The sequence below is a fragment of the Camelus dromedarius genome, chromosome 19 (genome assembly GCF_036321535.1).
Source record: "Camelus dromedarius isolate mCamDro1 chromosome 19, mCamDro1.pat, whole genome shotgun sequence".
Lineage (NCBI taxonomy): Eukaryota > Metazoa > Chordata > Mammalia > Artiodactyla > Camelidae > Camelus > Camelus dromedarius.
The window spans coordinates 2,331,452-2,401,688 of NC_087454.1; the positions used below are offsets into that span (position 1 = coordinate 2,331,452).

Here is a 70,237-nt window from a genome sequence, read left to right on the forward strand (position 1 = left end):
TTCCGTCCTGAGGGAGGGAGGCGGGAATGAGTCCAATTCCCTCTAACCATGCAGGGGTGAGTGGGGCAAAAGTAAGTAAAAACGCCACAAAATTCCCTATCATTTTTAGTGTGATGTTTTTCTTGACTGGACATTTACTTGTTCGCTGTACGTGTCTGGTCTCCTTAGCTGATCTGATGTTTCTGGGGGGAGGGGGTGGGGTGCCTGGAACGTCCTAGTCAGCATCTTGCGGACGTCACTCTGCTTCTTCATCTTTCCCCAGGGTTTTCTTCTCTCTGTACGTCACACAGTTTAATTCCTACTGATTTACCTTCCAGGGTCGTTGGCTCCTCCCCTTAACCATCTAAAGACTGCCAGCGAGTCCCTCCAGAGAATTGTCTTTTGATTTCAGTTCTAATTTTTTTTTGGTAGTTTCTTTCTCTGCTGAGAATTCATATAGTTTTGATTGTTACAAGTGTGCTTTTCTTTACCTCCGTGGAGGACAGTTCTAAGGATGACTTTAAAGTCTCTGTGTGACAATTCCAACATCTCAGTCACCTCAGGCTTGACAAGGGTGGTCTGTTCTCGCCTGAGTGTGTGTCCACAGTCTCCTGATCTCTTGTACATCAGATCACTTTGGACTGTTCCATGGATGCCATGTATGTTAGGTTGCAGGGCCCCTGGGTTCTGCTGAAATTATCTGGAGAATGCTGCTTTCTTAGGTTCACACAAGGTCTGTCTTGATCTCCTGTGGGTCCGGTTAAGTCTGTTACTTCTCAAAGCCTTTAGCATGTTGCCTTGAGCCTGTCCCACTCGTGACCCTGAGACCATGTGGGGTTGTACACAGAACTAGGGGGATGCCTCATTCTTTCTCAGCTCTGGGGTATCCCTCTTCCTGGGAAGATGTTTTTCTTTGCCTCAAATTCTGTTTTGCCAGTGAGACCACGGCCACCACTGCACTGCTCCCCATGGGGGTCACCTCTGAGGTGTCACATGGTCGTGAGAGGCCCCAGCGACTCCTTCCTAAATGCCCACGGCCTGAGAAGCTCCTGTGCAGGTGCCTCTCCACATTCTGACTCCCTACCGCAATCTGCCTGGCCTGTTTACTTTCAGCATCTTCCAACAGGCACTTTTCCTTTTGTCCAGAGCCATTAGCTGAAGGCAGTAGGAGGGACGGGCGGCCGCTGGCTCCCAGGGCCTCAGCGGGGCTGGGACTCTTGACGTGGGCAAAGCTACTTACACCTCCGTACTTCGGGGTCCCTGCTCGTAGAATGGGAGCAGCAACAGTACCTACTCTATTTTTAATTTCTGGCTTCTTTTTTTTTTAAAGGATCACTTAAAAAATTTTTCTTCTCGGGGGAGGTAGTTAGGTCTATTTATTATTATTTTTAATGGGGTTACTGGGGATGGAACCCAGGACCTCGTGCATGCTAGACACGTGCTCTACCACTGAGCTACACCCTCCCCCTGGCACTGTTTTTTGAGAATAAAATGTGATGAGGGACACTGAGCACTAGAAAGGAACAGGAAGTGCTCAATGAACATTAATGGATGTCACTATGAACATACTTTCTATAAGACTGAACACTGTGAACTAGGATTACTGGAATTGAAAAAAATAAGAACTAAGAAGTTACAGGTTCGATGGGTTGGCTACCTGGATGCTGGTGCTTGAAGGGGTTTATACAGAAGGGCAAAATATCCCGGGCCAGTCCTGCAGCCACTGGAAGGGCCCTCGTCCCTGTCAAGCGATGCATACAGCAGCCATCAAAACAGAAAGTTGCGAGGACAGATGGGGCAGCTTTCAGGTCTGCCTTTTATCAAATACCACCACGTTCAGTGAGAATGAAGACTACACGGTAAGTGAGGAAGTGATCGCAGACACATCACTTCCCATCGGAAAGAGCCAGTTCTCCTTCGTGCCTTTTTATTAGATTATGGTTTGGGGTGGGGGAGAGAGATGAAACTAAGATGATTTATTCTGTAGGAACACTACCCCTTTGGTTTGCTGCCCTGCAGATGGCTGAAAAAGAACATGGGGCCCACCGAAGACCTGGACTCGGTCACCCGGAGGCTGGTGGTGTTTGGGCCCATCAAGTCGGTGACCCTGTGTGGACGGCAGAGCGCGGTCGTGGTGTTTGAGGACACGGTCTCGGCCTGTCAGGCCATGAACGCTTTCCAGAACAGGGCCCCGGGCACGATGCTTCAGTGCTCCTGGCAACAGCGGTTCATGCGGAGAGACGTAAGGCTCCCTGCGACCCAAAATGCCTACGAAAATCCTTAAAGTTCATCTTCACATGGTTCTTTATTCAGCAGGGCCCTAGGCGGGTACACTCATCACAAGTTACATCCTAGCACCTCCAAAAGGCACAGGGGGGCTCACTTAGTTCAGAACTGGAAATCGGAGACAGGAGCCCCTCCGGCCACTCAGAGCTTCCCCCTCCTGGACAAGAAGCGCACGACAGCGCTGGTGCACTCCTCGGACAGCCAGCGCTGCTGCAGGGCCCCGCATTCCTCGGCGTTGACGGCGTGCAGCCGCTCCCTCCCCTTGCTTCTCATCACCTCCCTGGAAGTTCTCACGGCCTGAAAAACCAAAAGCAGCCAGAAGGTTAAGAGGAACTCTCATAGGAGTGGGGTTATCCTGCCATCCTGATTCCTGTCTCCCTTGTTCATTTAATCCTGTTACCTGAAGAACGTGTGCCCACAAGACGGGGCTTCTCAGCTCTCAATGCACGCACCATGGTGGGGGGCGGGGGGACACACGGCTCGTGAGCACACATCTCTAAGAAGCTGCGCGTAGAAATTGAAGTTTCTGGGGGAGGGGACAGCTCCGTGGTGGCCTGAGTGCTGAGAATGCACGAGGTCCTGGGTTCAGTCCTCAGTACCCCCATTAAATAAATAAATAAACCTAACCACCACCCCCCCGAAAAAAAAAAAAGAAATTAAAGCTTCTGGTTCTAGGACCACTCCAAGCAGTAGGAATATGAGGGACTCAGCAGCTCTCACATACAAAACCAGAAGTGCTGCCTGGTAAGAGCGTCAGCCAGCCTGTCTGGCATGCCGGCAAGTGCCGCCCATCCCCCTCCGCAGAGGCAAGCCCAGGAAGGGCTGCCCCTCTGTTTTCACAGCACAGAAACGGAAGGCCTCTCCGCTAAGTTTTATAAAGATCAGTATTTCTAGCAACTGTTACGGCCACATTTAATCAGAAATGTAGACGTGCTTAAAGCCACCAAGATATATTTTGGTTTCATTTATTTTTTAAAAGGAATTTCTGAAACATTTGTTCGATGTCCCTATATTTTATTTTTAAATTTTTGGTTTGTTTGTTAATGGAGGGACTGGGGATTGAACCAGGGACCTTGTGCATGCTGAGCACGCGCTCTGCCCCTGAGCTATACCCACCCCCCACCCCGTCCCTGTCTTGATTTTAAATTGCTTGCTATCCTAAGGCAGGTAAATTATTTCCATGCCTCTTATGAGTTAAAAAACAACAACAACCAAATACTAACGTTTGGAGGGAGCTTAGTGTAGGCCCTCAGCCTGGTCCAAACTTCCTTCTGAAAAGTGCTGTCAGGAAAGACTTCGGTCACAAGTCCTTGAGCACAGGCTTCCTGAGCTGTCAGCTTCCGCCCAAAAATGAGCATCTCTGCTGCCTGAGGGGAAAAGCAAGATTGAGACGTTAACGCAAGGAAACGAGGCCTCCAGGTCCGCGGGGAAATTCACTCCTGGTCTTTGAGGTTGCCAGTACTTCTCCGTAAGGGAGAAGCCAGGTCCCACAGGCAGTGATCTGCAGACTGTCTTCGAGGCTTTCTAAGTTTGCAGAGGTTGCTGCTTCTGTGTTTGTCAGTGTCGGGGGGGGGGGGGGGGGGGGAAGGAGCCTCGCCGAATCAGATGCTGATTCTACAGCACAGGGCAGCTGTGAGCTTCTGTTTTATACACTATAAACAATTGTCTTAAAAAGGGAAAAAAACAGAGAAAAATCACGGTCACAGGCAATGCTAACTAACCTTCAGAAACACCAGCTGTCCAAGTCCCCTCCCCTGGAGACTCACGGTGGCCTGGCTCTGACAGCCGCCTTCCCCTGCACGGCTGCCCACTTTGGTCCTACTCAACTGAAGGAAAGCGAGGAAGAGCAAGGCTCAGTGCCTGACAGGACGGGGCCCCAAGCGGCGATGCTTCCCCACGTCTGCCACGTCTCTTCCGCGGAAGCAAAGACTGTCTCACAGCCAAATGCTCTAAGCCTTAGACTTGGTTCTGCCCAACTTTTCAAAGTTAAAATCACTGTCACAGTTCAGGGTATGTGGCAGAATAAACAGATTTCATATATATATATATATATATATATATATTCACATATACATTATATTTACATATATATTTGAATACATATATATATTTACTATGAAAACCTAATAGCAGAGAACAGAGGCGCACCTCCCGCTCCCCTCTTTTGGGTCTCGGAGAATGTTTGCTAAACCTTTCCCTGGGCCCTGGCTCTCGGTCTTGCCATGGTCCCCTGGGGTCACACACACGGGGGGGGGCAGTAGGTCCCGGTAACAACAGGGATGGGGTAGGGAGGGTATAGCTCAGTGCTAGAGCGCATGCTAAGACAGCACGAGGCCCTGGGTTCTACCCCCAGCACCTCCATTAAAAAAAAAAAAACTAGAAGAAACAGCAGGGTCAGACCTGAGTGGCCACAGCACCACTCGGGAGGACTTCCCGCCCCGTTTGACAGGCTGGTGACAGGCTGGACGCGCTGTGAGCACCAGGCAAACCAGCCCTGAGAGCAAACCCCAGTCTGAGGGCTGCAGAGTTCCTAATTCCCTCCTGCCTCATTTCCCAAGCCTGGGTCCCCGACGTTTAGAACACTCAGACTCGGTGAGTAAGTAATTCCGTCTCTTCTGTCTGCGTGACAGGGGAAGAACAGAGTGTGGGGGTTGCTTTTGGAACAGAGGTGACTTATTAACATTCATTTGTAAGGCTTCCAAAAGATTACCTTGCTGGGGCCCATCATCTTCGGAAAGGTGTAGGAGGAGCAGCCTTCCGGACTCAGGCCCAGGGGGCCGAACGGAGTGTGAAACGTTGCCTTTCAGGAGGAAAACACGAGAAGAGAGAATCACTTCATACATCAGTTCAAAAAAATCACTACTTGTCTATATCCTTGTTAACACTTAATTGAAGAACAGGAAAAACAATTATTGCTGTGGCTTGACTACACAGGCAGACCTGGGTTTACCGTGCTGCGCAGATGGCACGCTTTTCACAAACTGAAGCCTTGCGGCGACCCTGTGTCAAGCAAGCCTATCAGTGCCGTTTTCCCAACAGCATTATTTTTAAATTAAAGCTGTTTTTTAATGTCTAGTGGTTTTCTTAGACATGACGCGATCGCACACTTAACAGACTGCAGCATAACGCAAACATCACGCCGTATGTACCAGGAAACCACAAAACTCCCACGACGCACTTCACTGCGACAACGCGCTTTGCCCGCGACGCGACACCCCGAGGCCTGCCCGTGTGCGCACAAGATCCGCCCTCTCACAGCACGAGGTGTGTGGAGTTTTAACAGGTGCATTGGGTTGCGTGCGCACCGCCATCGCCAAGATACAGGCTAGTTCCGTCCCCCCGAAGTTCCCTTGCGCTGCGTTCAGTCAATCTGCTCCTTTTAACCCCTAAACAGCCACTCAACTGTTTTCTGTTCCTGGTTTTGCCTCTTCCAGAATGTTCCATACATGGAATCATACATTCTGTTGCCCTTTGTCCTTCTGTGGGCTTCTGTCCCTGAGTCACCAAGTTGTTGCATTAGGGTTTGTTCCACGTTCTTTCTGAGCAGTAGTCCACTGCACGAATGTGTCACAACTTATCCATTCACCACTGTGGTATTTCTAGTATTTTGTATGTTAAGAATAAGGTTATTATGAATATATGTTTTCAACTCTTTTGGGTAAATACCTAGGGGTGGAATTGTTGGGCTGTGCAGGAAACGTGTGGATTAACTGTTTAAGTGGTTGCCAAACTACCATCCAAGGAGGCGCACCATTTAACAGTCCTGCCGGCAGTGCCTTACTTCCAACTGCTCCACATCCTCCCCAAACCTTTTTATTACGTCTTTTACATTTTTTTGCGGGGGTGGTGGTGGTGGTGATGTTTACTTACTTATCTATTTTTAGAGGAGGGACTGGGGATGGAGCCCAGGACCTTGTGTATGCTAAGCATGTGCTCTACCACTGAGCTATACCCTCCCCGCCAGTCTTTTAAATTGTAACCACCAGTTGGTGTGCAGTTGTGTCTCGCTGTGGTTTTAAACTGCACTTCCCTCACACTAAGGATGGGAGCATCTTTTCATGTGCTTACCAGCCATTTGCACGTCTTCTTTGGTGAAGAAGCTTACAATACTTCGCCCACTTTTAAAAAATTGGATTAGCTGTCTTTATGATTGAGTTGTAAGAGTTCTTTGTATACCCCGTTTGCAAGTCCTTTCCTTAAGGGTGTCTCTCTCACGTGCATTTAAGAGTCATTTACGCTTTATTTTCTGTGGGCTACTCATTCCTCTGAACTGCTCAACTTTGTATCAAGTTGTTGATCCATCACGTCACAGACATATTTAAATCTCAGATTAGCCTCTATTATGTGAGCTGAAAACTACTTCCCCAATCTGTCATTTGTCTTAATTTTGCCCCAGTTTTTTGATCAGCTTTAAATGTCAGAAACTACTTTAATATTGTTACTTAGAATAGAGTCATTTTCAGCTTTCTTCTAGATCTCAGAAATATTTTGTTTCTTGATGAATGAAAAATTCTTACAAAAGGAAGTTAACTTATAACTGACGGTTCCGTAAACAGAATATCGAGACTTCATTTCCCATCACCACACCTGGTGTTACTTTTCATGAATGTTGTTAGAAGACGTACATACATAATGTATGAAGCATATACAGTAAAATAATAAAAATGTAAATAGTCATTAATGTCACCTATTGTCTCTTTTCCCCCTAAAAGAAAACTTTGAGGAAATGTACTGTGAAGTCTTAGCCTAAGGAACAGAAACAGAAAACTGAAAAAAAAAAAAAAAAAAAAAAAAAGCCAACCCTGGTAAGGAGCCACAAGCAGGTGTGTACCAAGCTGCTAACGAGCAGCATTTAACTTGTGTATAGACATTATTATAAACAGTTAGCTTATTTTAAGAAACAGAGCAGTAGGTGTAATTAAGGGTCAGACTGGCGTCAGGCTCCCTGGTGGCCCTGGCGTTCCTTGACCTCCCTGGACCACAGGCCCCCTGTGCAGAACAGGGACGGGAGCGCCTGTCTCACGGGGCAGTGACGCGGGCACGCCCTGAACACGTTCAGTGCACATCACCTCAGTGCCTGCCACGCAGCGAGCACCCAAATATTTATCGTTTTTATGATTTCCGCCTTTCTACTGACCCAAAGAGGACATGTGCCAATTAGTGACAGAAGCTAATAAGGATTCATTATTGCCCACAGTGAAGAAGAATTTCGTCACATGGGTTAAATGTTAACCCTCATTTACTACAGTATTTATTCATGAAGCCGGGAATGATAAGTCCTATAAAAGCAATTCCTCTCCACAGCTTCTTTCTTCTGTGTCTTTCCCTGATTTTAAATTGACCTTTGGTTTAATTCAGTTGTGTGAACTCTTAGCAGTGGTCACTAATTGTCAGATATTTTCCTTTGGGCCAAATCTTTTGAGCATTTAAAAAAATATATTTTAAGTACATACATATCTTCCTCGTCTCAATTTTAATTCAAATTCTATCATAAGATGGAAGTCCTAGAAGTCTTTAAAAAGACAATGTATACGACTCCCTTTTTGAATTCAGTGGGAGAGTCAGGATAAGAGTCCAGTGTGATGGCATCTGGCCTCCAAGCACTAAGACTGAGGCCTCCCAGCCCAGCTCAGGACCTCCCGACCCCACCCCGGTTCAAAGCAGCTCACTTCACTGGTCATTTAACATACAGAATGTGACCAAAGACTACTAATTTCTGCTTTTGAGAGGAAACTTCCACCTATAAAGGTTAGGTAGCCCCACATCGAGAATCCCATTTGCTACTTTTGTGGAAAAGTTATTTAGTAACAAGAGTTAGATCTGACAACACGGCCGATCTGACTGAATGGGACCCAGTGAAAGACGAACCAAAAAAGTTAAGGACCCTAATATAGGGTCCCACTAGTGGAGGGAATGCCTCCGAACAAAAGCAGGGACCTCTTCAGCGGGGAAAACCACACGCTCCCTGCCCGGCTCACGTGAGCCGGTTCCACGAGGCAAAAGTGAGAGTCACTCTAGGCGCCATTAGCCCTGAGAGGTGGTTCTTGGTCCTGCAGCAAAGGTTCGAGGGCAAGAGCCCCAAGACAAATGTTCGTCACGTCTTTGTTTACGGTGACAAAAGCTGGAAATACCCTAGTGTGCCAGCGTCAGGGACTGGTGAAATTAGATAAATTGCCCAAATGGTAGCACTGCTTGTCTCTGAATGGTGAGGTGCGAGTGACGCTCCAATTGACCCACTTTTCTTTGTACTTTTCCATATTTTTCAAAATTTTATTTTCTACGACATGTATTTGCTATGACATGTATTCGTGCATGGAGGATGAATAGAAATTAAAATCTAGTTAATTCGATGGTGAACAGGAGGCAAGGAACTTCTCCGAGCTTTGGTTTGCTTACCTGCAAAGGAGGGAGTGAGAATACATAATGCCTGGAAGTCCTTTTTTATTCTAGAATTAAATTCCAGAACTCATCTAGTTGGAAAAAATGATCAAATAACTCATCTGCAGAACCTCCAAAGCTGCTGTCCACACCCCCACGCCAGTAACGAGCTTTCGAGGACTCCTGACTATTTGGGAATAAAATGGAGTAACTGCTGTGTAACAGGAATAGAATACAGAATGAAGGCGCTGGGGTGATGCTCACAATGCTGGTGTTTAGGAAAACTCAGGTTAATAGTGAAAGGAAAATAAAACGAATTGAATTAGACTCATTCTCTGGGAAATACGTAACTGCAGTCCACTCTACCGCGCACCGCCCGTCATCAGCCTGCTGCTCGCAGCAGCAAAGGAGAATTCAGAGGATCTCATTCTTACTCATATGACGTCTGAACTTCTGGGAGCGGACTCACCCTGTCTGACGCGTACACGAGGTCAAACAGGCCGAGAAGGGTGACGGAGATGCCCACGGCTGGGCCGTTGACCACTGCGACCAGAGGCTTAGGAAAATCTATGAAACAGTCTACAAATTCCCTACAGACATGGAAAGATAAAAGTATGGGTAAACGTTTCTAAGGATCATTCCTCAAGTGCAGGCGACATGGGGCGAGTCTGAGATCACACCCTTTTCTGGCCAGGCCAGGCCTCCACATCGCCCAGCAGGGCCTCCCTGTCTCGCCACCTCCCTGGCCTCCCACACCAGACCCCTCCAGGACCCCATCTAGTGGCACTGAAGGGACACTCACAGAGTCCCCCAGGTGCACCCTGGTTCAGGCCGTGTGTGGCAGGCAGCGCGGTCTGCGCCGTGAGTCCCATCTACTACAGACTCAGAAGTGAGGCCGGCTGCCTGAGCACGTGCCGTGTCGCAGCTCGGCGGGGACAGATCAGAGCGTCAGAGAGAAGCCTTCGTGTCCTCTGTGTTTGCTGAGAGGACTTCAAGTCTCCTCTTCCCCCAGCCATGGGAGTTATGCCCTCCTCTGGCTGGGAGAAAACTGGCTGAATTTCTGTGCCTCAATAGCAAAGAACCATGTTTACTTTGATGCTTTCCCACCAAGTCTCGTGCGGAGCAGCAGGGAGAAGGGGTGACAGGAGTTACAGGGACGAGGCGGACGCCCACCCATCGACAGGAGCAGCCTGGACAAACAGGCTCATCCAAAGTCACGGCTGACGGTGCTGACGCGCGAGGGGCTGTTTGTTTCCCTTCTGCTCGGCTGCCTCCCACGCTGATGAACAAGGATAAGCCCCTGGGACAAGCGGACGCCCCTCCTACCTCAGCAGAATGGCGTTAGTCCTGGCTTTCTCCTCCGGCCCTCCGGGGGGGATGTCAGTGAAGTTGGTCAGGTCATTCCCACTGCAGTAATACTCACCGTTTCCTGCAAACAGAGCCCACGAGTCACCACTCATCCGTCCTGCTGCTCCTGCCACACGCCAAGCCCGGTGCTGCGCTCAGCAAACACCCTGGTGAACCAGCTACGGCCCCTGCCCTGACGCCCACACTAGGGCATCAGCTGGACCTGGACTGAAACACACGTAACTAAGTGTGCGCAATGCAGCCGATACCCAAGGGGGTACCCGAGGACAGGAGAGCGTGCAGCAGGGTTGGCTCGCATCGGGGAGTTCGGGGAGGAGCTTGGCTAGAGGAGGGACAGCTGAACTCAGATGTGAAGGATGGGCAGGTGAGACAGAAAAAAGGAGTGAAGTAAAAAACAAGGACCTGCTTGTCCAGCACAGGGAACTCTATTCAATACCTGGTAATAACCTGTAATGGAAAAGAATCTAAAAAGGAGCAGATACACATAAAACTGCATCCCTGTGCTGCACACCAGAACTCACACAACCCTGTACATCAACCAGACTTCAAAAAAAAGGAAAAGAAAAAGGAAGTGGGGACAATATTCATGCAGAGGCGACAGCATGTGCCAAGGTCCTGGGGAAGGGGGACCCCAGTGTATGAGGGGCTGAAAGCACCACGGAGCTGGAGCAGAAGGGACCACGTGGGGCTTCATGGTCCAAGCTCTGTCTTTTTAAATTGAAGTACAGTCAATCACAGTGTGTCAGTTCCTGGTGTGCAGCACAATGTCCCAGTCATGCATGTACATACATGTATTTGTTTTCATGTTCTTTTCCATTTAAGGTTATTACAAGACATTGAACACAGTTCCCTGTAGAAGCTCTGTCTTGATTCTAAGAGCCATGGAAGGCGTTTTGCTTTGTGTTAAAGCATGCTTTACATACACTAAAATGACCAGTTTTAAACACTCGGCTCAGTGAGTTCTGATTATAAAGACCCTGCACGTGCTCACCACCCAGAACCAGCCCCAGCCCCTCCATCCCCCTGGCTCTCGCGCCCCTCACCAGCCAGGCCTCCCCACCTTACCGCCAGGCGATTGCTTTCTGCCCTCAATCACCACGCGTTAGTCTTGCCTATTTCAGAATGTGACCAAGGTGGAACCACACGCTATGTGCCCCTATGGGTCTGTAAGCTTTTGCTAAATCAAGTTCTAAAGATTCACCCGTGTTCCTGTCTCATTTTTTTCACTCCTGTTTATCACTAGTAGCATTCCACTGTATGAACAGTCAGCAATTTGTTTATTTGCCCATCTGTTAACACACACGCTGAGTTGTTACCAGCTTTTGGCTACTGTAAATCAGGCTGCCACGAGTTCCCGAAGAGCGGCTCTGTGGACATAACGCTTAACTTCTCCCGAGGGCCTGCCTGGAGTGGCCAGGCACGCCACCAAGCGCATGTGCATTTAACTCCACAAGCTACTGAGCAACTCTCCGAAGTGCTCTCACGTGGGAGATGTGCAAGGGGTCCAGTTACTTCACGTCGCCACCAGTGTTGGCATCTTCTGAATGGATTTTAGCCGTTCTGGTGGGTGGAACACCTCACTGTAGTTTGGGTTGGCATTTCTTTGCTGACTGGTGGCACTGAGCCCCTTTCCATGTGTTTACTGGCAGTTCACATACCTTCTCTTCTGAAGTGTCCGAGTCTTTTCTCCAGCTTTGAAATCTGGTTGCTCATCTTACTAATTTTCAGGGGCTCCTCATGCATTCTGGATTTCAGTCCTTAATCAGATTTACATACGGCAGCTTCTTTTTTCCTAGCTGGGGTTTGTATATTTATTTTCTCACTCTTGCCTTTTGATAAGCAAACATTTTACATTTTGATGAAGTCTAATTTGTCAATCATTTCTTTTACGGTTAATGCATCTGTCTTGCCCAAGAAGCCTCTGCTTCCCCCAAGGCCACAGAGCAGTCTATGTTTTCTCCCAGAAGCTTTCTGTTTCTGGATTTTATGCTTAAATAACTTTTAAAGCCCATGCAGGGTGTGCGATGTGACTGAAGACCACCTTCCCTCACATGGATATTTAGTGGCTCTGGCATCATTTATGAAAAGAGCTTTCTCTCCCCACTCAATTGTCCTGCTGTCACTGAAGAGTTTTAAATGGGCGAGGAATGAGATTTTTATTTGGAGAAAGATAACACTGGATGTAGAGAGGAGACTGGACTGGGCACGGGGGGGTGTCAGCAGCCAAAGGGACCAGACAGACCAAGGAGCCCACGGAAGCCAGCAACAGAGGCAGAGACAGAGGGCCGAGTCCAGAGACGTGAGGTGAATGGGATTGGAGGGGACATGGGAGGTGAGGGAAGGACAGGCGTCAATACTGAATGTTAGGATTCTGGTCTCCACAGCAGGGTAGATACGGAGCAACCACCGTGACATGGAAACTGAAGAGGGTCGAGAGACAGAGATGGAGGAGGAGACACCAGGAGGGAGTGCCAGGTGGGGGACTAGCCAGGAGCCCCGTGGAGGGTCCCGCATTGGAGATGCAGACGAGGGAATCACTGGCCTGAGGGCTTTTGGGGGAGGGTGGGCGTGGATGACAGGGGGCCAGGGAGAGCACTGAGTGAGGACAGAAGACTGCCCAGGGCTGAGCCTTCAGGAACTCACCTACTGGTTGGCCACACGGAGGAAGAGTCTGCAGAGGAGGTCAGAGAGGGCGGCCAGAGACAGGAGAACAAGGGCGGAGGAGGGGGACCGTGGGGGAGACACGCTGGTGCCCTGGGAGAGCAAGGTTCACCAAGGAGGGAGAGGCAGACGAGGCCTGGCACGTGTCCCTGGTCTGATGATACAAAGCTCAGTGGGAACCCACGCAAAGGGCAGAGGAACACACCGGAATGGGCTCAAGGGCAAGTTTCAAAGGAAAAACCCTGAGCACGTGTTTGTGGTCTGGCTCGAGATAGCTGTATCTGGGGCGCTGAGGAACAACGAGCTACGTACGACTGAGCTAGGATTTGTACATGATAAGTCTCTTCCTTAAGTTTTTCCCTGTGCTTCTGCCAGATGAGAGCAGTGTCATAAACAGTACTTTCAGGAATTTCATGAACAATGAGACTTCTTCTCCAAACTAAGAGCTGAGCTGTCCTGTGGAAATGGCTCAAAACAGAAGCGATGGGCGACAGAGAGTGACCGGGCAGGGTTCAGGAAACAATGCAAGCGGAAACTGCAACCACTAAAGAAACGGCGCTACCAGGAGCGGTGGAAGGGGGAAGGGGCAGTGCTGAGAAGGCGACCAGGGACTCGAGAGAACTGAGCAGAACACATGAAAAACAGAAGAGTTAAGAAGTCAGAGAAAATAACAGATAATGGTCCTAGCAGACCAGACGTTTCTTTTTCAAAATCAGAATTTTTCAAAGAGATCAACTGAAACAAAAATATTCAGAGATATTATCAAAGAAAACTTCCAACAATGTCTTCATAATCTGTTTAAAAAGGATATGTTATTTCCTAGGAAAAAGTGATAAAGAATGGAAAAGTACCCCATGGTCTTCTGGGGGGAAAAATGACCGTATGAGGGTGCTAAAAACAAAATTAACGGTAGCCTCGAACTTCTCGCCAGCAACATCTGATGCTAGAAGACAACGGAGCTCTATTTAATAGACTCTAAACTAGGAAGAGAGGTTTGAGGTGGAATTCACACTAACTTCCTTGCCTTTCACAGGGGCAACTACAGTGCAAAGGGAGTAACGTACGACAAATGCTGATGGGTACCACATAGGCCTATAAAAGTAATTACTAAAAGCAGTTAAAAAAAAAAACACTTCCAAACCATGAGAAATAAAACACACAAAGCGAAACAAGAAAAACACAGACCAGGAAGTGAAAAATAACAATCAAAGGAAGCACTACAAACAGAAAGCACGTAAGACGCTCAAACTACGATGTGCCGCAGCTGTCACGTACGTGAGTCCAGGCAGGTAAGCGCTCCTTTACAAGAAAACTCAGACTGGACCGCAGGGGCGAGACCCAACCATGTGCTGTACGAGACACAGCCGGTAAGACGTGATTCAGAGGCATAATGTTAGTAGTGAGGTATTAAGAGGCATCAATTCTACCATCATTTTGTCAAAGGTGGCTATAATTTGAAATTTTGCTAACTTAGAAAAGCATCAAATGGTATCTCATCATTTTGATTTATGTTTGTGGTTATTAATCTGGTTGCGTTTTCCTGGACTTTCTCATATAAACTGCCTATTCATTTCACCAATTCATCTAGTAGGTCTCAGTACTTTCCTTAGCAATTTGTACCTGCTTTTTACATGATAAAGATATCAATCCTCTACCATACTTTTTACATACTTCAGAATTAGAGTGCCTCAGTACTGGAAAAGATCTTAGAACTTATTTACTCGTGGGAAAAGCCCCCAAACAGAGATTTAATTAAGAAACCCAAGAACATATCTTACCTGTTAGAACAGTCAGGACTGAGTCGTCCTTGCTGGCAGCCTGAAGTGCAAGCATGATATCTTGATACATCTAAGTGACAGGGGGAGGAGGAGGGAAAAGAAAAAAACTCTGAAAACAATGACCATCACCCGGTGGATCCCAGATGAAGCCCACTTTCTGTAAGGTGCTAAACACACTGGCTGTATTTACAGAACCCAAAGGGCAGCCCAAGACACCACAAAGACTTCCAGTGCTCCCCCAATCACCTGATGTGTGTGATGCACCAAGTGCGGAATACCAGACGCTGGGGAACACGTCCACTTTTCCCCAAACGTGAACAAGTAAGACACAGTCCCTGAGCTTCTGGAATGAACAAAGGTGGGTAGCTCTAAAACGGGTATAAAGCATAAAGCAGCAGAAAGCTCAGAGGAGGCATTGGTCCTTTCCTGGGAGGGTAGGATGCGGGGTGCCCAGAGAAAGATTTCCCCAGAGCAGTCTTCCACCTGGGACGTCAAGAGACAGCAGGCGTGTGGCAGGCAGTCCGGGAATGTTAATGAGAGTCAGAGGCCGGATTCTGTCAAGAACAGCGGACCCAGTATTTTAAATCAGCAATGTCTCTGAAAATCCTGGATGTGCAGCTGGTATAGCTTTTAATGCATTTAAAATCGAGGCAGCTTCTACCTTAGGTGAGACTTCAGTGCGGGAGAGGGTGATGGAGGGCTGGCATTTACAGATACACGTTCTTGATTGAAAAAATAATGTATGAGCAAAGGGGAAGTCGTTTCCACTGAGAGAGGGAGCAAGGAGCTAATCCCACTATTAACTACAGTTACAACGACACCGCAGGACGGGGTGACAGTTTAAGAGCCTGGATGCGGAGACGGGAGAGATCAGGGCTCCGACTCGGGTCTTCCTGTGTACTGGTTACGTGAACTGCAGCGAGCCAGTGCTCAACCTAGTCATTCTCTTGTTAAGTAGTAGTAACAGTGGCTCCTTGTGGGGATTAAAGAGACCCCCGTCTAGAAAGTACTGACACGCCCGAGGCACTCGGCGAAGCGAACTTGTTACTGTTACCATCACCATCACATAGAAGTGAGTCAGGAGGAAAGGAAACAAACGCTTTGTTAACTGAACAGCACACAGCCAACTTCATGGAATTCTTATTTAAGACAAAAGTTAGCATACTTTTCCTACCACAATAGAGATGATAAACCCAGAGAAAGGAGGTTCAGCACTCTTGACTCTGACCCCCCAATTCAGCACCAAGCACCCAATTAATTCCCTATTATTTTTCTTTCAAGGGGAAAGAGTTGAAGTGGCTATTTTTTTTTTTAAACTGTGAGTCATTAAAAAAATATGAGGTATAGACATTTAACATTTGTTTCAGGTGGACAGCATGATTTGGTAATTGTATGCACTGCGAAATGATGACAGTAAGTCAAATTAACACCCGTCACCACACAGCTACAATTTTTTTCTTGTGGTAAGAAGTTATAAGATTGATTCTCTTAGCACTTTTCAAGCAGGCAACACGGTATTACTAACTCTAGTTGCCGTGCTGTCTAGGACTGATTTATTTTATAATTGGAAGTTTGTACATTTTGCCCCCGCCCCACCTCTGCCAACCACCCATCTGTTGTTCTCCATATTTTTAAGTGAGATCATATGGTGTTTGTCTTTTCTGAGTTCACTAAAAGGCAGCAATGCCCTCAAGGTTCATCCATGTTGTCACCAATGGCAAGATTTCATTCTTTTTTATGGCTGAATAGTATTCCACTTTGTGTGCATGAATACGTGTGTAAACCTGTGTGCGTATCACATGTCCTTTGTCCAGTCATCCACCGATGGACACTTAGGTTGCTGGAGTGGCTGTTTTTATTGTTGTTCGTTCTAGTTCAAGGACAGATTCGCAGACTCCTGCTGCCTGTGGGAAGCGGCCCCCTCAAGCAGAGCTGGATTATGATCCATTTAAGTCCTTCTCTGCTTCTTCCTTCCACATGCACAAGATACGGCTCCATGTGAGTAGACTAGTGCTCACTCTCAAGCCCAAATGACACGAAGATACTCCCGGGGTGTCAATGCCAACCTTAGAGACCCTCTGTGTATATTCTGTAACAGCAACGTGGGTCTCATTTACATTTAAGCCCTTTATCTGTGCTTCCATCATTAGGAAAGTTGCAGTGCCTTCCGGACACATCAAACCTACTTGAAACTCATAAGTTTAAATAACGAATGCCCAACCCGGCTGTACGAAGCAGCCACAATTACTGATCTTCCTGAATGAACCAAACAAGAGGTGTCACAAAAACAGGAATGTAGCAGCACAGGCTTTGAGTGACCTGGAGAGAGGAGGGAAGGAGCAGCGGGATGAAACCCCGGGCAGGTGATGCTACCTGAGTGGTGATTGCATTTTTTTTGGCAGGCCGGTTGAACGTGATCGTTGTGATGTGGTTCTCAGAGGTCACCACCAGGTCACCTCCCGCTTGTTCCCCGTCCGCTGCAGGCTTCGCCGGGCTGGGGGGCTTGGATGCAGCGCTCAGGCTGGACACCAAATCCACGTAGTTCTCCCTGGCAGTTTCCTGGGGAGACACAACAACTTGTTTCAGTCCCTGGTCAACGAAGCAGCAGGCTGAGAAACTCCGTGTGCTAACAAGGAGCCAGCTGCAATGAAGAGAGGAGAGAGGTTCTGGTGCAGCAGAGGGACCTCCAGATCTAGAAGGTGTGCGTGTGACAGCTTAGTCATCAGACGTACCCGACCTCCCCCAGGAGCACAGCAAGTAAAATAAAAGCAGAGTCACCCGTGAACACACCTTGGGCAGACTGCCAAGAGCACTCCACGCGTCCCATTTGGCCTTATTGACCAAGTCCATCATACCTGGTTTGGGCAAATTACACGGTCCCTCGGTGGCCTGAGAAAAGGAGAGGGGCAATTATTGGTCAAACCCCCACGCAAGCTGGAGCCTTGGATATTTACAACCCAGGAAGCGCACATGAGTGTGAGTCCACCATCCCCTCCTGAGCAGTCTCACAAGGCACATAAGCCGACCTGGGTTCCCCCCCTCCTTTGGCCTCTCTTTGATGCTCTTGCTAAAAATGTACAAACAACAGGAAAAAAAGACTAGAGAGACAAAACATGCAACAGGCTATCAGTCCCTAAAGTAAGTTATAACTGCCTGCATGTGAAAGCAATGCAGGATAAGGGTTCAGGGAAAGTATTTAAAAAAGAATCCCAATAGTTCATTAGTCCTACACTGACGACCACAGTCTTCATGCACAATTGAAATATTCAAGCAAACGATCTTCAAAGGTAACTGGCCGACAAACGTGTAGAAAACACAGTATATTCTTAAAGCCTGTTCAAAGGTACTACAAATCACCCACTAATTTCGTGCTGGATCTCTGGTAACTGAGCAACAGAGCTGTAGCTGGGGGAGCACGAGGGGGGCCCTCAGAGCCACTGGCCCTTAGGAAACCTAACTGAAGGCCACGTGCGCAGAAAACAAAAAGCAACTAAATTTTACACGTTTGAGGGTAGGGGAGTGAGTGTTTTGAGATGAATAAAACAGGTACTCAGTTACTCTTCAGAAAGGGCAACTTACCACTCAGTTTAATAATCACATTTTAAACATTTAAATTTCATGACATAATTAGCTAAGAGGAAAGAGGCTTCGAAAGCCAAAGGCAGCACAGGAGTCTAAGACTTTCCAATGAAAAAGAGGTTAAGAGTCACCCTGCAAGAGTTAACCATCTGAAAATTAGAGGCAACACTGGCCGTCAAACTGCCCCCCACTTCTGATACCAAGTGCAGGATTGAGGGGGCTCCTGAGCTGGGGGTCAAAGAAGGTCTAGATACGTGGTTGTTACACTTTCCAGTCTCTTTTACTCTAAAGTGATCCCGAGGGGCTGCTTTTCGCCTCAACAGTATTTTGAGGTCTATTGTGAGAAACTCTCTAGAGGAAAGGCAGCAACACAAACCCTAGAAACATTCAGGCTGCATTCTAGGAAAACATACAGCACATCGATCTGAGGAACCACCTGCTCAGAACCTCTCTCACCTGCTTATACAGCGCGTAGAGTTTCAGCTTCACTTCGTTTCCCGGGTCCTTCTTCCAGAGTTTCACCTGACGCACTGCGTTCTCAAAGTCCTTCTGGCTGGCCCTCATTGCTGTCCTGCCCAAGTGCAGGGGCAGTGCCTGGAGGCAGAGGACCTGCAGGGGACTGTAAAGGGGAGCTGGTTTCCCACCCTCCCACCTTCCACACCAACACACTACATCTCTCCAGAAACATCCTCCCTCTGCTCGCCCAGCGACCTGGTGAGTGCTTTCCAAAACAGTCCCTATATAAGTAATCAATACAGAAGCCAAATGCGGTCATTTTTAAATTAAAACAGCAGCAGCAGCTACAATCTGGCACGGCATTTGTAGCAATTACAATGAAACAGGTAAAAGCACTCAGAAGCTGGAGAGCCCTGTGACTCTGCCCCCGGCACGGAAGAACTGTGAGAGGGGGAGGGGGTGGCCGTGCATTTCTCCTAGAAAAGGCACATCTCAACTGGCTTTGAGACAGGATGGAAGGGGGCATGGCACAGCCACTCAAAGAACGCCACAGCAATTAGCATCAAAATTGTTAAGGATTCAACCCCAATAGGCCTTGAGGCTCAAGATAACGAGAGATTTAACTTACAGTAGACCTTGAGCTTCATGATTCGCCCGCTGTAATATATTAACATGGTGAATAACACACCCAAAGGCGCCATGACAGTGCCAAGGGTAGCCACGAAAGGTCAAAGGGTGGGAAATGGCCAACTTCCTGGGAATCCCAGCTCCTTCCTGAGGCTACTTAGACTGGTCCTTCCACTTATTAGCATATGAAGCCACCAAGCCCATAAAAACTCGCCTGGCAGCTGACCCCCTCTCTCCTGTCTATGGAGTGTGTACCTACTTTTAATCTCAGCACCCAACCCCCACACCTCATGGCTGTCCTCTTGCCTTTCAATGTATCTCTCTGAATAAATCTACCTTTACTCAACTGTGGCTCGCACCTGAATTCTTTCCTGCGCGAAGCCAAGGATCCACACTTGGCGGGGCACGTCCCAGGGACATGGCCCTTCTCATGCCCCACGTCTGTTCTCCTGCATCAGCTTTGGACTTTATGTTTGTCATCACCCCTTGCCTGGAACAGTAGTATCTATCATCTGTTTGGGGGATATGATTTCTTCACTGGCTTATTAAGAGACATTCTCCTGTGTGCTACTAGCTTCTGAAATTATGATAATTCCCATGGTGAATTAGTGTTAAACGAAATATTGGCAAAGACAATCTTGGTCTCTGAGCACAATGTGCCTGCCTCACCCCCCAAACAAAACCTGGATACTGAGACCAGGGGGTAAAGTGCACAGAAAGGATTCAGGCATTTGTGTCCCAAAGTCCAGAAACAGTCTCTGCGGTTGAAAACTGAGTCTCCCCACAACCAAGTCCTGAGAGCTCGAGCAGGAGACTAACAAAATAGCTTCTCTGATGCTAAAGCTGTTTGCCGATTCATTCGGATGTAAAATGCTTGCAACCGGTTTTTCTCTCTTATCTGACAAACCCCCATCTCTGCTTCACTTGCTGAAGAGCTTTTTACACTCTCCACTCCCTATGCATTCTTTATCGGGAAGAGCTGTCATTTAACCCAGGAGCTGTATTCCAGAAAGGTGATCACGGGCTGATAGCCTCAAAGAATGAACAGACCCTCCAGGGTTTCTCCGTGATGCCAAGTGGATTCATCCAGAAGCAAGCAGCAGCCCAGAAAACACCGATTGCTGCTGCCTTTCTGTGCCATCCAGTTTTCTATAAAACCTCAGGACACCAACCCCAAGAGGGATTCACGGTCTTTAGCCTGTGACTCTCCTTTGCCTGGCAAAGCAATAAAGCTGCTCTTTTCTCATTTTCCCAAAACTCTGCCTCCAAGTCTCAATTTGGCCATTGGGGTACAGAGGCCAGTTTTTTGGCAACAGTTCCCTTACTGAGTTTAAGATTCATCTCTGTCCAAAACTTTATGCCCTTTCTGGTCCCTTCGGACTTCAATCCTGTGCTAAGCGAACACTAACCAGAGTCAGACAACTAAAATTGCTGTTGTTGATTACATCATTTTTGCACGAAAATTGCTATTACAGACATCATTGTTAACGTGCATCCTCGCTGACGAGCTGATGAACCCTAGAGCCATGGATCACCTGGCCTGAGAGGTGTAAACTAGAGCCAATTAAGATGTGTCACAAGAGGATGAGTAACCCCAACTTCTTTGCTGTTCTCCATAAACAAACGAACAAACAAATCCCTAATGAGACACCAAGCTGGAGTGGATCTGAGGCTTCTCTCCCACTGGCTTGCTTGGCACCCTGTAACAAATCCTTCCTTTGCTGCAAACACCTGCTGTCAGAGTTTGGCTTTCTGCCCCGTGGGTACACAAGTCCTTTGCTCAGTCACACAGTCACTGATTAACAAAGTATAAACTATTATCAGGTCAATTTCTTTCTCTTTGCTCAGCAAAAATGTGTCTCCTAACACACACACAGATGAAAAGAGGGTGGGATGAAGACACAATCAGTTTTTCAGAACAGATGAGTGGTAGCTGGCATTCCAAACCCAGAGCGCTGCTTTCTTATGGAGAGGTACTGACCTGGGGGAAATCTACCTGCCCTGGATGCTTGTCTGTGAAGCCGGCTGAGCAGACCCACTCAATCCTCACCCTGTGACATTTAACCAGCCAGGTAAAAGCAGAGCAGTAACAGCAAGCACTGCCGAATAAGAAAGTTTTTAAGCGCACACAGGAAGCAGAGGGGAGGGTAACCTCCACGCACAATAGCGAGGTCACAAGCAAACAACGTACAAAGTCATGACTGTAACAAAGTTAATGGCATCAAAGATGATTAAAATGATACAGCTGCAAATAAGTCACAAATACAGTTACAAGCCTGACAGATGTGTCACCTCCGCTACAATAATGTGACTTTCAAAAAGTATAATGAACTCCAGGTTCAAACCTTGAATTAGTGTGTCATTCGATAAAATTAGTCTATAAGTTTAGTATTAAATAGTTGAGTTAGTTTTTTCGCCCTAAAAGGGAAAAACTCTGCACCCTACACGAATTTGGCACCTGGCAAGTTCCAAGTGGACAACGAAAGGAAAATGCAAAATGTCCATAAAGGCCTAAAAGTGCAAGTTCTCACAAAATATGGTGCAAACTTATTTTAAAATAAATTGATTTTAAAAAATTACAGAACACGACCATTTAATGCATAAAATCGGGAAAATCACTCACAACCAGCACGTGGCGGGGTTTTCTCGTCCCCTGTGCACAGCTCGATTCTGGTGTCAGGGAGCCCGACTGCGCAGCCCACCACCAGCCCTAGAGCAGGACGGTCTCCAGGAAGCTGACGGGTGCACCCGGCCCGGCCACAGGGCGCGCGTTCCCGCGGCGGGCACGAGCCCGCAGGGCGGCTCACTCGCCCCTGCGCTGAGCAAAGCGCTTCCGCGCCCGGCGGCGGGGACCGCGCGCGGGAAGGCCGGACCCCGCCGTCCCGACCCTCCCGGCCCGCGGGAGCGCGAGCGGGAGAAGGACACCTGACGTCGCTCTCTCCTGGAGACCCGAAGACAGACAGGGCCGCGCCCCGCAAGGACGGCAGCGTCCCCCGGCGACCTTGGGCCCGCTGGGAACTCACCTTCCCAGAGCGCCGAAGCACCAGCGCCGCGCCAGCCCGCAGACCACTTGGGCCATTGTGGTCATGGGACGTGGGCAGGGCTTGGGAGCCGGGCCCCAAGTGAAGGCCCGACAACAGGTCCGGGCCGGAAAGTGAGAGGTCGGAAAGGGAATGGGCGGGGCCATTGTGGGGCGGGGCCAGCATGCAGGGTGCGATGCCGGGGGGGGGGGGCAGGACGTGATAGGTTGGAGAGGGGCGGGGCGGGGCCAGCGCGCCGGGGGTGACGCAGGGGGGGTGGGCAGGACGTGGTAGGTTGAAGAGGGGCGCGGGGGCGGGGCGGGGCGGGGCGGGGCCGGCGCCCAGGCTCTGGAAGCCGTTGGAAGCTACGGGAACCCGCAGGGCGCGGAGGGGATCGGATGGGGCGGGAGATGCTCGCGCGTCCCTCGGGTATCCCAGCGCCTTGAGGCGCCCTGGGAGGAGCGACTTTGTGAGGGAGACACGAGCTCTGCGAAGGCCGGGCTGCCGGAGACGCGCGGCTCTCCCCAGGGCCGGCGGGCTGGCGGGGAGCCCGAGTGGACGGCCCGCATTGGAGGCAGGAGGCCGGGAGACAGCTGAGGGCGAGTGAAAAGCACGTGTCCACCCCGCAAGATGAGCGGGTCTCAGACCTGGTACAGCGCCGGGCATCGGAAGTGCTTTGTCGAACAGTGTAAACCCGTCTTTTCGGGTAGATAATCGGAAAAGGCTGAGTTCTGCCAAAGCATTCAACAAACTGTTTTGCGGAGGAAGACACCCTGAGGGTTGGAGGGGCCTTTGGCCGTCACCTCGCCCAGGTCCAGGAGGGAAAACCTTAACTGCTTCGAACCGGGTGCCCGGGGCCACTCTGATTTTTTAAGTCAAGGAAGCTGACGCCTGTTCTCCACCTGTAGGGAGCCAGCCTAACTGTAATTCTCTCAGCAACCCTGCAGGGAAAATGGTGTTGCCCTGTTTTGCTGATGTGTAATGTGAGGTCCAAAACTTACCCAAAGACTTGGTAAGTCCTCAGAGTCCCAAGTAGTTTCATGATTCTGTGCTGATGTTCTTTGCGCTCCTCAGGCAGGTCTGAGTAATAGTGTTGGTAGGGGCAAGATCGAAGTCCTGGTAGAACAATTTGGACTCATTCTGTGAACCTTTCTTCAGCTATTACAAGCTGATGGTTGGTAGGCTGAGTTGAGACTCAAAATACGGGGACCCACTCTCAGACTGACCTAAGTAACCCTGGGAGGTAATGGAAATGCTTAGCAAAACTTGCAGCTACTGGAAGATTCACTAGGTTCCAGATGATGAAACACTTCTCATAGGAATATTAATTTAAAAAAACGTCTGACTGGTAAGGATATTTGGATTGTGAAACTTCATAAGTGAACTCTTTCTTCTCGGGCTTATACCTACTGTATTTCACACAGAAAAACGCGATATGGGAAATTTGCTATTTTGGTGAAAGTATCCATTAAAAAATGTAGAAGGAGCATGTGTCAAGATTTATTTAACTCATTAATTAGGGAAACAGCATGATGGCAGAAAAAAAGAATTTGACAGACTGATTTATACAGTGAGTGTAAAAAAGAATGCAGGACTAGATTGCAGGGTTAGGTATAAAACTAGCTGCTGTCCTTCAGTAAGACAGCCTCTGGGGAATTTTTTTTCCTATTGGACAAATCAATTGAATTTCTACTAGCTGTCATGTACTGCAGACCCATTCTCTGCCAGTGTTTGAGTGAGGGAGATGGTTGAGAAGACAGACATTCCTGGCAGAGTTCATCTTGGATCCACCTTTGGTCTATTGTTATCAGGATCCAGGTCATGCCAGTGGAACGTGGTTACTGTGGCCTTGGGTTTGGAGACCAGAGTTGTGTAATGCACCACATGATCGTGAGGATCGTTGTATGGATGCTGAGGAGGTTGGACTCTGTGTAGAGGGCAGTGGAGGTGTACCGAAGATAAAACCCATCTGTCTGGTTCTTTGGTTTTTAGCGCGGTCATATGTGCCCCGGAGTATAACGCTTCTAGGTAGGATTAAGGAATGCAGAAGCCCAGCCAAGACCTCATCTGAAGCTCTAACTGCCACCCTCTTATATGATCAGGTTCTCCCTGTGTTTCTGAAGGCTTTGGCGGGGGGGATGCCCTGGCGGGTTAGATCCTAAGTTAGAGTATTGATTGTAGGAGAAGGGTCTGCCTCAGAGGGGAGTTGATCCTGTTGTGCGTGCAGAGAATCCCACGCACCCCCTTGTGGTCACAGGTGCCCAGGGGTAGCTGTCCCGTGCTGAGATGAATCTTAAGGGCCAGTTATGTCCACTTCACAGTTGTTTTCAGTGTTGGGGCTAAATGTTTATTTGTTAAGATCGCAGAGTAGAATCTCACTGATGACTCTCCGTCAGTCACAGTGATGATTTTAATTTCCAACATGGAAACCATCAGATGCTATTGTTAGGACATGTGAAAAGTCTGCCGCGTTCACACGAGGAACCACTCTGACGCCATCGTTCAGTTAAGAGTGGAAGCTCGAAGCTGGGAAGTGCCCGAAACCCCTCAGTCTCACTGATGTGTCACTTCCGCTGGTTGCCAAGTCACGGTGGTCCTGTCTCCTAAATATTTTTGTCATCTTTCTCCCCCTTTTCCCTCTACCACTGTCTTCCACACGTGCACATCATGTTTGGTTTGCTGTGCTTGGGCTGCCGTCGCTCGGGGTACTGGAACAGCCACTTTCCAGTTTTGCTGACCTCGGCCCCCATCTGCAGTCCATTCTGGTCCTGCCTCCTGACTGCTTGCCCCACACTGTAAACCTGACACGGTTCTCAGAATTCTCCCCTCGTTTTCCTCTAGGGTTAAAAATCTTATAGGGGGACCTCTGTCTTTTGAACAAATCCAGACTTCTTAGCCTGACCTGTAAGGTCCCCACGACTTGGCCCTGACTGCCAGTGTATGCTTCGCTTGCCCCGCGCGTGAGCCCTCTGTGCCCGGTGAGCTTGGGACGCCCAGTCTCTCTGAAGCTCTGTGTTCTCACGCTCTCTTGGTCCAGGCCCCGTGTCACCTGGGAAGTCCCCTCTGACCCTTGGCTGGGTCTGTCCTCTACTGAGCTCCTGTGATTTCCCCAGGCTTCTCTTTGTCTCAGAGTACCTGTCACTAGGTTATGTGTCTGGTTAGTAATTTGCCGCTTTACTACCCAGGGCACGCCTGGGGGGACGTCTCCCCTTCCAGGAAGCCCCGTGTGCCTTCTCCTGACACACAGCTTGACACAGAATGCTCTGTGCGTGTGTGCTGACAGTTTCTATCTAGGCTGTATTTTTCCACATTTGACAATATGTTGTGAGCGCATTGCTACCTGTTTATTAAGTTGTCAGAGGAATCAGCATCAGTGTTTCTGCGCTTTGAAATACTTCGTTTGCCGTGAGTGGTACTCAGGGAGAAAGGATTTCTCTGCTGCTAGGTTCCTGCAGTAAAGCAAACTGGAAAAAGTGGTACCAAGGAGACCGTGCTTTTATTTAACTCTGTAAACTTCCATGGGGAGAATACACTGTCTTTTTTTATTGATCATTGAAGATTATTTGTCCATGTTCCGTGTACTGGATCATAACTGTTCCCTGCGACGTTTCTTGAGATCAGTTAAACCTCTGCTTCTGCTGTGCTTTCTTTCCCAAATTCATCCTTTTTTTTTTTCCTAGTTAGGCTTTGTGTTATTCCCCTACACAGTCTTATATATTCATGTCAGAGGTATTAGTAATAATGCTCTGGAATCATATGCCTTTGAGTGTTTTTCCTTATTCCCAATTGTAATTTAGAGAAGAAAGACATTTCAGAAGTGAACATTGGCTTCACCGTGTCACCTCTGCCTCAGTTCCCTGTGCCCATGTGACATCTTCACTCGCCCAAGACTGTTGTAACCATGTTTTGAGTGTTGCACAAACATTAGGGCAACCACGTGCTCGCGGATTACTGTTGCTGAAAGATCAGCTCCCGTCCCTGACAGCCAAATAACTCAGAGACCGCGTCTCGGAGCTTAAGAGGCAGCTTTGTTACTTTCCTGGGCAAAGGGGACTCACAGCTAGTGCCTGCCAAACTGGGAACCCGTCTTGGCTGGGGCTTAGTGATTATATAGTGAACAAATTGGGGCATAAAAGGGGATGTTAATTAACCAAAGTCTCTGGTAAATCTTCCTCTGAAATCTTGGCATGTCTGTCCTGTGCCATGAGGCTGATCTCTATTGATCTCTATTGGATCAGACTCCTCAGGTGCCAGGAGGAACTTCAGAGCGTTCTGGCCATTCTCCTGAGATTATCATCCTGTGACTCCCTTCCTGGGGGAGTGACTCAAAATCCAGACATGACTGTAGATTTCAGTTACCAGAGTAAGGTAAACAGGGGCCTCGGTGGGCCTGGGGCTGGGAGCAGTGTCCCGGCAGTCAGACTTGCTGACCATCTGAAAGCAGATAGTAAGTGCAAGGCCAAGAATGAGTTAGCCTAAGCCTGGCCACTTTATTACTTCTCCTTCACTGCTTCTCAGCTGGCAAAGGAATCTCCCCTAGGCACCGCCTCTGAGAATGATCGGAACTGATAGATACTATTGTGCGTGAAATGACTGTTTTTCCAGTCATCCCAGTTTCTCTTCTTTATACCAGTGCTTTGCTCACAACCTGTCCACATGCATAGAAAAGAACAAGGGCAGTGGCTACTATAAAAAGTCAGGCCAAGTAGGGAGGGTGTAGCTCAGTGGTAGAGCACGTGCCTACCATGCACAGGATCCTGGGTTCAGTCCCCTGTACCTCTGTTATAAATAAATATCTAAATAGATAAATACCTAATTACCTCCCCTGCAAAAAAAAAAAAAAAGAAAAAAAGGCAGCTGAGAAGAGCCACAAAAAATCATAAGCTGTGTATTCAGCACAATGTTATATAATTTACATTGATTTCAAGGCTTTGGAGGAGGTCAGAGAATGGCACCCATGGCTGAGAGAGCAGAGGGCATCCTTGTCCACTGGCAAAGGTGACCCAGACTGTCCTCTGTGTACAAGAAAGAAGTTAAAAGTTCTATCTTGGGGGAGGGTATAGCTCAGGGGTAGAGCGTGTGCTTCGCACATGCGAGTTCCTGGGTAAGTTCTGTCACTTAACCAGACGTCGATCATTTCTACCTTTTTTTCTTTATTCCTGAAGTTCCGTGTTCCCCTCTGAGAACATTCTCCTCCAGCCTTGACTTCCTTCAGTAATGTCTCTTAGAGCAAACGTGCTGGCAGTGAATTCTTTTATTTTCCTTCTGTGAATACCCACGCTTTACCTTAACCACTGAAGGATGTTTTCCCTGGATGTAGAATTCCGAGTTGGGGCTTCTTTCGGCACTTGGAAGGTTTTGCTCCAGCGCTGTCATGGTTTCTGAGGAGGAACCCTTTGTTTCCCCTAGCGTCTGTGATGTGTGGATTACTGGTCCCCTACGCGGGTGGAGCGCATCATTTTGCTATGGTTGCTTTCAAGATTCTTTCTTAGTTTTTGGTTTTCATTGTCTTTTGTGTAACATGGGTTTGTTCTAGTTTTTTTTTTTTTTTTTTTTTTTTTGAGCTTATCTTGTTTGGGGCTCACTGAACTTCTTGAATCTATAAATTTTTGTCTTTGACCAAATTTGAGGGGTTTTTAGTCATTATTTCTTCAAATGTTTTGACAGTCACAGTATCTTTGTCTTCTTCAGGGATCCAGTGATGGGGGTTTTGCCCCACAGGTCCTCGTGACTGTGTGTGCTTCAGTCCTTTTTCCGTCTGTTCTTCAGGCTGAATAATCCCTGCCGATCCGTCTTCGAGTTCACGAGCACTTTTCTCTGTCATCTCTGCTCCGCTGCTGAGCCTCCCCGATACTCCCCCCACCCCAGACATTCTGTTTTTCAGTTCTGAAATGTCCGTTTGGCTCTTCCTTATGGTTTCTCCTCCTCTGCTGACAATTTATTTTCATTTCAGAAGCACTCACATTTACTTCATAGAGGAAGGTTACAACGGTTGCTTCAAATCATCGATTTCTGTTGGTTTTATTTGACACTGCCTCATGTATTTGGTCTGCATTGGACCTCTTGGATTTTCTCTGGTCCTGATGCACTCTGCTGGACTCCCCCACCCTCACTGCCCAGTCCTGCGTCGGGCAGTCCTGTACTTGACAATGCCATATCTGAGGTATGTCTTGGCTTCTCAGCTAGGCTATTAGATCTTTGTTGATTAGTTAGGACTAATGATTCATTTTAGACCGCCTCCTTCAACAGTGTCTTTGATCTTGCTGGACAATTTGAATTAAAGTGAAGGGAGTGGGCTCATTGACAGAAAAGTCACACGTCCAGCCCAGCCAGTGTGCTACTTTATTATTCTGTGATTATTATCTTGAATAACTCTCTTCATTGTAAGCACCTGTGGAATTTCAGGGAAGAGATGTGGTACACGTTCCATGTCGCCCTATATCTTCAGCCCAATTATAGTTGCAGGCAGCTCTCATAAGTATAATTCTGTACTTTGCAGAGACTCCATGGATACCCAGGCCAGTTGGAATTAACACATTAGAGTGTTGTCAATCACAGGAAGCTGAGACAAAGCATTTACTAACATGACTGATGTGCAAGGAATGGCCTGCCATTCATCTACCACGGTCACCTGCTTCATTAAGATACTGACAGCATTTAGCAAGGCCAGAAAATTGACTGATTGGTTGGTTGGTCAAGTGAGTCATTCCTTCCTTCGGCAGACATTTTTTGATCATTTATTATGTGTCTGGCATAGCAGAGGATGCTGTTGTAGTGTGGTTGAAGCTTCTGGGCAGAGCCGTGGGCGCCCACCAAGTGACCACCTTGTTGGGGAGAAGCTGTGGAAAGGCAGGTGTCCACTCTTTGTGCTGAGGCAGAGAAGAGAGGATGAGACTCCAGCAGAACCGGTCCAGGAAGCCACCAGGGAGGGAGGGTCTCAGGACCCATGTTTGCTAAAACAGCATCAATAGGAGTTCAGTAACTCTTAAGTTCAGTTACTTTAGTTCAGCAGTGTCAGTAAGCCACAATGTGCCACATATTTTATCCAAAATTGCCACAGAGGTAGGTACAACTATTTTTGTTATTTCACAGATCAAGAAATTGAAGCACAGAGAGCCTGAAAGCTTGCCCAAGTCCCCCGGCTAGTAAGTGGCTGATCGAGCTGGAAGCTCCAACTCTCAACCACGGCGTTCTCTCACTGATTCCTCTGCTGGTGGTCAGAGAGCCAGGGACATGGATAATGGTGAACACATACCCACAGAGTTTCAGGTAAGCCATACTTTTTTCTAAAGTCAGAAAATACAAATATTGTGTCCAAAGTCAAACACCTTATTATTTTAATCCAGGTGAATCTAATCCATGTTAAATTGAATTTGGATAAATGAATTTGATATAAATAGAAAAGGACTTGGGGGAAGGTATAGCTTAAGTGGTAGAGCGCATGTTTAGCATGTATGAGGCCCTGGGTTCAACCCCCAGTACTTCCTCTAAAAATAAATAAACCTAATTACCCCCCCCAACCAAAAAAAAAAAAAATCCTAAATGGAAAAGGATTAAAGATTAGAGAGGTATGATGGAAAATTCACAGGAAAATGTATTTAAGAGTCTAAGACCATCTGACATTAATATGTGGAGATTCTTATTAAAGGATCAGATGAAATTAATGAATTGTAATTATCATTGATTTTTAAAATTATGATAAAATACACATGACATAAAATTTACCTTGTTAACCATTTTTAGTACAAGATTCAGTGGTTTCAGGTTCAGTCACATCATTGTGTATCCAGTCACCAAAATTCTTTTCATCTAACAAAAGGGAAACTCTGTGCCCACTAAGCAGTAACTCCTCACTCTTTCCCCCCCGGCCCCTGGCAGCCACTGTTCTGCTCTCTGTCTCTGTGAATTTGACTGCTCTAGGCACGTCATTTGAGTGGAATCATAGCATATCTGTCTTTTTCAATTGGATTGCTGCAGGAAGATGGAGCATGAGCGCGTGGCCTTGGCCCTAGCCCCAGGCGGTCCCTGGGATGCAGCCTGTCGAGTGGGGGTCCTTGGCGTCGCACAGAAAAGAATTCAAGAGCGAGCCATAGCTGAGTGAAGGTAGATTTATCTCTCTATAGACAGAGTCCAGGCTGTCTCAAAAGGCAAGAACGAGAGGCACAAGGTGGCCCCGGAACATGCAGTCCTCGAGGAAAGAGAGACTGGCCGCCGGTCTGGGACTTGTTGGTTTTGATGGGCTCAGGAATTTCATGTGCTAATGAGTGGGAGGATTATTCCAACTGTACGTGGGCAGAGATTTCCAGGAATCGGGCCCCGCCTGCTTTCTGGCCTTTCAGGATCAGCCTGGAAACTGTCATGGCGCCTGTGGGTGTGCCATGAGGCTCAAGGTCCACTGGAAGTCACATCTTCCACCGTCTTGGTTCTAACCAGTGTACGTCCTATCTTCAGTTGCTGTGTCATCCCTTCAGTGGTGCTGCCCCTTCCCCTTCGCTCCTGTCTCAGGGTTCTGTCTCTTACCGTGATGTCCTCAGGTTTGTCCATATTGTAGCGGTGTCAGAATTTCCTTCCTTTTCAACGCTGAACAATAGTCCGTTGTATGTATACACAGCATTTGTTTAACCATTCATCTGTTGATGGACATTTGGGTTGCTTCCACCTTTTTTGGCTACGTGGATAGTGTTTGAATATAAGTGTGCGCTACTGTCAGTTCTTCTGGGCACATGCCCAGTTGTTGATTTTTTGGGGGGTGGGGCGAAGGTAATTAGGTATATTTATTTATTTATTTTTTAATGGAGGTACTGGGGATTGAACCACTGAGCTGTACCCTCCCTCGCCAGTTGTTGATCATTTTTAACCAATATTCTCCAAATACTTGTGAATCTCTCAGAAGATAAGCTGTATGTTGTAATAAAGAAGAATAGGTTATTTCTGCAAATTTTCTCAGGAAACAGAATCTCCCTTGGTTCACAAATTATATGAGCTAGCTTTCCATTTCCTTTTTTAACTTTTTTAAGAATTAAAGTATAGTAGTTGTACCGTATTGGCTTTCCATTTTCTCCTAGAAAAGTATAAGACTAGAAAGTAAGTGCCCTTCATTGAACCAACTGGTAGCTGTTACCGCGGGCCCGTAACTTTCGCCCCAGAGCACGTCAGAAGGCCATAAGCACCTTCCTGCTCTGGTGGGCGTCCCACCAGAGTGAAGACATTCAGCCGGAAGACATGCTGCCGCCTTGATTATCAATTCTTAGTTACACACAGGAGCACCATCCAGACTGCTGGTGGAGCACACCCCCTCAGGCCACAGGCCGGAAGCAGCGTGGCCACTGCCTGCCTTCGTTTGGGAATGAAGGGACCAGAAAAACCCTCTGCTATCCTGAAATTTCCATTTCTTTTCAATAAAAAGAATCAATTTGAAAGGAGAGACCACCTTCTTCTGCAGGTCTTAGGAGAGTAGGGGAATCTTTTTTTTCCCATTTCTTTCTTCAGGAAGAGGCTCGAGGTGATCACTGATCCTCGCACACGTTTATTTACCCTGTGAAGGAAAAGCCACGCTGGTCTAACAAGGTAACTCACAAGTCTAGGAATGTGAAGGAGAGGCTGGGCTGGGCTAGCAAGATAACTTACAAATCTAAGTATCGGAATACTGATCTGAGTTCTGCTGGACTAACTCTTGAATCTGAGTTAATTAGTGTTGGTTTGCTGTTCATGTTTTTTGCTAGCCAGCTGGATTTTCAAAGATATATATCTGGCTTTGGAATGTTGGTTTGCTGCCTCCCTGCCTCCACTTTTGTGGTAATGATGCTGCTAAAGCTGTTCCATGCCTATTGGCCAAATACCCCAAGCTTGTACTTTACCCTATAAAACCTCATATGCACATCTTGGAGGCGCTCAGAGCTTCGGAGCAGAAGCCCCTCTGAGCCCGCTGGCGTGATACATCTGAGTGCTCCAACCCTCCGAGTGGTGCTTGTTTCTTGGCTGGCCTGTCGTTTCCGTAACAACCCTGGAAAGGGCAGCCCCCGAGAGCCTGGCTTGGCAGACCGAGCTGGCTTGACCTCTGTTTGTCCCTTTCCCAGGGGCTCTGAGGTAACAAACATCCCCGCACAACCAAGCTTCTTTCGAAGCACTGCGGTGGCCCCAGGGCCAGGTGCCTTGTGAGACAGTAAATGCTTGTTCATTGTGCAAAGCGCCTGGTTGTTTGGATCAGCAAATAGCAAGGATCTACTCGTGCTGGCAGACTCGGGAGAGCTAGGTTTGGGAGCCACCGTTGTGGGCTGGAGTGGTCGGGAGTGGGGAACTTAGGAACGTGGGGAGATGGAGACACATGGCAGGCAGGGAGAGGTGCTCTATCTTCAGAACGTATTTTGCCTTCTTCCTTTGATGGGCCAGAGCTGTGTTACACAGCAAACAGCAGGCCTTTAGAGGGGCAGGAGGCACTGAGTGTGACAGACACAGCGTATACATCTTCCTTGGGAACGCCATGGAAGGTGGAGAGCTCCAGACCGCGTGTCTGCATGCTCAGGCCAGTCACGGTAGCTGTTCTCCTGCTCTCTGTACGTCCCCTGCTCGACCAGGGTCTGCCCCACCTACACCTGCTCACCTCACACCTTCCTACAGCTCGCCCCAGACCCCAGCTAGTGCCTGTTCTAATCAGAGGAGGGGGTGAGGGGTGTGCCCTTCTGCTGCTTTCCCTGGTAACAAATTGAGACGGCACGCAAGGGGGCAGGGCACAGCCATGCAAGGAATGCCACAGCAGTTAACATCAAAATAGTGAAGGATTCAACCCCTAGAAGGCCTTGAGATGAAGAGATTTAACTTCTAGCAGACCTTGAGCTTCATTATATGCCCACTGTAATATTAACATGGTGAATGATATGCAGCCCCGAGGCTAGCCGCAAAAGGTCAAAGGGTGGGAAATGGCCAGCTTTCTGGGAATCCCAGCCCCTTCCCCAGGCTACTTAGACTGGTCCTTATTAGCATATGAAGCCACCAAGCCCATAAAAACCAGCAACATGGCAGCTCGTGGCAGCCCTTTTCACTCCCTCCCCTTCGGAGAGGGCCCACACTCTGTCTGTGGAGTGTGTACCTTCTTTCACCTTAACCTGAGCACCCAACTCCCACAGCGCTTTCCTTGCCTTTCTCTTGCCTCACACTCTGTGCAGTGTGTGTCTCTCTAAATAAATCTACCTTAACCCGACCATGGCTCACACTTGAATTCTTTCCTGCGTGAAGCCAAGGACCCACACTTGGTGGGGCGCGTCCCAGAGGCTCAAGCAGGACCTGGGACTCGGCCCTCCTCACACCCCACATCCGTCTTCCTGTATCAAAATGAGGCAACCAGACATCAGTTCCCCCTATGACTGCTCACTGCCCCCCACCCCCAGGAGCCAAGACTGCGGCCCTGTGCTGCCCGGCTCCCTGTGGGGAGTTGCTCCAGGACCGAGCTTCAGACTTGTCGGCTCCTCCATCCACTAAGCTATGGGTGTCCCAGTGGGCCCAGTGGACTCGCAGGTGTCCTTATAAGAGGGAGGCAGGAGTCTGGAATTGTTTCATTGTCCGGCTCTCTCCCCTCTTTGCTGCTCAGCCCTGTGAACTTGAGCTGCCTGGGGCTCCCTGGACTCCAGCTCTGTCCCCTCAGCTCAGAGAGACCACGGGGCTCCCACCGGTCCCCCCTCGCTGTGCCAGGCTCTGGGACTTTCTCAGGGCGGGGCTGTAGGTCACTGCAGGCATCCCTTTGTTTGCTTCCCGTCTCTCTGGGGTGGCTGCCCTGTGCTGCCCGTTACCCAGTGTCTGAAAGCCACTGGTTCGTGTATTTCGTCTGTTTTTCCCAGTTGTAAGTCTGGTCTTACTCCGTCTTGTCGGGAAGTAGACGTCTTCCTTTTCTTCCCACAAACCATTTTTAATTGAGTGGCTGAGCTGTAAGTTATTTAGGAAGCCACTGTTGTTTGTGATTGCTGAAAGGCTTTCATCCTATTGTTTGACGTTTGGGCTGAGATTTAGTTTTTGTTTTTTTTTTTTTTTGCATAAGCAAGTCTGTGAGACTGGCGTGCAGCCACACCCTTGCGGCTTGCATGCTGATTTCCTTACACACGACTGGCTCACGGGGAAGCAGCACCGGAAACCAGTCCCATGCTGCCACCGTCCTCCGGAGAGATGGAACCAGCCTACACGCTGCCCACGTGTAACTCATTTGGATGCTGAGTCTTCCTCAAAATCACTTCTTCTCTTGCCTCTTTTATGTTATCTTCTTTGGTACGAACCTCCTCATGTTGGTGGGACCCTCCATCATTAAGAGTTCCAGAATTAAATAACACCTGACACTTTGAAAAGATTAATATTCAGACCATTCCATTAGTCTTGATTAATTTGGGCTCCTTCTGGATTTGGCACTCCCCAGACTCTGTTGCTTCTTGAAATTCTTCTCTTTAATTAACTCATTGCCACTCTTGGACCAAAATATTTATCTAGTTAAAAAAGAATACTAGTTTGCATTGATATTCCCTGTGTCAATCTTAGTGCTCACAGATACATTTTTTTAAGGTTTTCTTTTGGGGGGAGGGGGTTAGGTTTATTTATTTATTTTTAGAGGAGGTGCTGGGGATGGAACCCAGGACCCTGTGCGTGCTGAGCATGTGCTCTGCCACTTGAGCTCTACCCTCCCCGCTCAGAAATCATTTGAAACTCAGTTCTACTGTGGGTGGGGCCGCAGAAGTTTCTATCAACAGACAAAAAGTTACGCCCTGTCTGGTGAGGCATTGTTACCGGGCCAGGATTCCGCCTGGAACTCTGTTCCTTTGAGATGAGTTGTTCTTTCCAGGCTCCCGGGTCTGGGTGGGCCTGTTCCACCACCACCCAGACCTGCTCATTCAGTGGGAAGACACCAAGCTCAGACTCACGGCTGCACGTGCAGTGTCATCGTTCCTAGGTGGGAACTCATGTATTTAGTATCATCTATACACAGGTCTCGCTTAAAGGGAGCGAATTCATGAGAGAAGGAATTTTGTTTGTTTTCAACCATGGGGCCTCCAGCCTCCAGATCTGGTGTAAAATTTACAGCTGGAAGAGTGGAAGTTGCTTCAGGAAATCTTGTTTTTCTTTTTTCACCCGTAGGATTATCTCTAGAGACAGACACACAGTATAGATAATTGGGTAGGAAGATCCAAGCACGTCTGGTCAGATCAGAGCCCCATTGGGCCTTTTGACTCGAATGCTAGGCTTCCACCATGAACCGATTGGCTGTTCATACCAGGTAACAGTGGCCCACGTGCCCAGTGTTGCTGTGAGTCGTTCCTTCTAAAATGCTTACCTACTCTGTGTTCAGTCGGTTCTCTGTTCATCGTACGCACGTATTGAAGGATGTTAAATCACGTGGTGATAGAAGTCTAAGAGCGCGCTCAGTCCTTCTGTAGGTGGGAAGGTTAGAGCCAGAGGCGGGGAGGGGCTGGTCTGAGGACACGGCTGCCATGACTGGAGCCAGAGCAGGACCTCGTTCAAGTACACTGATCACTCAGCCAGTGACTTTCCTCAATTAAATAAGAAATAGGAGTGCTGCTCTGCATGAACGTGTGTGTGTGTGTGTGTGTGTGTGTGTGTGTGTGTGTGTGTGGACGGGCTGGGGAAGCAGGGAGAGGGAGGAGACATGTAGAAATTAGTCAAACAGTCTTTGTTATTTTTTTAGTACATTTAAAAAAAAATTGAAGTGTAGTCAGTTTACGGTATTGTATCAATTTCTGGTGCCCAGCATCATGTTTCAGTCATACGTATACATACATGTATTTGTTTTCATATTTTTTTCATTATAGGTTATTACAAGATATGGAATATAGTTAGTTCCCTGTGGTCTACAGTATAAACTTGCTGTTTATCTATTATGTATGTATATATTAGTATCTGCAAACCTCCAATCCCCAATTTATCCCATCCTTCCCCCTCACCGCCCCCGGTAACCATAAGTTTGTTTTCTGTGTCTGTGAGTCTGTTTCTGTTTTGTAAATAAGTTCATTTGTCTTTTTTACAATTTTAATTCCACATATAAGTGATCTCATATTGTATTTTTCTTTCTCTTTCTGGCTTACATCACTTAGAATGACCATCTCCAGGTCCATCCATGTTGCTACAAATGGCATTAAAACAGTCTTTGAAATATGAACTAGCGGAGTGAGACAGCATCATCGCCGTGGGTTTGGTTGATGGTCTAGACACCTGATTTCAAAATGAAACACACAAAAGAAAAACTCTGCACGTGTTCTTCAAAACCCTTGATAGTGAGGCCTAACCTCATAGTCATCACATTCCATTTCTGTGTGAAAATGTGTACTCAGAGCTGTGAAGGAATAAAAAAGTACACGTTTATAGCCCCTGAGCTCTCAGTAGGTGCTCTGGACCAAATGTCTGTGCCTCCCCAGACTCCTGTGTTGAAACCTGACCCCCGATGCAGTGGTCTTTGGAGGTTGGGCCTTCAGGGGGTGATTAGGTCGAGGATGCAGCCCTCGTGAAAGCTACAACAGGCCAAGACCAGGTCTGTCTGCGCCCAGAGCTTCATCTCCAGGGTGTGCACACAACAGGCGACCCACAGTTGCATGAGTGACCACGTGAGCGTCTGTCTTGGCCCCATCGCTCTTCAAGGGTGAAGCTCCTCCCCCTTCTGCCAAGCAAGGACATGGTGAGAAGATGGCTGTCTGACCAGGAGGCAAGTCCTCTGCAGACACCAGACCTGCCAGGTCTTGATGGGACTCCAGTCTCCAGGGCTGTGAGAAGTAAATGTCTGTCATGTAGCCGCGCAGCCCCCTCATCCTGGTGTGCACACCACTCCTCCGTCTAAAATTCCTTCCTGCCCCCTTGTCGAAGCCCCAGGGTTTTCACCCACTGAAGTATCGCCCCGGTACTTTCTCTGACGTGCCCTCCAGTCCCTGAATTCGCATCATGTCTACGAGGCTGTGAGGCTCTGGGGGGTGGAAGACGGTGCTTCGTGATGTCCTGGTCTCAGTTCCTCACGTGCCGTTTCGTCTGGGTCGTGAGTAGCGTTGTGTTTCTTTCCTGTTTTCCTTGATGCCTTGTGTTGTGCTGTGTACTGATTAGGACCTCGGTAAAAAGAAGGATAAGACGTTATTCATCTAGGAGAGCGTTTGCCCACTCATCCTGCTACAGAGACACTGCAGAGTCAGTGACATGGAACCCCACCCAGGGGACCCAGTTACCAAAATGGGGTGCCATTTAGCAGCTAATATACTACAGTGAGCATAAAATGAAGCTCAGAGTCTGCTGAGGTCAAGCCTCCTACCATCCTGGGCCTCGAGGCCCACGGGAGTGGGATCTCCCGCCGTCTTGGTGCTAACCAGTTTATGTCCTGTTCGCAATGGCTGTGTCATTCTTTTAATGGTTGTGCCCTGCTCAGAGAACGGGTCACCTGGTGCCCCAGGCTCTCCTGTGGGAGACAAGGAGAGGCGCAGAGAGGGGGGCCAGCTGCGGGCTGAGAACTGGGCAGCAGGACGTGCAGGCCTGCACGTGGCTTCACCCTTGAAGAGCGATGGGGCCGAGACGGACGCTCACGTGGTCACTCATGCAACGGTGGGTCGCCTGTTGTGTGCACACCCTGGAGATGAAGCTCTGGGCGCAGACAGACCCGGTCTTGGCCTGTTGTAGCTTTCGGGAAGGGGAAGGAGGCCGACCTGGATGAAGTAAGCACACACCTCAGTGTGAATTCCAGGCCTTGGAGGAGGGGTGGCTGCAGGGGTGGAGGCGAGAGGAATGGCTGAAGTAGCAGCTTCTGCCCAAGGCTCGTGGTGTGAACTGTGGCGGCGGCTGCTTTTGCCTGAGCGCCCCGCGGCGGCCCACGCCGGGGAGCGCTCACTCCGGGGCACTGTGGAGCGTGTGTTTGTCATAAATGCCCAGCGTTTGTGTGAGTGATGGATCCCAGGCTGAGAAAGGACCTTGGTGTCTTCGATCTGATACCCATCCTCCAGGCGGGATCTACCGCATCCCTAACGGTGTCACGTTCTCTGAGTACGGCCTCTCGGGACAAGGCCAGCAAGTTGGGATAGATACCTGGCTGTGCAAAGGCCATCTGAGAAGAGAGAAGGAACACGTGAGCCCAGATCAGGCCCGAGGGTGCCTGGGACAGTGGGGGAATGCACATTCAGAAAACGAACCGCTCTAAAGCGGGGGTGTCACTGCCTTCCAGGAACGCCAAGGGGAGGCCACGCAAGTGGATCAAGGGACACCTGGGGTCTAACAAACTCTCTGCTGCCCTGAAATTCCTACCCGGGTGTTTAATTGACATGATGTATTCAAACCGGTTCTACGCTGTGGGGTAGTTGTTTTCGATCCCACTAGATGCCATGGTGGCATGACATACCTGAGGCCAAGAGCAGAAGCAGCACCGTCACCGAGGCCAAAATAAAGGTCAGTGCTTTTGTGACCAAAGGACGTCGCAGAAGTCCCTCTGCTGCCACCTAGTGGTGGCGGCGTGAATACGACTGCCCAGCGGTACAGTCTGTGAACACCTAGTTTTGATCCACATCCGTCTTTCCAAAAGGAAGCCTGTAGTCCTCTCCTAATGCTCTGTCTTGACCAAAACTAACAATCATTTTTTACTTCAAGAATTCTTATGCATGTTTAAAACCAGCACCATAAGATATTAAATTACCACTTTCAAGAACCTAAAAGCTTTGTCAGCAATTCAGGGACTAGACAGAAGATGAATTTAACAGCAGTCTCTAAAAACGCTGCTGTATTTATCTAAAAAAAATATGCCTCTGGTTCTTGAGCACTTAAATTCCTTTATACCCCTGGGTATAGCCATCTGAAGGCTAGGGGCTGTGGAACTTGGTCCCCAGTTGGTTGTCTAGCTTTTTCTGGGTGGTGTCTGAAAGGATTTTAAAGAGTGATTGCAATTCTGATGTCTGTGTGATGTTTCCCGTTATGAGGGAGAATAAAGGGAAAGGACCGTGGCTGTGTCGTGTTAATCTCTGTCTGTTGTTCCAGTATGGCCGCGTCACAGTAGGTGCTGGTTACATGCTGATGAGTGTGGGAGGGGCCCTTGTCGGTGGTCCGAGGGGATCAGAACTTTCTGGTACTGTCTCTCCCTACCATTTTCTGGAGTGAAATGCTGCCTAGTTGGAAGCCCTGCCTCTCACAGGTGGACTGAGGTGGGCACAGAGGGTGGAGAAGGGGCACTGAGAGCCTGAGGTGGGCTGCCCAGCCTTTCCCCCCTTTCCTTCTGCTCCACAAAGTGACAGGTTCTGGAGGCCATGCAGGATGTGGGGCAGCAGCGGCTGACTGCAGGTCCTGGGGGCAAACAACTCAGATGGTGCTGCTGACGACAAGACGAGTGTGCCTGGGCCCCTGGGTCTTCACCTTATGGTTTGGAAATGTGGGGCTCAGGCTGGGCCTCTGGGTCCTCACCTCAGGGTTTGGAAATGGCACTGATGTGCCACAAGGAAGGGCAAGAAATGCTGAAAGCTTCTGTACCCAGCCCTCAGGCTCTGACTGATGGTCCGTAAGTCCTTGCTGGCTGGACCCCTGGACCCTTGGGTCTGCTCTGTCCCTGCCTTTTCCGAGTCTCTCTGCAGAGTCTTTCTCATATGATCTCATTTAACTTGAGTTGGCCAGAGTCAGATTCCAGGCTTGTAACCAAGAGAACCCAAATCAACCCCACTTCAACCCTATGCAGTGCAGCTCCCGGAAGATTCCAGATCCCCGAGCCTGGCTGAGAACCCTCTCTCCTCGGTTGGTCTCAGCGGGCCGCGAATGGCTTTTATGGCCCTGATGCCCAGCACCATCTCTGCCTCGTGATTGGCGTGTGATACGTGCTTGTTACGTCCCTTCACTAAGAATAAACAGAGCAGTTGGGGAGGTGCAGTTTCCCAGGAATAGATACTTTCCACCATTTTTAATTAGAATCTTTAAACAATGTATACACTCTCTGCTGTAAGCAGCCCAACCTGAGCAGGGTTCAGCCCTTTCTCGATGACTTATGCAGCCCCCGCGGTTGCTCTGCGCTGGCGTGCAGTTCCGCCCTCAGCACCCCCTGAAGGGCTTTGTCCTCCGCTGGGTCTGCAGCCTCTCTCCTGTTGCTGCTGTATTAGCCCTTAGTTGTCAATGTTCCTTTGCTGTGTTATTTCACGTTTTTATGGAAAGCCTGGGTGGGTATCAGAGATGCAGAGATGTGGCCACGGCTGCTTTCTGTAGGAGAGCACCATCTGGGGAGGGGCCAGGCAGGTGACCAGGAACTCAGAATAGGCAGAGATGTTCCGCCGGGAGCACGTGTGCAGGGCTCGCCATCCAGACAGGTGGTCAGAGGAAGTTTCCTGAAGGTGAGCCTTGAGGGCAAAGGGGAGCTATCCAGGGAAGGGCTTTCTGGACTTGGGTGGTGGTCGGTGTCAGGGGACGCCTCCCTTCCTCCTGGAATGGCTTCAGCTCTGGGGCTCTCCGGGTGCTGCTGTGTTCACGGAGTGCTCCTCCCTGCCCCCCCTGAGTCCTGCTGTCATGGGTGGGCTGAGTGGAGCCCCATCTCCTTGACCGCAAGTCAAGGAGGGCACCCTGAGAGTCCTCCCCCATCTGGAACATTTGAATTGTTCCTGGGAGAAAGTCTCTTCCTGGAGGTCAGAGCAGCAAGATGACGCCCCTGTTTCTTGCCCTGAGAAGCTTCACGGCCGTGGGGGGAGCATGGGGCTACCAAAGGGAGGCACAGACAGTGGGGGAGGGCCGGGGACACCCGGATGCTGGCTCTAATCAGCCCTGTCTTTCTTACAGCCTGCTGGTCGCGCCTTCCCTGGATCCCATGATGCGTTCAAGTACTTCCCGATACAGTCTTAATTATTTAGTAAATAATTTATAAGCAAAAGAGCCCTGGCACATGCAGTGCCCTCATCTCTGAGACCCTCACTGGCCGGGGGTCACTGGGGACGGGAGGACCGAAAAGTGGGCCGCCTGCTGGAAGAATGTCTTCCCGTGCGCCGTGGGTGTTGTGGCTCCAGCAGTGCTTGACGTTTGTGAGCAGGTGGGGCTGTCAGTCTCAGCTGTCAGAGCCACCTTGGAGGCTACAGTCACACGCAGGCTGGCTCCTTACAGACCATCAAGGTCAGACGCTTAGTTCCGAGCACCGGCCACCCAGGAGGAGCCCCCGCCTGCCTTTGCCTCTTCTGGGCCTTGTCACCACAGATCTCAGCCCGCCCTTGGCTTCAGGTGACCACATCGGCCTCGTCCGGGCCAGCGCTGCGTGCTGCTGACTCAGTCCTGGACCGCAGCCTGTTTCTCTGTGGTGCAGCCTTGGATTTTGTGCTTACTCGTTTGCTAGCAAATGACCACTCTCTGGAGTCTGGAGTTTTGACTTCTTATGTCCAAGCTGAAAACGTAAAGAGACTGTTGAGCCACGAGGGGGCCAGCCTGTGTGGGAACTTCTTAAGGACCAGCCAGACACTCAGTGACTGAAAGACCTGTAATCACTTGAGGCAACCATCCCGAACCTGAGGGACAGCTGAGGCCCAGCAGGCCCCAAGGGATGGTGATGAAACCTCTGAAAAGTGAGAAGCAGAAACAGCTAAGAGGAGAAGCGTCTGGAGCACATAAGGAGGGGGTGAGGAGGAGAGCCGGGGCTCTGGGAATCTCCTGGGGCCAAACCCTCGTGGGCTGTCATCCGCGTCCTTGAATGTCCCAAGGCTGGTGTGGTCCGGGGAAAATTAGACTTCCATCAGTCCTCATTAGGAGATTTTCCCAGGCGTCTGTGGACGAGCATCTGTGCCCAGAGTTGGGGCTCAGCCCTGAGTCCCAGTTGCTGACAAAATTCAACAAAAGCGTGGACTCTGATCCTCATGGTGGGAGCAAAGTCCAGTCCAGTTTTCAAGGCCAGCGTCGCCTCTGTCCTTGCACTTGGCTCTCCCATCCCACGCCTCTCAGAGGCACTGAGCGTGTCAGGAAACCGCAGGTCATCAGAGACACTTCCCTCCGAAAGCGCAGAGCTGAACAGGTCTTCAGCGGTCACGTTCGCCCAGGCAGAACGCCATGCCCACTCCCTTGTTCCTTTGCAGGCGCTAGCCATCCTAAAACACAGAAGAGGTTTCTCCCCTTCTGGAGAGGTTTTCTGGAAAGGACCTTAATGGGCAAAGTGAGGCTAGCAGACGTTGACCTGCCCTCTGTCTCCCCCTGCACCCCCGGGCCGCCGGATGCTTACCCGGCTCTGGGTCGTTGCCTTAATTCTCTTCCTGCCAAGAGAGATTTGGAGGGGAGATAAGACAAGGTGTTCTGATGAAGTGGCTTTTAAATATAGAGCCAGGCTGGCCTTCTGGGAGGTGAGGGGAGCCGGAGGCTGGGAAGGCTGCATGGTCCCCTCTGGGGTGACGGCCGTCAGCGGGCTGGCCGTCGCCCAGGCCGGCGCAGCAGGGAGGGAAGTGAAACAGCCGGGAAGGGCTCGCGCGGATCCCGCCCTGAATGAACAAAGCGTGGGGCTGGGCTAAGTCCTAAAAAGTCGGGGGAAATGCCGGAGGATGAATGCCCCTTGAAAGAAGTCGGCAAGGCTGGTTGTAAAGTCTCGGCAGAAGCCCTGGCGGGGCTCACCGGGGGCTGGCGCCTGGGTCTGAGTCGGGGGACCCGCCTCATGCGGCCGCGACAGCAGGCAGCCCCCCGCTCCAGCCCTGCCAAACCCAGACGGGGTGGCTCTGAGGGGCAGGCGCCTCGCCACGTCCGCGGAGAAGGGGCAGTGCCCCCGGCCGGCCGGAGGAAGCCCACGGAACGCGTTCCTAGTGCAAGGAAGGGGTGTTTCACAGTTACTGTCCAAACACGCACGAGCTCGCCTCTTGCCTGTGTGCTTGCCGAGACTTTGCAGGGGAGCAGAAGGGCTGCAGGGAAGTGGGGCGCCCGAGGGCATTCGTGCCCCAGGCCTTGGGCGAGCCCCTGGGGCAGGCCACCAAGCCGCTGTGGCTGAGTCTGTATTGTTCTAGAATTTCACGCAGATGGAAGCACACCGTGTGTGCTCTGTCTGATTTGTTCCACTCAGCACTGTGAGTTTTGAGATTCAGCCATGTTTCTGCCTGTGTCAGTGCTTTAACCCCTTGTTACTGGTGAGCAGCATTTATTGCACAGGTGTCCCGATCACCTGTTGGTGGGCATTGGGGCTGTTTTCAGTTTGGGCTGTTATTACCAGTGAAACTGCTGTGACATTCATGTGTATTTGTGCACTTATGTTCCTCTGTATGTACACTTTCACTTCTCTTGCATAAACACCTAGGAGTTGAATGGTTGGCTTGTATGGTATGTGTGTGTTTAATCTTCCAAGAAAAAACTGTTTTCCAAAGTGGCTGCAGCACTTCACATTCTCACGGACAGCGGGCAGCGTTAGGAGGTCTGGTTGCGCCGTGTGGCTCACCAGCACACGGTGTGGTCGGCCTTAGACGTTATTCATTCTGGTGGGAGTGCGGCAGTCCCCGACGGTGACTCTGACGCACATCTGCCCGCCGGTGACTTTGGATGGTCAGTGTCTCGGCGCACGCTTGTTAGCAGTGGACCTCTGATGAAGTGTGCGTTCAAACCTTTAGGGTATGTTTTTACTGGTTCAGATGAATTCTTACTAAGTTGTAAGAGTCTTTGTTGGAATTTGTTGCATCTATGTTTCGTATGTTTTCTCACTATCTATGTCTTTTTGAAATTTCTTTTTTCATTTCCTTTTGAAGAGCAAAAATTTAATTTTGACAAAGTCAAATTTATTTGCTTTATCTTTTGTACTTTGTGCTTTTTGTTTCGTGTTTAAGAAATCTTGGCCAAAACCAAAGTCAGTAGGATTTTCTCTTCTGCTTTCTTCTACAAGTTTTAGTTTTAACTCTTACATTTAGGTGTTTGATCCATTTCTCTTAATTTTTTTTTTTTTTTACTGAAGTCTAGTCAGTTTACAATGTTTGCATTTCTCTTAACTTTTGTCTATGGTGTTGGGTAAGGGTCCAGGTTGATTTTTTTTGCCCGTGGACACCTAATTGTTCTAGGACCATTTGTTGAGAGCATTCTTTCCCCCTTGAATTGCTGAGATACTGTTGTCAAAAATCAATTCACCGCATCTATATTGGTCTGTTTCTAGTCTCTTCTGTTCATCGATTTCTGCATCTTTACACTAAAAACTACAGCATCTTACATATTGTAGATCCATAATACGTCTTGAAATCAGGTAGAGTTGGCCTTCTAACTGGGTTCTTCCTTTTCAGAGCTGTTTGGGCCATTCTGCCTCCTGTTCCCTTGGCCCATGCCAACCCCACCCTCTCGGAGCTGCTGAAGGACTGTCTGACGTCTTGACGTTCATCGGTGCTGGCTCCTTACCGGTGTGCTCGTAGCCACCCAGGCGCAGAGCTTCCCCCACCTCCAGCTCCCTGCCCACATATCGCCTGGGTTCTCCTCTACCCTGGGAGGGTAGAGGGGACCTCAGGACAGACCTCAGGACAGAGCAGAGCGTGTGGGAGAAGAAATCTGCTCTTCCCGCATGGGGAGTTTCTGCCCGAAGGCTGCCGGCTGAGCCAACTTCCAAGTGGAAAAACGTGGTCAGATTCTGCCCAGAGTTCTCGAGGTCTGAGCACGTCAGACATAAAGACACGTTTGTTTGGGAACGGTGGTGAATAGCAGGGGAAAGGGTGGGAGATGTTCCCATGGCTTCTCTTTGAAATTCTTTCACTGCAGCATGACAGCGTTTGTACAAAGAGGGATTTTGCTGGCAGGTTCTGAAGGAGTGAGGGAGACAAGGTTGTTTCCAGGCTGCCAACGCTCTTACGTGTATATGGCGTTTTTCTTCTGGATGACGAATGCTGTACGAATGCTAAACGGCCAGTCAATCCTTCTACCCCCACCCCCAACCGTGAAGTGAAGTCCCCGGATGAATGGTTTGAGGTGAATGCAGATGGCCTTCCACCCAAGACCACCCATCCCCAAAGCCAACAGCAAGTGACGGAGGAACTCCTGTTTTATGTGCAAATGTACAGTTAACGTAAATGTACACATTTACAAATTGTGCTTCGGGAGACAGCAGGGAGAATGTTTGAATTATATTCTTTATAGAAATGATAGAATTTTAGGGCAAGAGGGAAATGTTAAATCATTTGATGGGTTTTGTTTCATGGGTGAGGCCACTGACAGACAGACAGATGAGTGACACCTGCAGCCTGGGGACAGAGCTACCTAGAACCCAGCTCTCCAGGCTCCCTGCTCAGGCGCCCTCCCCACTGGGGAGCACACACAGCAGCGCGCCCTAACTCCCCGCCCGCAGCACGCCTGCGGCGGGAAGCACACCAGTGCCACGTGGTTCCCACTGGACCCACCTCTTCTTCTCCCACTGGAGACCCAGGCAGCCCCGTGTTCAGCAGGGTCAGCACGGGCAGCGTGGGAAGGTGAGCGCGGACTTCGGAGTCTGCGGACTGAGTGCAGCCTGCGTTATTTCACTGATGGCTGGAAGCTTGGACAAAACTGCTCCCCTCTCTGAGCTGCAGTGTCCTCCTTTACAGAAGGGGGATAATGCTCAAACCTGCCCCACAGGTCTGAGTGGAGGGTTCACCGTGTCCGGTCCTGTACAACAGCACACTCCGGAAGTGCTCAGCCCTTGTCGGCTGCGATGGTGATGGCAACTGCGACGGTGATGGCGACGGTGATGGCAACAGTGACTCCTTTGTGCCATGCGCTCAGGCCACATCCGAAACCCAGTGGGGGCTGCCATTCCTTCCTCCATTCTCCTAGTGTGTCTGGAGCATTGAAATTGGAGCCCTGCTGTGCCCCGCCCCCAGCTGAGGCTGAGCCCAGACACCCTGTCATCCATCTCAATCCTGGGCTGTGTTACGGGTTGGAGTCCCCACTTCCAGGACCTCAGAAAGTGACCGTATTTGGAAATGGGGTCCTTGCAACTGTAGTTAGTTATGATGAGGCTGGGACCACCTGGGCTCTCTCCCGGCCCAGCAGTGTCACCTTTGCCCAGCGCCTGCTGGCTTTCTGAGCTCCGCCGATCCTGTTACCAAGTAACCTGCTGTGTTTAATTGTGGGGGAAGGCCTGTGGTGGGAAAGTCCAGTCCCGAGGCCCAGAGTGACCCCCACGGGAGCAGCTGTTTGACGGCTCATTTTACCAGAGGATGCCGCCCGCTGATGAAGACACCAGTGGACACTGTTCTCAACTGAAACTGAGACACACCCTGTGATCTCTTCATCTCTCTTCTGAAAATTATTGTCTTTCCCCTCCAGTACACACCCGCAAAATCAAAAACATAAAGTGATAAAAGCTGGAGGTCTCTGGTTGGAACTGTGCCCTTCTCTGTGGACGCTGTGTCCTGTAGAGCAGTTCTGGGCAGAGAAGGGGCTTCAGAGCAAGACAGACTTGGGTCTAAATGCATCTCTGCCCCCTAGTGCTCGTGAGACCCTGACCAAGCTCTGTCACGCCCCAGCACCAGTCTACTTGTCTATAAAATAGGAGCAAGAGTAGTTACAATAATTACACACACACATCTAATTCTGTACATGAAAGCATAGCATACAAAGTATTTTAAAGTACGAAGTATAAATATGATCATATGAATATAATTTATAGGTGCAATTATAAAATAAAATGTTATATGATTATATATAACTTTGTACATATGTAAATATCAATACAATAATTGCCTAGAGGAGTTATATTAGCTATGATCATTCCATTATTTATTTTTAAAATTTTATTTTTTTATTGAGGTCTAGCTGATTTACAATGTTAGTTTCAGGTGTGCAGCAGAGTGATTCAGCTATACATACACATACGTATGTATTTCCTTTCCAGATTCTTTTCCATTATATGTCATTAAAAGAAATTGAATTTAGTTCTCTGTGCTCTACAGTAGGTCCTTGTTGTTTATCTATTTTATATGCAGTAGTGTGTGTCTGTTAATCCCAAACACCTAATTTATCCCCCCCATTTGGTTATTAATGAAATCATACAGTATGTCAGAAGGTTGGCTTGTTCCGAGCTTAACAAATCAACCTGATAGAAACCAATAGCATTTGGGGAAAAAGAATGATCTGTGGGAAGGTTTGGGACATGCATATCAAGGACTGTCTCAGTGACGGTGACGTCCCCGAGGTAAGGACTACCTGGCATGGGAAAATCCGTGGGAGAGACCCTGGGCTGACGCCTCCTGGGCCTTCACAGCTGCTGCTTCTGACTTAGTGACACTTTTTTAAAAAACGTTTTAAATTGTGAATGATTTCACACCTCCCCAGGAGCACAGAAATCTAACAGGCACTTCCAAGGCCCTCTGATGGCTTAAAGGTATGTGAAGATTTCGCCATTTCTGCTTAGAAGTGAATCCTTCTAAGAAGCCTTACGGATCCCTTCCTTCTTGGACCCTCCCTCCCCGCCCAGTTCCAGGCGTCATCAGCATTCCGGCCCACGTCCGGCCGCTTGGTATCCATAAACAATGACACGGGTTTTCGTTTGTTGGAAACCTTTAAATAGATGGTATAGACGGTGTATTCTAAGTATTCTTTTCAGATTACCGCTTTACCCCTCCTCAGCTTCTGGAAGCTGGTGGCCTCGCCCCTGTGTCGCAGAGGAGGCTGACCCGAGCACAGGCCCCCGAGGCCTCACCTTGCCCTCTGCTGCGGCTCTCGTCCGCTGGCCTTCCTGTTGGTGCTCCCGGCCTCTGCCCTCGTAGTTCGCCCCCCTGGTTCCTACCCTGGCCCTCGGCAGCACCCGTTCTCTGCTTTAGACCGGCTGAAGATGACCTGCATCTCCCTTCAGCCGGTGGTCTGGGGCGTGGGTAGGTGACACACAGCTATCATGAGAAGATGAGGCGGGAGAAAGACGCGAGTGTGGGTGACTGGTGGTCCTCCACGCGGAGCCCCTTGGGGTCCTCCTTGGGTCTTCATTGTGTGTCGCGAAGAAAAAGCTGCGGTTTCATAGAGCGAGCAGAAGCAGGTGCCGACTGCACGATTTACTGCGCTCATCTCACTCCGTGGGCTTTGAGGCTCGCACGCCCCTCCTCACCTTCCACTCCTGCACCTCACTTCGGGATTTCGTGCGGCCCCAGGGAAGGCTCCGCCTCCTTATCCCTGGTTTCTTGGAGGAATTAGAAATGGACCTCAGAGCCCACTGTTCATCCTTTATAATCACGTCATGATTTGAATGTCATTCTTCTGCAGTCTGAGTGTAGTCATTCTCAACTAATGCTTTTGGAGTCTTCTTAAAGTCTTTTTTTTTTTTTAAACAACACTGCTGTAAATAGTATATGTAAATATCTGGACGCTATGCGGACAGTCCTAGTTAAGCATCTGAAGTCCAGAGTGAGCAAAACCAGGAAGAGAGCCCGGCGCAGAATTCTTAACCCTTTGTATTCCTGTTGGGGGAACTGCATGTTGCAGCAGTACAGGCGGCAACTCTGAGACAAGGAGGTGACCACACACTTACAGAAAAGGGCACGGATGTCGGGGAGGGGCCTGGTACAACGAGGGTGAGAAAAGTTCAGGGTCAAGAAGAGTCTCCTGGTCCGGTCCTTGGTCCAGCTTTGAGAGAGCTGCAGTGTGTTCTTTCGGAACTCCAGCTCTGCCCAGTTTCTGTTTCCAGTTCTGTTCTTTCTGGGCTCTGGCACCTGATCCCTCTGCGCCCGGAGCAGAGCTCAGTCGGACTCCACCGAGGACCAGAAGCAGAAGCTATGATTCCACATCGGGCGGGAGACCTGCAGGACTTCTGCAGCTTCTCTGCTAACTGCTTTGTGTCGGTGGCTGCGTCGTTGTTCATCCACAGTAAACGGTATTCTTGTGACGCAGACACGGGGCTTTTACTCACTACACACACATTTCCAAGGCTAACTTCACGCTTTTTCTAACCTCCCTCCTTTTTTTTTTCCTGCAAATTTTGGTGGCGTTACCACTCCATTTAGTCCGTCTTCCCACAGTGGTTTTCAGATTTTCAGCTAAAGAACTTTCAGTTTCTTCTTCTGCTTTGAGGCTCTCAGCACAGCGTTCTCGGTGTTACGCACATCAGAATCGCTGAGTGCTTGGATCTCCCTCTCGGGCTGATTGCCCCTGGCTTCCTCTGTGGGGAGCCGGTGGCTTCCCGACAGCCACAGGCCCTGCCGGGATGGGACGCAGTTGCCCGGGCTCCTCTCCCTGTCCCCAGCGCTTGAATTTACACTTTCACCCGAAGGAAGGGCTCCTGGTTCCCACCACGTGATGTGATTATTTCTGAAAGCCCCGTGGGCTCCAAAGAGCTGTAATTAAGGAGCAAGGGATTCCTTCTGAGATAATTGAAAGGCGGTGGCAGAGACCTCGGAGTTAAATACTTTTTAGACCACATTTCTCTGCACATTTTCGTCTTTAAAATCTGTTCCTTGCCTGCAACTGCTTCATTTCTGGATGATCACGAGCAGTTTCAGTAAGTGGAAGCAATGGTTTGGATCTACCTGAGACCTCTGCGCGGTTGATCAACCGGATGGTGCAACTTGGCACCTGCTCCGCGGTCTGACTCAGCGACTCCCACCCGCCCCTGGGGCTCCACGTGGCCACCAGGAGTCACCATTAGCAACGAAGCAGGATTTGGTCTGCTGAGTTCTGCAGGATGGAGGCTTCCTCCCTTCTCCTCCTCCTGGTCCTGGGGCTGCTGTTGTGTGGCAAGTCACGGAGCCCCGTGGATGAAGCCATCAATGTGAGATCCAGGATGTCACCAGCTCCCTAGTTCTTTTTTTTCCTTTTTCAGTTTTATTAGGTAGAATTATTACAGTTTGACTGCACATACACATTATATTTCATGTAGATATTTATAGACAATATGCTGCACATATTGTTTTTAGTTTACACATGTGTACTGATCATTGTTTCTAAGAACAGTTTAGAACTTTAGCTTTTTAAACTTACATAGTTATCAAAGGAATAAAGCCAACCACAAAGTAAGAATCAACAGAATGCAGTAATTCAATCATAAAGGACAGTCAAATGTGCTTGCACATTCTCAAGAAATCAATCATGTAAAACTTATAAATAATAAGGACTTCATTTGTGTCCTTATTTTTTCTTTTTAGATTCTGCATATGAGTGATGCCATATGGCATTTTTCTTTCTCTTTTTGGCCCACTTCACTTAGAATGATGATCTTCAGGTCCATCCATGTTGCTGCAAATGACATTATTTTATTCTTTTTTATGGCTGAATAGTACTCCATTGTATATATGTACCACATCTTTATCTAGTCATCTGTTGATGGACATTTGGGTTGTTTCCATGTCTTGGCTGTGGTACATAGACCCTAATTCTTGAGGTAATAAGGAATCTTGGCTTGAACTGCCGGAGTGTCCCCTCCAGGGGGAACTTGGCCACCTGCTCCTCAGGCTTCAGCGTCACTGGCTACACGTGTGGCTCCACCTGTGGCTCGTGGGTCATACTTCCCAAGACCACATGGAACTGCCAGCGTGGGTGTGGACTGGACAGGAGCCCACTGCCGTCACAAGCAGGCCATGTAACGTAAGGTTGCACCTGCAAGGCGCAGGCCTGGGGGCACAGCCAGCCTCGGAGGGTGGAGTCATGCCACAGAAAGGGCACGGCTAGCCTCAGAGGGGCGAGGCTGGAAATAAACCCTGAGAAGAGGGAAATAAATAAATAAATACATCCAAAGCCCCTTCCTTTCTGGCTCTCTCCCCAGAGGACGGGAGGAAACTTCTCTGTTCTCATGACTCTGTTCCCGCCTCTGTTAATCGCGCCCACCCACTGCCTTGTAAATACCTGGGTGTCTCCCGTTTCCCTGGGGCCCCGTGGACACACGCAGGGCAGTGGCGCCCTGCTCAGTGGGTGCCCTTCCTTGTCCTTCCTTTACCCCTGGGTTCTGATGATGCTTTGATGTCACTGACTTTCTGCTCTGGCCCCTCTCACGTCTCACAGCTCTGCCCCCCTGTCCAGTGCCCGGTGTCTGATTGGCCCTCGATAAATACAACTACGTGAAGGAGTTCTGGTATCCTTTCTCTCTCTCTTTTTGCCCCCGTTGTCACAACGAGGGTTGCTGGGTGAGGGGCAGGCTCTCACCCCTGATCAAGAAGTCCAGCTCTTCTAGCAGAATCGTGGCTGGTCAGAAAGGTTGGCAAGGACGGGTCCCACAGAGCAGTCTCATTTAGCAGCCCCTCCTTGGGGTGGGTCCCTCCACCGTGTGTCTTCTCAGACATTGGGTTGGAGGACGTTTGAGTAGCACCACCCAGGGTCACTCCCAGGACCGTCCCTGCATGCCAGTCCCAAGGTTCTAGACTTGAAGCCCTCATGGATATGATGGGCAGGCAGATTCATGACAGTGAAAGGAATATTTTCAAGGAGTCCTGCTCCTGACTCACGTGTTGCTAAGTGCTTATCTCTGGTTGATTCGACTTTCCTTCAGCCATAAAACACACAGGTGCAGGAGACAGAAGACGGATACCCAGCCACCCTTTGGACTTTTGGGTCCCACAGGTGGATGAGCCAGACTTTGATGGCATGCTAAGAACCTAGAAGTTTCTTGTAGCCAAATTTCTATGCAGATGTGTCTTGGCATCACCATGGAAACATCCCCACAACAGTCAAATAATGAGATGGTAATGGAAGAGATGGGATATAAGAAACTAAAACAGAACAGAAGTGCAGAAAAGGCAGTTGAAGGAGGAAGCAAGAGGAGGAATCAAAGAGAGGCGGAGTCAATTATGTTAAAATCTAAGATTAGGACTTGGAATCTGAGTGTTAAAAGGTTTACAACCTATTTGAGGCCTGTTCCAGTGGACGACTGTGAAAATTAATAAAGGGAAAGCTCACTAAACTGACGTCTGGAGGCCAGAAAGGGCGCTCTCGTGCATGTGTCACTCCATGTCAACACAGATCCCACCAGGAAGAGACGGACCTTGCACCTCCTGCAGGAAGTGACCCTGCCTTACCACCCAGCAGGAAGCGGGACGATTTCGCCTCACCTGGCAACAGCTCAGCCAATGAAAAGCCACGATACTTCAAACTCCCAGTTTCCCCCAATGATCTTATTGTTTATAACAGCCCCTCCCAACTCCCTCGTCTCCTCTAGGAAAGAGTTCCCCTCCCAGGCTCTACCAGACTTGCATGTGGCCCACCATAGTTGCATGGCCCCGAGCTGATACTCTTTACTGCTCCCGTGTAAACCCGATACGCTGGTAAAAACAACTGGCTGTTTTATGGTTTTAGGTTAACACTACTATGATGCCCTAACAAGTAGAGTTTTTTGTTTTTTACAAATAGAATTTTGATTTATGAACTTCATCCTCCTCACCTGCTTCAGGCCTCAAATGGTCCAGGGGGCTCAGACAGTGAGGCCTGACCGGTTCGGCTGCTGCCCGTCCTGGTCCTCAGCCTGCTGGGTGGGCCGCTGGAATGCTGCGGGAAGGACAGAGCAATTTGGTGGGAGCAGCACAGCCCTCTCGTCAGAGTGGAGCCTGTGAACCTTGACATCACCTAAAGACAAGTGGTTTTTCCTCCTCAGATGCTTCCCCGAAATTATGGGCATCTCCTGTGGTTTCTTGTTTGAGAGTAAATGCTAACTAGTGCCCAGAGTCCCCATCACGCGCTGCATCTTAAACTGTGGGTCCTACTGAGTGGGAGGAGTGTCTGGGGTGGACTGGGGGCTCTGTTTGTGTGGTCCCTGTCCCTGCTGGCATAGCTGCCTTCTCAACGGACCAACATTCGCGAATTTCCTGAGAGTCTCCTTGAGTCTTGGGAGGCTGCGTCCCAGCTAGCTACCAGGCAGCTCCTTTGGTGGGGGCGGGTGTAGCTCAGGGGTAGAGCGCGTGCTTAGCATGCACAGGGTCCCGGTTCAGTCCCCAGCACCTCCGTTAAAAATAAATACGTAAGCAGATAAAATTTATATAAGAAAAGGCAGTTACTTTTTTCCTGGTGAAGATGATGAGGAATAAGGTTCCACAGAATCACTGTGACCCCTTGTGGGCCTGGCTGGGATTGCATCCCAGCCTTGGGCTGTTCTGAGTAATAGCCCGTCCGGTCCTGCCGTCCCGCCAGGGGGCCGCCTTTGCTCTCTCTTCTGCACCGGAAAGCCTCCCGGTTGCCTGCTCGACAGCATGCCCTGAAGGGCAAGCGTTCCGGAGTAGCAGTACGTGGAGGTGGCATGCCTGACCCCGTGTGGCAAGGCGACCCTGTTAATCTGCTTCTGGCTCGAGCTGAGTTTTCAAAACGATCTCCGCCCTGTAGACACGGGATGGGGCCGGCAGGAAGTGTGCTCGCGCGCCCTGGAGTTGGGGACGCTCCCTCCCAACGCTTTTCCACCTCCCTCGGTGACCTCCTCATCCTGAGGCAGTGGGCCTTAACGGTTCACCTGCAGCAAATACACTTTTCTCCCCCAGAGACAGGTTTCCATGGAAACCAAACCAAGAGGGAGCCCTCTGGAGAAGCGGGGTTTGTCAAGCAAAGTGTGGCGGAAACCACAAGAGAGGTGAGGGGAGAGGACACATTAGAGATGTGAACAGAAACACAGTCAAAGGCAGAGGAAGCTTGTTAAAATGTAAAATGTTTTAACAACGTTTCTATTTAATGGGAGTGAAAGACCCTAGAAGAATCAGAAGGCCATACGTAGAGCCCCTCCTGTGTGCCAGGCGTGCTGCAGGGCGCTGGGAGGGGTCGGGGTCAGATGTGACCCTGCCCGCGGAGGGGCTTGCAGCCTCGGTGCGCACAGGTGGTCACACCAAAGAAGAGCAAGGCATGAAGGCACCAAACGAACTGGGCCAGCATCAGTGGGCAGGAGGCACCAACGACTCTCACTTCAGGCCGCTCAGATCACTTTGGGGGCCAGTCTGTTCTCACTGCGCTGCTCTGTTGTACTAAAATCAGCAGTGAGGACAGAGCTGCTCCAGGGCGGCCCCGAGGAGCTCCGTCTGTAGCCCTGGTTCTCAGCCCCCTCAAAGGAGAAGTTTTAAAGTAAATACTGGAAATAGGAAGGCGTGGTTTTATAGTGCTGGTGGTGATCCCGGGGAGAGGCCTAGTTGGATGACTTCGGGGAGAGGACACCGGTTTACAACCTTGGCTGCCCGTGCGAGTCACCTGGGGTGTTGCAAAAAGCACTGGTGCCTGCCCCCTCCCCACCCCCACCCCGGAGGGCAGGAGGGCCTGTGCACTGGGAGTTACAAAGTCTCCCCAAATGACCCCAGTGCCCAGCCAAGTTTTAGAACCACTGAGAGGATCCTTTTCCCATCACTTTCCTCCTCCGGGTTCAGTGACACCCCCAGCGCGCACGCGCGCGCACACACACACACACACACACCTGCCCTTGCTCTTATAATTCTCAGCTTTGTAGAAAATGGATTAAATATTAAACGGAGAGGGACAGATTTCAGAATACCAAGATTCAACTATCTGTTTAATATGCTAATGAGGAGAGTGCCGTGGCCGGAGGTGTACTGTTGCAATGGCTGGTGGGAAAGACTTACCTTGAGGCTCTAACAGGTGCCTCTGGGCACCTGCGACATAATTTCCCTCCAGCCAGCTGTGATCCTGACTCTGAGCCAGTGTGAGTGAAGTGATGTGTCTGTGCCAAGGGTCATGAAATCATAGCAGGCTTTCCAGTGTCAGTTACACACACTGTCCCCCATGTCCCTGCTCTCCCCTTTCCCTGGGCCAGTGTCCCTGCGGCCCTCTTCTCCTGCATTCTGTTTGCGCTCATGCTTTTCCTTCTGAATCTCCATTAAAAAAAAAAGACAGGAGTTTAACAGAACGAGGAGAACTTGTTCCATTTTCTGACAGTCGTGAGCAAACTTGAGGCCATAAAGGAGAATTGTGTTTATTTTGTTTTCTGGTGGTCAGCATCGGCCATGACACGTCACATACTGCTGGTTTTCCATTGTTTGAGTGATGGATGGTTCGTTGCAGGGATGAGGAGTTACTTATTTGGTGTGATTTTAGAAATGTTAGGAAAATCCTGTTTTCCCCTGACAGTCAAGTTCCTGTTGAGGAAGATCAGCCTGGTGGTAGGCGGGGCGGAGTGCACCAGGGGCTCGTGGGCTGAGGGATTTATCGCAGGAAGATGGGGGAGGCACAAGGAGATCCTACGCTGGGGAAGTGGCGGGGGAAGAAGGAAGAGGTTGGTTGTTGGTTCACAAGACATTCTAGGGTAGATTTGATGGGATGGGGCACTTCTTAGGATGATCGCAGGATCTCAGACCTGCGTGGAGGGAAGAACAGTGGCTGATGTACAGGGTCAGGGAGAAGGAATTGGTGGTGGGTTCCATACATATCGAGCTTGAAGTTCCAATGAGAGTCCACGTGGAAATGCTCAGCAAGCAGTCGGAGCTGAAGAGAAGGTTTAGAACCAGACGCACAGATTGACTACCTCAGACGTGCGAGAGCACTAGTAATTGGCATGGCGCAGAAGAATGGATAAAAGGGAAAAAGAAAGTAATGCCAGAACTTTGGAAGAATTCCGACGTTCATGGTATCTGAACAGCAAAAGGTGCCAACGAAGAACCAGGCAGAGGGTGAGAATGAGAACCAGCATGTGACCCAAGCCAGGCAAGGAGAGCTTCTCAAGGTGCTGGTGGTTAATCCTGTGAGACGCTGCTGAGAGGTCATGTGTTCCAGGGCCTCCCACGAGAATCACCTGTTTCGCTGGGTCCCCACGTGCTCACCCCTTCCTTCTCTCCCTTTGGGTTTGAGGCACCTTTTCCCACTTTCCCTCTGGATCTTGGTCCACAGCGTTTCCATCCTCTTGGTCCTTTTTCATCTTCTACTCTTTCCTCCGGTATCGATGCTCTTGCCGGGGTCCTGTTCCGAGCCCTCTTCTTTTTGGAAGCCACAGACTCTCCTGCACGAGGCCATAACCACTGTGACCAGCACCAGGTCAAGGAAGGGGACCTTGACAGCACCTTTCCCCGAACAGCCCCGCACTTCTCACGTGAGCAACCACTCTCTGATCTTTCTAGTCCTTCCCACGTACCTACTTTTCTTTATCGTTTTGTCAACCCTGCCTGTCTGCTTGACTTCTGCGTCTTTGAGATGATCGCGTGGTTTTTATTCTTCGGTCTGCTAATGTGGCTATCACACTGATTGATCTTCAGATGTTGAAAAGTCCTCACGTCGCTGGAATAAATTCCAGTGGATCGTGGTGTACGATCCTTTTACTGTGTCATTGGAGTTGGTTTGTTAGTGTTTTGTTGAGGATTGCTCTATTTCAAAATATGTCTTTTGAGTCTATTTTAATTCCTAGGTGTCCCTTAGAGTTTTCTTTGGAAAAATCTCACCATAAGTGGTATTTTGTTCTTCACTGAGAAGCATAGAATGTCTGATTGTCATTTTTGTCCTGCTAGCAGCCACTGACAACCAGTGCCTAGATTCTTCACTTCATTAGAAACTGCGGAATGGTAACAGTCCTATTCATCATTTCTTCTTTATTTACTAGCTGGAATACTTCTACAAAGAGAAACTTGGGCTCATCTACTATTTGATTACCCAGTGGTAGAGTTTTCAAGGGAAAGGCAGGATCATAGCTTGAAATCTTCTCTGTATTTGCTGGTTTTCAACATAGAGTCAGGTCCCTAGCATCCTCTAACGGCAACTGATTATGGTTAGGGTGTTTTCTGTGGAGGGCAATTTAGAGACTCAGGGAGCAGATAATATTTGATGTGTTTTAACTCACCACAGCAGTTATCTTTATTAGCGCTCAAGTTGTTCTCTCTTTGGTCCGTGGGAGTCTTTCTAGTTGGTTCCTTCGTTCTTTGACCAACCCTCACGGTCTTTGATGGCTTTCTTGCTGAAAGATGCGATTTTCCAGTTCATGTACTAGATTAACAACAGGCAGTCCCCTCGACTCCTTTGAGCCTTCTTTTCTTTATCTGTAAAGGGGATAATAGTGTTGATCCCATTGTGTGATTGTGGCAATCAAAGCAATAGGGCATGTGAACTATTGTAGTATAAAATCTGTGTAAAAAATACAAGCTTTTATATTTTTAAAGCCAAAACTTTTGACACCTCCTTTTCTCTCTTTTCCCTGTTTATTCCATGGCCAAGTCCTGTTGATTTCACCTTTAAAATACACTTCAAATCCAGTCAGTTATTCACCTCCACAGCCACCGTCTTGATCCAAGTCATTGTCATTTTTCACGTGGACACGTTCAGTAACCTCCTAATCCATCGACACGTGTTCAGTCTTACTCTCTCCAGTCCGTTCTCCACAGAGCAGACTGACGCCTCACTGCTCAGATCTATTCAGTGAATAAAATGTAAGACCTTAGCTGATGATAGGGCTTTACACGACCCAGCCTTCCTCCCCGCACGCTCCTTCTCGCTCAGGATTGTGTGGTTTCAACTGCTTGGTAAAAGCAGTCTTTGTTTTGGAAAAACTCAGTCCTCCACCTCTTGTGTCTCCTTTACTGATCACACAGAATACTTCATTTCTGATACTTCTGGTCACCAACTGTGAGGGTTTTTCTCCACACTAAGCAACGCTTTGAGACACTAGCTGAGCGTCCTAGAACTTAACTCAGTGTTGACACTGTCTACCTGGAGATAGCTTGAGGTCCCACAGGGTAAGGGGTCAGTCTTGCAAGTCCATCCCCTGCCTGCAGCCCCTTCCGAAGCCAGTCACAAGCCCACGTTATCGCTTGTGCTTCTGACCAACTGGCCATTGATCGGAGCTTCCGGTGACTCCCTCCTTGGGTTTCATTAATTTGCTACAGCAGCAAGTTAGTCTCATAGAACTCAGAGAAGCATTTTACTTACTAGATTACTGGTTTGTTATAAAATAATATCACTCAGAAACAGCCAGATGGAAGAGATGCACAGGGCAAGGTATGGAAAAGAGCGTGGAGAGTCCATGCTCTCTCTGAGGACACCATGCATTCGTCAGCCCGGAAGCTCTTCCAGTCTCATGTGGTACATTCCCTGCCCCAGCCTTGGAATCAGCCATGTCTCCAAGATCACGATCTGGAAACCAGCGACGCTGCCTGCTGCTGGTTAGGTCACCACTTCCAGGCCTTTTCAGTGGGCAGAACTAGGATATTCACAGATTAAAAGATATACCTCATGAGTTCCTGCTGTCACTTCCTTTTCAAATTCACGGCTCTAGGATGATTATCTCCTCTTTCGTACGTTTGTATCTGTTGGTTCCCAAACCAGGAATCCTGATTCCCAGGGACGTGTAGATGAGAGAATTAGCTATCACAAAGTTATTAATTTGATTTTTCCAAAGCACTTTCAGAATAATATCCCCAACACTTTTACCATTAGGATTATGGAAGAAAATTAAAATTAAAAAAGTTTTCGCATATGCTCTGCATCTTTTACAGTTATACTGCAATCTACATTGTCAGAGAATAGAGACGTTTTATACTCTCTCCCTCAGATCTCTCATTTGGCCTCCATTGTAAGTTTAAATGTATATTTAATGCTCGGTGCGAGTGTTTAAGGTGTTGCCTCCCAAGGCATTCTGGTTGATTGTAGCTCTTTCTCTAACAGAGTCTAAGGGAGGGCTCATGAGAACAATATTCTTTTAGTTCTTGTGTAATGATGACAATTTGTCTGCTGCTTTTACACTTGAAAATAAATTGGCCTGTGCACAAAGGTTTTGGCTTGCATTCCCCTCCTTTGGGGACCTTAAATATGTTACTACATTTTCTTCTAAGAAAAAGTATTGTGGTCAGAAAATCTGATGGTGATCGATTTTTTTTCCCTTATGTGTGACTTGATATTTTAACCTGGATATGTAAATTAACTTCTATCTTCTTTAAAGTCTAATAATTTTACTAGAATCTCTCTCCATCTTAATCAGTCTGCATCAGTCTTCCCGGACATGTGAGGTGTCCTGTCAACATGTAGGGAGTTTCAGATCTCTTTCCATTTCAGGGAGGGCTTCCTGAATGACAGTTTTCAGTATTTGTTCTGCTTTCCTGCCTTGCTTTTTCTTCTGCAGGGACTCCTATTGTTTATTTTTTGCATGTTCTTTACCTGTCTTCTGCATTCCCCACTTCCTGCCTAATCCAGTGTGCCTTTGTCTTCATTTCTGCATTTTAACTTTTTGATGTTCTGTGTTCATTAAGGCATTACCCATTATGTTTATTTGCTCTTGTGTTTTCCTCCTAATTTGTTTTCATTTCTGAAATGATTTTTCTCTATTTCTAATTCTTTGCCGAGTTTTATCACTTTCTTTCTGAGATTTCTACTCCAGTTGTGTATTTTCCTTTTATGTATATTACCATTTTTTGCTGTCTTTTTGCTCATGTTGAAATATTAGGTTATACTTTTCTTCTGTCTTCGTGGGATTCTGTCTTGGGGATGTGATTTTGCTTCTTTGTCTCTTTGACCTTGACCACTTTTAATTGATCATTTTTATGTGAAATTAGTTTTCCTGAACTTTTAGAATGAGATGGGCTTCAAGAGAGATTTCCTGACCCCACAGACCCCCCCTCTTCTATTGATTTTACATAATGTTAAAAAAAAATGGCAAGTTGTGGGGAGGGTTTAGCTCAAGTGGCAGAGTGCATGCTTAGCATGCACGAGATCCTGGGTTCAGTCCCCAGTACCTCCTCTGTAAATAAATAAATAGACCTAATTACCTCCCCTGCCACAAAAATAAATAATTTAAAAAAGAAACGATGGCAAGTCACTCCTGATGTTTCCTGGTTCTGTTCCTCTTACCCATGCTGGTCTGTCTTTCTTTTTCCCTGTGTCTCTTGTCCTGTTTGGATTTTGTTTTCAGCTGTTTCTCCTCAGTGTGGGACATGACCTGGGGGCATTTAGTTACTTTGTTTTGAGAGTTCATAGACTATTTCAGCCTCTGCCACCTTCCTTAGGACCCCTGGACTCACCTGCTTCTGGGGTGGGCAGACCCCTGCCAGCCTCACCTCCTGTTCTCCAGTTTGGCTTGCTGAGCTTTTCAGGTGGCTGTGGATGGTTGCTTGCAGTTCTTGGGTCCCTCAGATGCCTGTCGCGTCCCTTGGTAGAGGTGCTGATGCTATGCAGATCTTGTAGCTGCCAGAGGTTTGCACCTGCTTGGGCTTCTGGACTCTGTGGAACATCTTGTCAGCCTGTTGTGTTGTAGGTGTTGTCTGTGGGTCTTGGTCTCACCATCCTAGTTTTGTAAATTATTTTTATGGAGGTGTTTTAGGAGGTAAACAAATACGCTGCCACCACTGCTGCCTTTTCCTCTCCCATTGCCGTTTCCCAAGGTCTTCCCCAGATTTTGGTACTTGACCATCTATTCCTTTTCCATGTATATTTTGAGTAAACACATTTCACCCTTTGCTTTTATTCTGAGAAACCCTTTACTCCTAGAACCACATCTTCAGCCCCAACCTCTCCCTGGAGCAGCAGCCCTTTACTTTCTCCTGCCTCTGAGCATCCTCACTTGGATGCCCCAGGAGCACCTCACACTTACATCCCTGTTACTGTCCTTCGCACATACTCTCACACCTGTTCCTCTTTTCTTGGCAAAAGTACTTCTTCAGGGAGAATTTATTTTTCGAACCAATTCAGTGTTGTTGGCAAGAGATTCCCTCATTGTCCCCAAGTATCTGGAATAGGATTTACTTATAATATTGGTCTAGAGACACAAATAAACTTTAGTAAAATAGAATTCTTTTAAGGAATTTGCTTATTTTGTTTTCCTTTCTTTTGACAATGTAATATTTAAAAGCTTTAGAACATAAATTTCTTATTATACAAACAATACAGGCCTATTATAAGAAATTTGGAAAAATACAGAAGTCTCACAATCCCACCACCTAACGATAATCACTAGTACGTTTTGGATTTTCACCTTAAATTTTAAAAAGTTTTGATGCACATTACTTATAGTTGGTGGGCACTTCCCCCACGTCATTTGGTAATCCTGGAAAGCATGGTTTTAAAATGATAGTATAGTATTCTGTTATGCAGATGCGCCATAAGTTATTTTTATATTTTAATTGGCATTTAAGTTGTTTTCCAACGTTCCTACTACTATAAATAGCACTAAAATAAAGATAATTGTGTATGAATCGTCATGATCTCTGATTCTTTTCCTTTAGGATTAATCCCTAGAAGTGAAATTGTTGAGCCAAAGGATGTCCGTATTTTAAGGCTTTTGATACATGCTACTAAATTTTTCTCGAAGAACTGCATACCGATTTGCTAGCGTACCGTCAGCGCATAAAATTCAAAATTTCTTCATGCGGTTGTTAAGGAAAGTTAGTGCCAGTTTGAAAAACCACAGAGCACTTCACTGCATCCTGAATGTGGACTGTGTGTGTTCCCAGGGTGGTCAGTGCCCTCTCGCAGGCGCGGCAGCTGGCAGGCGGCATGTCAGCTTGCGTCACTTCCCAGCACGTGGTTGCCGTGAGTGGGAGCAGCTTCCTCCTCCCAGGCGTCCACCCTCGCTGCGCTTGAAGGACTTCAACTGCAGTGTCTGTCATCGTCAAAATGACTTGTTAAACAGCGTTTTCAGTGAGTGCACCTTTCACAGAGTCGGCTTTTATGTGGATGATTAACATGTTATTTTAAAATAAGATTATTTAAGATTCTGTTAAATAATGAATGGTCATCCCATTCTCCCTCACACCTGCTGGTAGTAAGAACAGCCATAATTCATTCTGTATTTGCTAAGCACTTTGCAAACAGTGCCTCATTATCACAGCCTCGGGAAGCCAGTGCTGTGTTTCTGTGTCTTCTGTAACCAAGCGAACCTCAGACATCCGAGGCATGTTGGCCAAGGTCACGGAGGTCTCGGGTGTAAAGCCAGAACTGAAAGTCACCTTAAAGCTGACTGTAAAATCCACCTTTGGAATCATTAGGCTCTGGGGCTTTTCCCCACTCTGTGGTTCGCAACTCTGTTGCACATTAAGACCGTTGGAGAACTTTCAAAAAGTACCGAGGCCACGTCATATAATCCAGACAAATTGGGTCAGACTCCCTGGGGGTGGTGCCCAATCGTTCAGGTGTTACACAGGCTTCCTAGGTAATTGTGACGTGCAGCCAGGTTGAGAGCTGTTGCCAGTTACTAGTAACCAGCCTGGCTGAGGAAATAGTCTTGATTTGTCAAGGTCAAGTCCCCAGTGTTCCCTGCTATTCATATTCCAACCTGTGTTTTCTCCCAACTCAGTTGAGTGTTCTTATTACTTATCCTTCTCCGCCCGGCCACACACACACACACACACACACACACACACACACACAGAGTCTAGTGCAGAATCTCTGTTTATAACAAGCAGTAGTAGGGATGCCAGACCCAATCTGGGATGCCTTCTCTGGGTGCCAAGGTCAAAGACAGAGCTGAAACATTAATCACCTGAAGGCTGCACTGGATCAAGCCAAGAGAGATGAATTGAAAGGCAGATCTTGGGAGAGCTTGAATCAACAGATTGGGAGAGAGCCTTCCAACCACAGAAACAGGACAGAAAAATAATCTGTGGATGAGGCATCCAGGGACAGCCCCAGATGGTCTGGAAGAGGGATTCTTGTAGACCACTGGCCGTAGTGGATATGAGAAGAAAGGGACCCGTCTGTGCAGAGGTCACAGCCGATTGGCTCACAGATGTGTTTTGTTTGCCTTTCAGTGACATTTCCAAGACACCTCTGCATTGCCTCCTGTCTTCCTGTGGCCCAGCCCACCTGCCAGCACCGTCACAGCCCTTCCTGTGTTTCCTAAGAAAGTGCTAAATACATCTGGCACTACTCCAGCTGTTAATAAATGTTTGCTGAGACCATTAGCGGATAACAGAGAGAAATGAAGATATGAAACAGGAAACAGCTCAGAATGCTCCCCTGGCCCCGCCTCTCACCATATTTCGGAAATCCCCTTTCCCAGCCTGGGCCCTTTTTACTTCCTCCTTTGCCCTTTTCCAGTGGGAGTTGAAAGTCATTTAAAATTAGATCATCATCCACATCCCAGGGACTGACCTTTTCTGTTATTATAACCAGAACTTTGGTTCCCTTTTAATGGACCTCCCATTGTAGCCAGTACATGGGGTCTCACCGTTCATAACCAATAACCCTCCAAAGATTTATTTCCCTAAACAGAAGCCCCACTCCCAAGTTCCGGGAGCACCCTCACCCTCCCATCTGCACTAGGATGGAGAAAGTAAGTTGCCAAGGGCCCGGAAGACTGAGCCAGCTTCTAGAACGTGTGGTTTGGTTTCTGTGTGCTATGTGCCAAATAGCCTTGCTAAATTCAGCCATTGAGTCTGATAGTTTGTGAATGGTTCTGAATATTTTATGTACACGATCATTATTTTCAAATGAGAGTTTTATCTTTTTAAAATTTAAAAAAAATTTATTTATTTATTTATTTATACAGAAATGTTGTGCCTTGCGTATTTTTCTGGTCAGATTATAGAGACTAACACCACCAATGCAGAGCTGGAAGGAGTGACAGTTGGGGACGTCCTTGTCTGGTTCAGTCTGAAAGTCAGGGGAGAGTGTTTCAGTATTTCAGCTTTATGTATAACGTTGGTGCAGGCTTTTGGATCTTCCCTTTATTAGACTGAGGGAATCTCCTTCTTGTTCTAGTTCGCTAAGGTTTTTTTTTTAAAAATAATGTTATTGTTATGAATGAGTATGAAGTTCATCAAATAGCTTTTCTGAATCTATTGAGATGATTATATGTGTGTCCTTTGTTCTGTTAACGTGGTGAATTGTGTTGATTGATTTTTGAATGTTAACTCAATCTTGCATTCCTGGGATAAACTGCACTTGCTGGATTTGATTTGTTTCTATTTAGGTTTTGAAGTTTTACATCTTAGGCTGACAGAAATTAGCCTATAATGTTACTTTCTTATAATGTATTTGACAGGTTATGATACCAGGGCCTCATAAAACCAGTTGGGATGTATTCCCTCATTCCCTGTTTTCTAAGGGTTTGCGTTAAGAGAGGTATGAATTCTCCCTTAAATGTGAGGAAGAATTTACCAGTGATGCCTTCTGGGACTAGAGTTTTCTTTGTGGAAATGTTTTAAATTATGGATTCAATTACTTTTACGGATCTAGGGCTCCTTAAATTTTCTGTTTCTTGTGACAATTTCACTAAGTTGTGCTTTTTGAGGAATTTGTCCTTTTCGTGTACACTGCCCAATGTATTGGCATAAAATTCTTTATAATATCTTTTTATTACCTTTTTAATATATATTGAATCTTTTAAAAAGTTATTTAAAACAGACTTTGTAGGGGGCAGGTAATTCGGTTTATTTATTTATTTAAATGGAGGTAATGGGGACTGAACCCAGGACCTCCTGCAAGCAAATCACATGCTCTGCCACTGAGCTGTAACACACTCCCCCCCACATTGGATCTTGATATTGCTAGTTTATGTTCCCTTTCTTTGTTTTTCTTTTTCTTGGCAAGTCTCACTGGGGTGGGGTGGTTTCAATTTTATCAGTCTTTGCGAAGAACCAGCTTTTGACTTTGTGGATTTTCTCTCTTTTCAACTGCTTTCTAGTTCATTGCTTAGCTTCTTTTTCATTTTTAATTGTGGTAGAATTGAGATATAACTTCAGTTTCAGGGGTGCGACATCATGACTTGCTATTTGAATTCATTGTGAAGTGATCACCACAGTGAGCCTAGTTAGCATCCGGCATCATGCATGGTTAAAAAAAGTGTTTTTTCCTGTGACTTTTAAGATTTACAGTCTAAGCAACTGTGAAGCATGCAATACAGCATTACTACTGTAACCGCCATGCTGTGCATTATAGTTCCACGCCTTATCCGTTTTATGACTGGAAGTTTGTACCTTCTGACTGCCTCTCCCCACTTCTCTCCCCACCTTCGCCTCTGGAAACCACCAGTCTGTTCTCTGTATCTGTGAGCTCTGGTTTTGTTTTTGTGTTTTAGATTCCACATATAAGTGAGATCATACAGTATTGGTTTTTCTCTATCTGACTTATTTCACTTAGCATAATGCCTTCAAAGTCCTTCCATGTTGTTGCAAATGGCAAGACTTCCTTCTTTTTCATGGCTGAGTAATATTGCACTGTGTGTGTGTGTGTCTGTGCGCACGCACGCAGACACACACACACATATATATAATACCACATCATCTTTTCTTCACTCATGCCTCTATCAGTGGACGTGTCGTAGGTTGTTTTTTCGTAGCTTCTTGATGTGGATATTTTTGATGTTTCAGCCTTTCTTCTTTTCTAGTATGGGCTGTGGCAGGCACAGACAAGCCTTCAAGAAAAAGCCGCCCCCCCTGCGATCAGCCTCTGGCAGTCACCTCCCTCAGGTCTGCTCCAGTTTCAAGCCAAGGTGATGCTCTTCATGGGGAAATCTTCGGGCGTTGTCTGAACCAATCAGGGATAGCTGACCGCTGGTTCTTCTCAGGGCCACCCCCAGCCAGTGATGGAGACAAAACAGGGGACAAGGGCCCAGGCCGTGTCCACGCAACTCTTCTAAAGGACAACCTTTGCTCTGCAGCTCCTTTTGGGATGCAGAGACCTGAGGTCGAATCGGCTTTGTGGTCTGATGTAGGATAACGTCCTGATCTGCAGGAAGGAATGCAGATGTTATTGAAACGTGGCATCCCTGGGGACAAAAGTCAGTGGCCTATAAAGGTGTGTGTGTGTAAATATGTCTATAGACTCAAAAGAAAACAAGAATAAAAGGAGACTGAAGGTGTTCATCCTTCAAAAAAGGTACGATCCCTTGGCCACTTTCTGGGTATCTTCTAATGACCTTACAAAAAACAAACCCACTGATTTCTAGTTTAATTCAGTACTTTGTGTGATTTCAGTCCTTTGAAATTTGTTGAGACTTGCTTTATGGTCTAGCGTATAGTCCGTCTTGGTCAATGTTCCACACGCTCTTGAAAAGAATCCATAGTCTCTATTTGTTGGGTTTTGTGTGCTATGTAAGTCAATAAGTTAATTATGTTGTTTAAATCTACTGTGTTTTTGCTGACATTTCCACCTTCCTGATCTATCAGGTACTGAGACAGATGTGTTAAAATCTCCAGTTATTCGACACAAATACCTGCACGTGAATGTTTACAGCAGCTTTATTCATAATTGTCAAAACTTGGACGCAACCAAGATGTCTTTCAGTGGGCGAATGGGTAAGTAAACTGTGGTCCAGGCAGAGAATGGGTAGTCCTCAGTGCTAAATGTAAATGAGCTATGAAGCCATGAAAGACATGGGGGAAACTTAAATACGTTTTACTAAGTGAAAGAAGCCAATCTAAAACGGCTACATACAGTATGATTCCAACTACATGACACTCTGGGAAAGGCAAAAAACTCTGGAGCGGGAAGAAGATCAGTGATTGCCGGGCATTGGAGGGGAGGGAGGATGAAGGGGCAGAACACAGGGGGCCTGGGGGACGGTGGAACTGCTCTGTACGGTGCTTTGTAATGGGTACTTGTCACTACACGTTTGTCCAGACCATAGACTGTGCAGCACCGAGAGTGACCTCTGATGGAGGCAGTGGACTTTGGGGGGATGGTGACGCATCAGTGGCATTGTCAGTTGTAACGGGTGTTCCCCTCCGGTGCGGAACGTTGACGATATGGGAGGCTTTGCTTGTGTGCAGCAGGGGGATATATGAGAAATCCCTTTACTTTGTTTCAGCTTTGCTATAAACCTAAAACTGCTCTAAGAAATAAAGTCCATTTTCAGACAGTCAGAGGAGGGAGAGTTGGCTGGGAAGGAGTTGAAAGGAGCTCTTGTGGGGCAGGTAATTTTTTTTTTTTTTTGAGCTAGGTGTGTTTGCTCTGTAACTCCATTAAACTTATGAAAAGTAAATCTGCAGCTGGGATTGAGAGAGAACCCGTTTGCCTTTTTAGCTCTGTGGCTTGCTGTTTATATCTGCAGCTAAGTATTAGATGCATATACACGGTGTGTGATTTCTGCGTCGTCCTGTTGAACTGATCCTTTTATCGTTATGAAATATTCCTCCTCATCTAGTGATTGACACCTCTTGTCGTAAATGCTACTGCGTCTAACATTAACATGAGCCTCTGCAGCTGCCCTTCAGTGAGGGTCCTCATGGCATGTTTTTCCCATCCTTTTACTTCCAGATTTGTAAGCAGCACGTAATCGCATCATGTTCACGTTATTCATTCGTGATCTGAGTACATTGTGATCATTAAATTTGCTCTGTATGATACCAGTTCTTTGACATGCGTTGAAGTATAGCATGTGATAAATGTTCATAAATGCTTCATGTGTGTTTGAATGTAATGTGCTGCCTATTTGGCAAACATATTTATTGTGCTGTTCTAGAATTCTGGATCTTTGTTTTTTTTCCCCTTAATTTACCAAATACTGACAGAAGAGTAAAATCTCCCGGGAGCTGCCACCCCTTATGTCTGCGGCCTCTGACCGTCCTCACTTGGGCACCCCGGGAGCCCCTTACGTCCCTGTTATTGCGCCTCCTCGTGTCCTCGCTCCCGTTTTCTTTCTCAAAAACACTTTTGTGGGGAGGATTTTTTTTTCTAATGAACTCAGTGTTGTTTGCAAGAGATTCTGCCAATGTTTTTATTTTCTAATTGATTATTTTATTTTTAAAATTTATTTATTTTTAAATTTTTTAAAACGGACATACAGTCAGTTACAGTGTGTCAATTTCTGGTGCGCAGCACAATGTCCCAGCCATGCATGTACATACATATATTCATTTTCATATTCATTTTCATTAAAGGTAATTATGAGATATTGAATATAGTTCCCTGTGCTGTACAGAAGAAAATTTTTTTCTAAAATCTAGTTTTATATATAGCTCTGCTGGTGTTTTTTAAGCCAGATTTTTAACTGTTTTTCATTCGGAGGCTTTGTCCAGACAACTAAACCATCACTTCAAGGCATTAGCATGTACCTCATTTTCTTGTGGGTTTTTTTTGTGTAAACTACTTATTTTATTAGAAATGTATCTATGGAGATTCCCTGAGGCCTGGATTGAACCTGAGGACTTGTCTTCCCCCCTCAGTCCTTTTGGAGGCCTATCAACCCATGGCTGCCTCGCGGTAAACTTTCTTTTTGAAGTTTTACAGATTCATAGGTAACAGGAACCCAAGTCCACGTAAAGTCCAACTTGTGGTTAATAATTCCCCGGGGAGTACTTTAACTTGACTCCTCCCCGCCCTAAAACTGAGATGGCCAGTTTCTTTGCTGCTCCCCTCTGCTCGGTGGGGCCTCCTGCAGGCAGAGGCCTCTGGAGTCCCCTCTTCTTGTATGAGTCCCACTTGCCTTCTGCCTTGGCTGCGCTCCAGGCTTTCCCTTCTGCCCCTGTACCTGGGGAAGTCATTAAAACACACAAGGAAGCCAGGTTTTGCCAGAATTTTCCAGGCCGGATGCTGGCTTTGGCACTTCCAGAGTTCCTGGTCTCTCTTCACTTTGGAGGTTGACATACTTTTACACAAGCTTAATATTCAAAACAGACTGTAAAAGGTTCCTCCTCCAGGATTTAAAGTGTTTTATCTGGTTGGGTCGCTCGCAGTGGCCATCCTGCTGCATTGCTGGAAAGAGGTTTTCCACAGTATATGGTTTTCTCTTATAAACTTTCTTCTTTGCGTATTTCTCTTAGCTGAGTGTGTTGCAGCTGTAAATATGTAATGATTAAATGCTTTTTTATCATTACTTGGGGATTTTTTTTTCCTGAACAGTTTAAAATTTCTACTTTCAAGTTACTGTCAACTCTCTTTCTCCCTCTTAACCAGGCAATTGAAACATGACCCTCTGAAAAGCTGGACAGCCAGCCTGGTTGTGAGCAGACAGCAGGACGGCGATGTGTCTCGGGTTCTTTGCCACCAGTTGAGAACATGGAGATCAGAGGTGACTTACTGTCTTCTTTACACATAAAGCGTAGGGGAAAACCATTTCTACACTTAGCTGGAAATGCTCATAAGAGACATGGTCTCTCAACAAACAGTTGCGGATCTGGGGGTTAGAAATGAGCCCAGAAGGGCTACAGAAAGGCTACTTCAGCCAGTTAACAAAATCCAAGGAAAAAACTTGCGTTCGAGTTGGGGAAGGTTGCGTCTCTCCAGATCTGCAGAGCATTAGGTGGGATCGGGCTCAGGAACCGGCTCAGGAAGACACGCGTACACCCGTGTACACACATGCACGCGCACGCTTGCGTACCCGCACGGACACACGCACTGCAAACACACACGCATGACTCAGCACTTAACACAGGTTGGGGAGTTCTGGCAAGTGAGTCGTTGGATTTTGTTTTTCACTCCAGCCCTTCCTCTTAGATCTGGAGGTAACACATGTTCATCAGAAAACATTGGAAAGTCCAGAAAAATCATCCACAATGCTACTTCCTAGTAACAAACAGTGGCGACAGTTGGCACATTTTTTTCTTTGCACGTGTTAAATACAGATCAGCTTGGACAAGCAGTTACACTCAGTCCTGCTTTTCTCTCCCACTTAACACATCTGTATTCTGTATATCCCCGTGTTTCTAAATAGTATTTTCATCATGACAAAACATTCTTTCATGTGGGTGGTTCACAATTTCCCCAATGCTCTCTCATTAGACATCGAAGTTGTTACAGTTTTTCCAATAATAAAATGAGTCACTGCGGTCAGCTCTCCCTGTGTCCTCTGTCTTGGTTGCCTTCAGTTTCGGGTGTCAGTGAAGTCCCTGAAAGGCTTGAGTTCAGTCCTCAGTCTGTTGTGACCCTGACACTCTCCATGGGGTTTCCCACCTCCAGCTTCTACCCTCATCCTGGTCACAGCGAGCTTTCCAAAGTGTTTCTCCCAACCACGTGTGGTGTGTGTTCCCCTCGGGGGCGGGGGGTTCTAGTAAATAAAAAAAATTCCCATCTCACGATATTTCGTGTGCTATTTAACCCCACCCCACCCCACCCCAGCCCCGGCATGTATTCACGATTCATTAGTGCCAGTTGGCGCCTTGTGAAGGTGCTGGATTATTCTAGATCTGCAGTGTAGGTGTGCAGTGAAATGTGGCTGGTTCAAAGTGAGATATAATGTAAGGGTAAAAAGCACGCTGAATTTCAAAGACTTAGTCTGAAAAAAAGAATGTGAATTACATACTTTATGGATAATATTACTGATATTGAGTACATGTTTAAAACGATACTGTTTTGGATACATTGGGTTAAATGAAATATTTTAGTGTGGCTACTAGAAAACGTAAAATTACATGTGTGGCTTGTGTTTGTGGCTTTTACAGTATTTCTGTCTGAGGCCAGTTTAGAGCGTAGTGTTGGAGTCTGGGGCCCCTCACC

General features: G+C 48.1%; 1 protein-coding gene and 2 long non-coding RNA genes across 11 annotated transcripts; 2 read left to right on the forward strand and 1 right to left on the reverse strand.

Moving 5' to 3' along the window:
• Window positions 1-2,265: 2,265 nt before the first annotated feature.
• ECI2 (enoyl-CoA delta isomerase 2) lies at window positions 2,266-22,269 on the reverse strand. 3 transcript variants are annotated; one of them, XM_010992023.3, is made up of 10 exons: window positions 22,136-22,269; window positions 18,486-18,648; window positions 17,241-17,339; window positions 16,824-17,009; window positions 14,451-14,520; window positions 9,970-10,072; window positions 9,113-9,233; window positions 4,976-5,065; window positions 3,489-3,632; window positions 2,266-2,562 (listed from the first exon to the last, which is right to left on the reverse strand). In XM_010992023.3, the coding sequence occupies exons 1-10, from the start codon at window positions 22,198-22,200 to the stop codon at window positions 2,407-2,409; spliced, it is 1,197 nt and encodes a 398-aa protein (XP_010990325.3). In that variant the 5' UTR covers window positions 22,201-22,269; the 3' UTR covers window positions 2,266-2,406. The 3 variants fall into 3 exon arrangements, with proteins under 3 accessions (XP_010990325.3, XP_064332225.1, XP_064332224.1); XM_064476155.1 differs by having other exon boundaries at window positions 18,486-18,638; window positions 22,136-22,267; XM_064476154.1 differs by lacking the exon at window positions 22,136-22,269 and adding an exon at window positions 21,736-21,825.
• On the forward strand, window positions 22,139-36,651 carry LOC105099077 (uncharacterized). Of its 6 annotated transcripts, XR_010376785.1 has the most exons (6): window positions 22,139-22,273; window positions 29,225-29,401; window positions 30,110-30,235; window positions 31,622-31,699; window positions 35,243-35,381; window positions 36,217-36,647. It is a non-coding gene; the product is annotated as an uncharacterized LOC105099077 (long non-coding RNA). The 6 variants fall into 6 exon arrangements; XR_010376783.1 differs by having other exon boundaries at window positions 35,243-36,651; XR_010376787.1 differs by lacking the exons at window positions 35,243-35,381; window positions 36,217-36,647 and adding an exon at window positions 34,161-35,236.
• A 28,771-nt stretch (window positions 36,652-65,422) lies between these two features.
• Window positions 65,423-69,541, forward strand: LOC135318572 (uncharacterized). 2 transcript variants are annotated; one of them, XR_010376734.1, is made up of 4 exons: window positions 65,423-65,680; window positions 65,971-66,099; window positions 66,612-66,717; window positions 68,699-69,541. It is a non-coding gene; the product is annotated as an uncharacterized LOC135318572 (long non-coding RNA). The 2 variants fall into 2 exon arrangements; XR_010376735.1 differs by lacking the exon at window positions 66,612-66,717.
• The last annotated feature ends 696 nt before the right edge of the window (window positions 69,542-70,237 follow it).

Excerpts from the sequence above, each read along its gene's own strand:
- ECI2 (XM_010992023.3), bottom strand. The coding sequence starts at position 22,200 with ATGACCACAATGGCCCAAGTGGTCTGCGGGCTGGCGCGGCGCTGGTGC. Across the intron at positions 17,010-17,240 it reads CTCTTGGCAGTCTGCCCAAG|GAAACTGCCAGGGAGAACTA; the intron begins GTGTGTTCACGG and ends GTGTCTCCCCAG. Across the intron at positions 3,633-4,975 it reads AGATGATGGGCCCCAGCAAG|GCAGCAGAGATGCTCATTTT; the intron begins GTAATCTTTTGG and ends TTTTCCCCTCAG.